At 44.2% G+C, this 61,400-nt stretch overlaps 2 protein-coding genes across 2 annotated transcripts; both read left to right on the top strand.

Annotated features, from left to right (window-relative positions):
* Window positions 1–1,798: 1,798 nt before the first annotated feature.
* On the top strand, window positions 1,799–7,511 carry dpt (dermatopontin). Its single transcript, XM_030083337.1, has 4 exons — window positions 1,799–2,191; window positions 5,263–5,388; window positions 6,024–6,131; window positions 6,383–7,511. The coding sequence occupies exons 1-4, from the start codon at window positions 1,920–1,922 to the stop codon at window positions 6,447–6,449; spliced, it is 573 nt and encodes a 190-aa protein (XP_029939197.1). The 5' UTR covers window positions 1,799–1,919; the 3' UTR covers window positions 6,450–7,511.
* Window positions 7,512–25,868: 18,357 nt separating this feature from the next.
* On the top strand, window positions 25,869–35,498 carry zbtb11 (zinc finger and BTB domain containing 11). Its single transcript, XM_030083449.1, has 10 exons — window positions 25,869–26,396; window positions 29,141–29,388; window positions 29,471–29,702; window positions 29,784–30,781; window positions 31,076–31,375; window positions 31,454–31,868; window positions 32,050–32,167; window positions 32,258–32,416; window positions 33,450–33,625; window positions 33,720–35,498. Exons 1-10 carry the CDS (start codon window positions 26,087–26,089, stop codon window positions 34,283–34,285), a joined length of 3,522 nt encoding a protein of 1,173 aa, XP_029939309.1. The 5' UTR covers window positions 25,869–26,086; the 3' UTR covers window positions 34,286–35,498.
* The last annotated feature ends 25,902 nt before the right edge of the window (window positions 35,499–61,400 follow it).

The following is a 61,400-nucleotide window of genomic DNA, read 5'->3' as shown; positions in this document are numbered from 1 at the left end:
AGCACCTGCTGAAGTTATTCCGACGCTGCACACTGTCGCTGAGATGAGCTCACTCAGTGACACGGCCTAAATGTGTTTGCATCAGTTTTTGCAAGTACACTGATTCACAGGAACAAGAGAGGCTGTGGCGACTTCCAGGAGCTGCGACCGGGTGAGGAAGACGAGCGGTGACTCTGCAGTGATCTGATCTGTGGTTCGCCTGAACACTCGGTGATGTGCTTCTAGGTCAAACAGCTTCCTTCTCTAATCGTCTGTATTGCTGGCTGTAAATGATAGTCTTCAGCTGGTGGCGGTGACTGAAAAGAGCCCCTGCTGATCCTTTAATTACCTTATTTAGAGGCAAAATTTTGTCTCAGACTTTTATAGTTGCAATACATTTTGAGTGAGGGTCTAAAGTTCAATGCAGCTCTGAACTCTGAAGGTTCGCGGTTGGGTCACAGAGGGACGAATCGCAAGGCGAGACTCTGCTGATAGAGCGCCGATTCATGACATGAAGAACTGCATCAACGCAGAGAGGAGCCAGGCTGCTGGAGAGCTGAAGATAAGCCAGTCTCTGCAGGCATCACCTTAGACCAGGAACATCGTTAAGGCCCCACTTACACACCGATGAATTCAAGCATAAATGCTTCCACCAGAGAATATCTAAAAATTAAAACCTGATATGTACTGGCCATATGTATTAGCTGGTGATTTCATGATTTGAATTTGGAGTGAGGTTAATAACAACATGTTTTGTGGTGGCACACGGATTCAGGAGTGCTTATTACTCAGACTTTATGACCGTTCTTGGCTTCTTCAAGCCACTTGGTGACAGTAAGAAAAACAGGATATCATCAGAATGAATCACAGCCTGGCAACCTCAGGCACGAGACACAGTTGGCTCGCCGCAGCGCAGCGACTGGCACAGTGGCCAAAACCTACCCTTAAAAATCAGAGGTCGTAAAAAGAAAAGGCTTTTCACAGACACACATTTTTCTCCTGTGTTTTCATCTCAAATCCCCGTTGTGACTCACTACACAATATCTTTTAACCTATTCTGTTCTGCACCCTAGAGTGTTCATGTGGATGTTTCATATTTTAATGCATTGCTTGAAGTTTCTCTTTTCTTCAGCAGAAGCATTTCATAGCGAACTTTGTGCTTTTTATTTAATAAAATGTTTACTGAATGAAAAAATGAATGGCGTTAATCTGCTTGTAGCATCCTCAGTCTGTACCTGCTTCCAGTCTAAACACACTGCTGTTTACATATTTCATGCATGTGGCAACGTTGGTGCCATACGATATGAACAAGTGACTAAAGGCAGTGTTTTGAATTGTGATCGCCACAGGAAAATACATCTAAACATGCTTGAGTAAGGCCTTCATGTATGGAAAACAATTACAGCCATGTTTGAAATGTTGTTGTATTTCCTGTGAGGCAGCAGTTTATTTGCTGACAGGAGATTAAAAAGAGGTTCAAAGGTGTTCTAACATGTTTCCATTAGAAAAAAGTACTTTTTTAGGGGTTGGAATGACTACAGAGCCGATTTTATGTGCTGCTGCAACAGACGTTTAGTTGAGGTCATGGCAAAGACGGCATGAGACAATAAATGAGTGAAATTATCATACTGGAAGTTAGCAGTGTAAAGATGGCTAACACCTGAAGCAATCCTCCAGAGTCTCGTGAAGCATCACATAAATCTCTGATTAGAATGCGTTGTTTTTTAAGGTAACCCCTCATCTGCATGAAGGCTTTGCGGACTCTCAGTCTCAGGGTCGACCTTAAAATGTGACGTGTGGTCCACTTTTGGATTTGTCTTGCAAGCAGCAAATTACACATCACTCCTGGAAACAAAACATCTGGTCAACAAAAGAGCTCAGAGGAGCTTAAACGGAGGCAGCTGGGTGGAGGCTCCGCAGACATCTCTGATCTCTCCAACATGAACCCTGCTCCGGTGGCGCTGGTGCTGACGCTGCTCGCCACGGCGGCGGCTCAGTCCGACCATCACGACATGGGCTGGGTCAACGGCTACCGCCAGGGCTTCAACTTCCAGTGTCCCCACGGGGAGGTTCTGGTGGCCGCCAGGAGCTACTTCAGCGAGCAGGACGGCTCGGACCGCCTGTGGTCCTTCGAGTGCCAGCCCACACCTGAAGGTCTGGGGGAGCCCAGCGACTGCTGGTGGGACGACCTGAACCCCGCCGGCCTGGAGTGGTGGGTACTCTGTCTGCTGACGGTGGCTGATACGATGGTAGCTGCCTGTTTTCACTCAGAGTCCATCTACATGATTTAGAATATGAAAAAATGTAAGTTTTTGATCTATTCTGTCATCCAGAGACGGAGAATATCTGCAGGGAGGGCTTTTGGTGCACGTTTTCCTCCCGTTTATAAATTTACTGTAATCACTTTTTTCTGCTTTTATATGAATATCTTTAAAACGCATACAGGAGAAACCCGTCGTTTGTGTCATTTGATAGCATCTGAATAACATTACAAGAATAAAACAAAATCTGTTGCAGCATGTTTTTATCTGACCAAATTCTTCTTTGCACTGCAGAGCAGCTGTGAACTTGTTTCGGTTTAAGAGGGAGTGATCGCTTTAGCATGTCGAGAAAATGCAAAAGATGAATCAGTCCAGATTAGCAATTCAGGGAAATCTTACTTGCTAAAAAAGAAAAAAAAACACACAAAACCTAAGTATGAAGATCATCATTGGTCTATTTGTTAGTTATATAACCACCTGTGAGTCACACAACTGCAGCTACAACTTTTATTGTAGCTGCAGTTATTGAATCAGTAAAAACAAAGCGGCGGTCCTTCAGTTTTCCCTCATGAGGGGCTCATCGCGAGGCTTTTATGTGTCGCTAAATTTAAACAGGCTGCTCTACATGAAATCATGTTGTTGTGCATCGCTTGATTGATAAAAATAAATAAAGGGGTGATATATACTTTAACCCCCAAGTCACAGTCAGGAGTTAATAGTTACAGGCAAATCAGCTGACTAAATTAACAGCAACAGCACAATTAAGTTGTTAGTGTAACCTTGTTAATTTAAAGTAGCTCTCAGTGGACTGGAAGAAAACAAACTAACAAATCAGTTTGCAACACATACAATATTTGCAACATAATATTTACAACTGAGAATTTTCTTCTTGCCTGATATCAACTGCGTTTGAAACAATGTTATGTTGCTGAATACACATATGGAATAATTTCACGTCAGCTTCACAGCCTGTGTTCTTTATTTTACCCAAAACAAATGAAATTCTAAAATTAGTGACCACAAAGTGCAAAATTATCAACTTCCTGTGATTAGTTTCTCTTTCGTAGAGGTTGCGACTACGGAATGTTCCTCACAAATCACTCAGTTACTGACTCAAAATGACGGAGGATCAGGATTTCAAATGACCCATCATCAACACCGTAAACACAGCATGTCTTTCAAACATGTGCTATATCGTGATTTATGCTGAATAAACTGAATAAGCTACGGCTAATGCAAAACAAAATTACTCAGATCAAAAAGAAAAAAAACCAACAACAACGCCGCTGATTTAGGAAAGTTTTGAAGTGTGATAACCTCATCATCTTAACTAAAAGTGAAACAGTGTCTAGGTTTGGCTGTTAGTTTATGTGGGGAAGTTAATATTAGAGTGATAATTTAGATTATGACCTTAATTAGACATCATTCAAATTATGAGCAGAAAGCACAATATAAGGTTTAATTTACAATTTATCTCCATGCTAGCTTGAATACATGTTAAAGTATAATTCCTGTCCATTTATGATGAAATGTAATTGCAGTACACTTAAGACAAGCATTCAAGACCATAGCTGGCTGCTCCATCAGCAGCATAGGCAAATGCTAACTAAGAGCACTGTGGCCTGCAGGGGGCGCCACAAAATATGGTGGGCACAGCATTGACACAGAGGCTGTGTGGAGGTGGTTTACAGCAACGCATAGACATCAGATATCGGAGTATAAATTAAGCTGAATGGCATTAAATAAGAATTCGTATCCGTACTCATTATCGGCAAGCAGCTGAAGGTTTAAACTCGTGCGTTAAAGAAGTAGCGTCTGTGCATCCCGAGTCAATGTGCTAATTCCAGTATTAAAGATTGATTATTGTGGTCTCAAAAAATATGGATGTCACTTAGCCAAAAAGGGTTGGAAAATAATGTTATCCTGGATATTAGCAAAAATTCCCAAATCTGCAATCCTGATTTTTATAAATATTTGAATTTGGTCCATGGTGTCCTCCCAGGCCTGGATGAGTCACAGGCCCTCTCCAGCACAGCCGTGTGTGTGTGTGTGTGTGTGTGTGTGTGTGTGTGTGTGTGTGTGTGTGTGTGTGTGTGTGTGTTGAGGTCCCAGGAGCTGCATTTCTGGGAACTCCACGATCTCCAATGAATTTTAACAAGCTGTATACAACAGGAAATCACATTGTACTTTTACAGGCCACAAATCAGATCTTTTTCCCAAGCTTTTTCTCCATGTCACACACCGAAACTGTCAGTGGCAACGATATTTCACAAGGCACTTGATCAGTAAGTATAAATGCACTGAAGGAGGAGAAACAACATCTTATGCCTGTCTTTTAATTACGCCCCAGGACTTTTCATTCGGCCTCATTCCAAACGCCACAGCCTCACGTAAACACACGCGACTAACCATCGACTTCACTACGACACAGATCTAATTAAAGGACTTGGATCGATCTTCAGAAAACCTGTAGGGAGGGAGAATTGTAGTCTGACGTCTCTGTCTAAACAGCAACTTGACTCATACACCTACACGCTCTGATCCCTGATGTTTTTTTCCCCGGATGACCCTTTTTTTTTTTGTTTGTTTCTGATTTGGAGAGCCGGACACAGCGGAGTTATTCAGGTCTGTTCCGAGTCAAGTTCAAGTGCGCGAGGCACGCTGATTCAGTGGCAAACACCGACCGCCACGCCTGCCTCCCTTTAACGCAGCTGTCTGTTTAAATTACACCGGATAGGACATTAGCCCGTGGGTGGGGGCGGGGGTGGGGTACCCCCATTGGCTGAATGGCTGAAGGCCGTGTCCATGTTGCCATGACAAACGTCCACACATGCTGAGTCCCCTGCTGCCGGGACCTGGTATTCACGGTGTGTTGTGGTGACAGCAAAGTGTATGGGCCATAAACAAACTGGTTTATAACCAACAAGTATTTACTTCAAACACATCTATCTCGCTGAAGTGGCTTTCCTCTCCCTGTTGTTGTTCTTCCTTGCCTCTTAATTACCGTAATATGTCTCTGCAGGACTTCAACATGCACCCGCAACGGCCTGGTGGCCGGAGTTGAAAGCAAGTACTTCAACTCGGTTCTCGATCGGGAATGGCGGTTCTACTGCTGCTACTACAAGCGCCGTTGTCCCTACTCCTGCGTGTAAGTCACTTTCAGTGCCTTGGATGTATTACACATGTGCTGAGTGCACTGATATCCTCTTACTCTGTGGCTGTAAAGCCCCACACTGAGAAAAATACTCATTCACCTGTGTAATATAAACCTTTTGAGCACACTGATTTATCGTTTCACAGCTTCAGCATTCAGGTTTGCCAATCCGACTGCCAATCAAACTATGATCAATACTGGCTCCTGATTTCTAGTGTAAACATTTAGTCTTTTCTCATGGTGCACTGGTTTCTTCCCAAAGTCACAAAGGTGAGTTTGCCTTTAATTGAAGGTAGCTTGTCTCGTGTGGTCGACCCCTGCGACCCGTCCAGGGGTCGCCTTCACCAGGAGTAAGAGGGAATTGTCTCCATGCACCACAACCCTGAAAGCAGTGTAGAAGATGGATAAATGGCACGATAGATAGATGGAGGATGGATAACGTTCCCTACAAGCACATAAATATAGGACTGATGTTACAGACAGTGTTTAAATCCACATCATTCAAGACTTTAGAGCTAATAATAATCTTTTCATGCCTTTAAGTTCTCCTACCAACAGAGAGCGATGACCCTCTTTTTATTTATAAACTGTGAAAAAGTAATGTTTTGTTTTTTGCGTTCTTTCCACAGGAAGACAAATGACATTCCAGAATACTTCAGAGAGGAAGCAGAGCTTGTCGTCCCGAGCTATGGATATTTCATCAGGGGTGCTCAGACCACTTTCAGTGGGGTGCTAAGGTTTGTTCAAAACAGAAGTTTTCTTTTTTGTTTGTTTTTTCTCTTTTTTTAATTTTTTTTCATTTATCATCTTCTGATCCCATGCAGAGTCAGTTCAGATGTGGAACGTTTTCAAAAATAACTGAAGCTAAGTTGAGTAGGGCCCAGGGGGCCAGTATTTTAGTGAACCAGATATAAAAATGAGAAAGTACTAAAGCTGTGGTCTTTTATGGTCGTGAACTGACAGGATCTTGTCTTGCTCTTTGTTGCAGGGACCGGCAGTGGAAGTACATCCTGTGCAGAATGACAGACTTTGACTGTGAATTTGAAAATTTATAAAACCTCTGACTCTAACAGTCTTGATGCAGATTAGGGTTGCACATTATATCGCCAATTTAGTGTTTATCGCGATATCGGCATGCAGAACATGCATGACGCAAAAGACTTGACTAAAATAAAGACTGTAATGAAGCACGGCTTCGATGCACTATGCACTCCTGAAATGAACAAAAATGTGAGATTTATTCAGAAATGTTACTTGACTGCCAGCCTCAATTACTCCATAAACACAGAAACAGTAGCATTATGCAAAAGTAACAAAAAACAACCCAAAATCAACCAACAGCTGAGCTAACATAATCCACTTAAGTATTTGTTTTTATCGCAACTCACGTTGTTTTTGCAGTACTTGATGACTTTATGCCATATTGCATGTTCACATGATATTGTGCAGCCCTAATACATATTCTGTCACTTGAGCAAAACATACTCCATATCCAATACGGCTCGAGATCTCCTTCATATATTTACTTTTCATAAATGGACCAAGGACAGTGAATGTGATATATGCCTGTATGAGCACTGTGTCCGTCCAGCATGCAGAATGAGTGAAATCATATAGAGATTTCAGTTAAAACAAACATCTACACAGCGGGTCTACATGGGATTCGGGCTCCGGCCAGCACTTTGGACGGCTTTAAGGGCTTTTTCTCTGCCTTCAGGAGGGACTGGAAGTCCTCTGGCTGTGTGTCAAAGTGGTTTTCCAAAACAAACTCAATTATTTGATACTGTGTTCATGGCAGTGGAAAACACAGCACGGCGGGCTGCGCTCCAACATCTCATGGTCGCAGTCATGTGACTCTCTTGCTCATAAAAGCACTCAGTGAGGTGGCTGATTGGGATTTTCTTCTTGGAGGGAACAGTTGGAACGATCTTGTCGAGATTAATGAGTAACTCTTCCTGAGTCAGCGGTAGAAAAAAAAGAAAAAATAAAGCTGCGCGTACAATGAAGTGTGTCCTCACCTGATTGTGTCTAATTCAGCTTGCCAAGTATAAACTGTACTGAAACTCATGTAACTGAGTTGTGTGTTAATGGGATTAAAGTCTTTTCTTTGTAAAACACGGAGGCGTTCAGTTTTATTGTAAATAATAATACGACCCTTCAAACAATAACAAGGTTGTAGGAATATGTTGTGTGAGAAATCAAACTGCAGCCATCTGAGAGCGAAATCCTTCCAAACACACACAGAGCATGAACTCAGCCGTGACAATATCCCCAGCTCCTTCGGGCTCAACTTGGCTGAAGTGAGGCTCAACACTATTCCATATTGCCAAAACACCGAGTGAGGCAGACAGGCAGATTGTGTCAGTGTGTTCACAGGGATTACCATTTCAGCGGTTCATCATTGTTGTGACCCCATGAAACACTGCCCTGGTAGAGGCTTTATTCACCTAATCTTCCTGAAAGGACACTGAATGCAGGAAATTGATATATTCAACATAAGATGGGCTCTTAGCTTGGTTTAGACCACATATAGGGGAAAACAGCAAGACTATTTTATCCGAAGGCGTAAACATCCACTGACCAGTACGTATACATCGGTAAATCTCAGCCAAGACTTGCAAATGCAACTGTCACACCTTACTAGTTGTAATGCATCTGTTTCTTTCCAGGAAGACGGATCTCATAGCGCGATAAGGTCTGACGAATCACGACAGCGCAATCTTGAAGAGACGTACAAACGCATGTGGAAAGGACCTGCTAAATAAAAGATCGTCAACCGACTTGTAACGCAGCCAATTTTCATTCATTGATAAAAACTCTGTAGAAGTTCCAAAAACGTGTAAATGATGTTAATAATACTTGCTTGGCCCGAGTTGGCACACTCTTCGTGTCATGTGGCCCTTTGCTGGAACTCCTCAGTAAATTAATACACTTTGAAGGAGTTTGCACAGAACCGTATGTCTAATAGTCGCCCAAGATGTCTGAAGGCCTGTCAGGGTAAATAGTGAAAGAGCAAATCACGGGCTTTTACAGCCTTTTTGTCTGCGCTGCCATTCCACTTGTTTTGGATTTCGTTACCAGCTCGACCCTCCAAATCTATTCAGGCCTAATGGAGTGAGCCGGTTGAAGGTCAGCAGGCTTGCTGCACCGTCTTGAAAAGAGCTGGGGACCGAGCCAGTAGCTTTCAGCACTGTTTGTTTATGGCAGCTGCTGTCTCGGGGCAGCGGGCCAAACACCGCAGCACTGCACAGCTGTCCCTTGAGCCAGTGGCTGGTGGCGAGCCACACGCCTGCAGAGGTCTCCCGCCTTCAGAGACCACTGTCCCTGGGGACTGGAAAAGACAGCGAGATAATGTCCTCCTTCATTCTCCCCTCCATCAACCACGTTTTCATCATTGCCAGATGAAAAATGATTGTTTTATTATCCGAAATTCACACTGCAGTGATTGAAGTTCAAAGAGTACACACTACAATCACTTCCTGAATCTGTAGTTAGCCACTGTGTAATTAAGTCCAAAGATTATATTCATGTCAAGCACTGAAGTAAAACAGGACTCAAATTCTTCTGGAAAATATTCCTTTTTGAAAAAAAAAAAAGACATAAAAAATACATTTTGACTTCCAGTATTTACAAAACAAATACAGCATCCATATTTGAATAAACTTTTAATGACAGGAATGAGAGGAGCAATCTTCTCTGAAGAAAAGAAAATTGCCTCCACTCCATCTGATGCTTTGTAAAACTATGTAAAAATGCTAGCGTGCTAAAATATGCACATTAAATAAAGAAGTGCAGTATGTGCTCGGTAGAAGTTTTTATTGCAATGTTTCTTTGTAATGGAGCTCATATCTCTTTTGAATTTGCCACATTTGTAAGGAATATGCAATTAATCATCTGTCAATGGACTCCATACATTCCACAGTTTTGGCAATACTCACATTAGCAATGACTGTGTAACCACCTCGGAGAGCGGCCTGCCCGTTCTAAACCTGAGTGGAGACCTGCTTTGGCACTTGTCAGTGACAAACACCATATTTGAACACAATGGTACAACCAGAGCTCCATGAGCTGAAGGACAATGGAAAGACAATCACTTTTTTCTTAGTTTAGCTTAGTTTAGTTCTGGGCAGTCAGTTGAAGAGACGATCAACTGATCACCAGCTGTTGGAGGGTTGGTTCAGGTTCCAGTAAACACTTGCAGGCTCGACCTGGTAAAAATGTGCACATTGAGGGTGCGTTGGGAAACGACCCATTTCTGAAGGATTTCCGCATACATGAGAATATCTCTCACGATCCAGAGGATGTCAGTGGCACAAAGTATAAATCACGACTGTTGAAGCAGCTCGGCACAGCGGCAGACAGACGATTGTTAGCAGCTCTCAGGGCAGCAACTGAACAACGATCTGGTGGACACACGCAGTCTGAGCATCGTCACCTGGAAAGGGGAGGCTCTTCAGATCTGGTTAGTGTGCAAGACTCCTGCCTTTGAAGACAATTACCGCCATTTTTAAGGTTTGAAAATTCAGAGAGGGCAATGGAGGCTGGAGTTGGCCTCAGGTCTGAGGACGCTATCTGGTGCTCATAAATACTGTGGACGATCAACTGATCACGGCCGTTGCAGTCTGTGTCACTTTGAAACAACACTGAGGTACAAATCTTTGGAGAGGCTCTGACGAGGACGGATAATGGTGATGGACAGCCTCCGCGCTGCAACGGCATCAATGTGACGCGATACCAGATAAAGGTGGACTCAATGCGCCTCAATGCAGGAAAGAATATTCAGATCAAAGGGTACAATGCTTAACCCTTTTTGCTCCTAACAAGTCCCCCAATGCATTTCAGTCAGATTTCTATGCATGTGAAAGCACTGAGGCAGCTGTAATGTCTTTAATCATACATGCCTGAACAGAGTGTCAACATTTCAGTCCGAGTTTACCCGATCGTAACATTTGACGCTGTTGATCATGAAACTTTGCTAGACTAACTCAAATAGTGGATTTGTTGGACTCAACAGGTAACTTCAAGTCTGTGATGAACAAAACAATAGACGTTGGTTTCCAAAAGATGCCATCTTTGGTTCACAAGTGTTTGGCATCAACATGCAGAATTTAGACAGCTCCAAATACACAGTGACGTTTACATATCAAGAAAACCATAAGGACGTCTCACTATCACCTGGCGAATAAAGCAAAACACAAAGCCGAGTGTCTCAGCAAGATTTAGAGAAAGTAATTAATTCTATTTATCTTTATCTACAGTAGGCTGGACCACTGTAATGCAGTTTTTCCTGTTCTCTGAGAGCTCCAGCTGATTCTGACTGCTGCTGCTCCAGTGCTCACAAAGACCAAGAAAACGGGCCCTGCTGGTCCAGTTCTCAGGTCTTAGTACTGCCTTCCTATTACTTACAGTACTGTGACCACATAATACGACTGCTGGTCCCCAAAGCTCTGAACTGCTTTGGCCCAAAATACATTTCTGACCTCTTGTCATGTAATGAACCATCCAGACCTCTAAGGTCAGCTGATTCAACTCTGCTCTCTGTTCCCAGAGTGAATAAACATGCAGAACCCGCTTTTAGGTTTTTATGCAACAAATATTTACAGCAAACTTCAAGAAAACTGAAAGATGCAAACCTGAGTTATTCAGGACCCGGCTGGAGACATGCTTTTAGTTAGCTGTTCCCACCTTGCAGTAAAGCAGGTATTCATTCTACGACGCACTGTATCTTTAACTCTTGCATCGAAATAGATTTTTCTCGCTTAGTACTTGAGTTGGTGCCGTTAGTACCTGAGTTTTATTGGCTTGAGGCTTCTGTGTGGCAAGAGCAAAGAATGAGACATATGACACGTTGTAGGAACCGAAGGCTTTTGCTTTGGTGCAGGAAATTCTTCCCAAAATTAATTTCATGTGCTCAGAATGGAATGCAAAGTGAAAGTGTCAATAATCCCACTGACGCTAATAGTGTCTTCTACCAGTGTGCTATTCAAATAAATGAGCCTTGAGTACCCATCATCTCATCCCAAGTTTACTGTCCTTCCTTTTGTCGACCAGCTTGTATAAAAACCACAGGAGCTCCAGCATTGGAAATGCGTCAAACTCACTCAAATCTTTCTTTCCAGTCTCTTTTTCAGAATCAAATTTGAGAATAACTTATTCACTTGTTTCTAAATATATTTTGCTCATTCATTTTTTAGCATTCGCAATGCTATGGCTGATCAGTGTGATGTATGGCATACATACAGGCCATCAAACATAAAGGGTGAGCCTCACTGAATGTTTGCCTCCTCAACATTGTCAAACTAAGTAAATCCTAAACCAAAGCAGCCACATGACTAAAACTAGTAAACAAAGTCACATAGTAATTTTAATGACTTTTACATCCCATACTCCAATATCTATTGATCTTTAGACATTAAAAAAGGACAGGAATATGGCCACAAAAAGCTAAAGCACAGGGTTACGCCAATGAAAAGCAGCTTCAGGCACATTTTCCAACAACTGACTGCAAAAGGTCAATAATATACTTGAATACATGAAGATTTCAGAGATGCGGAAGGTACAGTTCGCTTCATGGATTTGAAAGAAATCAGTCTGAAGTTGTGAATCCATTTCACAAAAATATTCTTAATGTAAAGTTTCAAAGAGTGAAAATCAAACCATCAGTGATTCATAATCCCATAAAACCCTCAATCAGGAGAAATCTGTGTGATCTAGGGAAAAGGTCAAAGATCAATATGAGATGTTGGTCATCCAGGCACATGGATGGTGCAGCGTTAACAACATGATTCTGTACTGAAACTCAGGAAAACTGCCTTTCTGCAGTTCACTCTGACATCCACAAAATGCAAGTTAAAACTGCGCCATGCAGAACAGAAGCCTTACATAAAAACAATGTCCTCTAGTGTGTGGATTATTTAAATGACTGATGAACAATGGAAAACTGACCCGTGGTCATGAATTCTTTGGGAAACCATGGATGCCCTGTCGTGTGGAGGAAAAACTACAGTTACCACCCAGTTTGTCAAACGGTAGGTGGTTGCATTAGTGTCTATAGCAAGTTACACATATGAAAAACTTTTTCATCAATAAGGACGGGTGTATTGAGGTATCAGAACTTCTGCTCCCTCTCAGAAAATGTCTCTTTAAGGTAAGGTATTACACATATCCCAGCCAGGCAGTACTTAACTACATGCTGCATCCATCACAGCAGCTGGGTCTGAGTCCGGCTGCTGAGCTGACCTGCCTGCAGGGCAGAGCTTTCGCCAATACCAAACAATTGGTACATACTGAGAGGAAAACTTCTGTTACGAGGACCCTCAAATAGCTAAAATCAGACATGGGGAAAGAATCAAACTGCTTTCAAAACAAAAGAGGTATTAGAATGTAGAAGACAAAAGCAAGTGTGTGTGAAGATACAACAGAATTGACAGTAAAACGACCTTGACTTTGACTCAGTTTTGACTAAAGCAGTGAAAATACAATGTGAACAGAGTTTGTACACTTTGTAAACACACGACCACACTTCTGAAAGTCAAGGAAATAAATCATCCTGGTAATTAGCTGTGAGAACACACCATGTTATTGCATGGCACATGGAAAAAAAAATGCTGAGAAGTCAATTAAATGGCCCTCAGCTGAGTTACATATGTGCCTGGACTTAAGTTATTTCCAGCAAACACTGTGTTCCCAGCCGGCCTGCGAGAGAGGGGCTGTGTTTCTGTGTGGGCAGGGAGAGACCGAGTGTGTGAGCACCATGGAGTGCGACCCTGACCCAGCCCTGGGGCTGCACAGATAGCCTGTTTATTTTAGGGAGCCTCTGCCCGCTCTCACTGCTCTCACTCGAGGACAAAAACAGCTGCCTCGTTTCATGTCCGACAACAAGAGGCGCGCTGCACGCTGCGCAGACCCTCCAACACTCCGTTTGAGCAAGTCTTTATTAAAGAAAGGGTCCTGCTTTTCTGAGAAGACAGAAATCATAAAGGTTCAAAGTATGGGCCCACAACAGGGGGATCAAATTGCTGGAGGTAATTTAAAGGATCAGTTCAACCAAAACATCCTTGTGCCTTCAGCTACTCCCACAACACAGCCGCGGTGAGGTGAACTTGGCAGGTAGTGCTTATATAACTGAAAAACCTTAAGCGATTAAAAAAAATTCAACAAGATTTTTCCAGAAACCGCATGCCTGTTGGTGTCGATAATCCAGACTCCATTCTAAGGAATGTTAATAGGGACCGTTTCTTTTGTGCAACGTCACTGAAGTGAAAACATTTCACCACAACTGCCATCTGCATGACTAGATACCCCTGTGGGTAGGGCAAAGTATGGGGCTTTGTGTTTTTATTTGGTTTGGTTAAACCCTGGATTTGGATTTCTTGGCTTTCACCATAAACAGATGAGGTGGAAAATTTGCTGAACAACAGCAACAGAAATTTTCTTGAATGGGATTTGAACACGAGCAAAGAGCAGACGACTCCACTTACTGTATCACATGCTGTTACACAATAAGATTTAAATATTTTTTTAATTGGTCCCACAAGAATGTTGAGGGGAATTTTCTCTAAAACTACACTTTGTTCATTTTTGTGGGTAGCAAACCATCAGAAGGCAAAACAGAAAGTGTGATACAAAAACACTGATTTCTAGTAATGCCTCATATGGACATTCATAATCATAGTGTAGATGGCAAATTTTCATAAAAAAAAAAAAAACTACAAATGTTTCAGATCTACTTGTTGTTGCGGTACATGTTATTATCCAACTACTCGCACATGTGCAGAAGAACTATTTGTGGGTTTTCCCTGTTTACATGAGGAAAACCTTCAAAAAGTTCAGTAAATCTGAGGACTGTTGTGTAAAGACGAACTCAAGATGCAACAAATGTTTTCTGTTTTCATATGAAAACTTTGTTGTGTAAACGGGGTCAAATAATTAATACGTATGTGGAACTATTTAAGATTACTACAGTTCAGGCTGCAAAAGGTGCAATTCGGTCCTAAACACGACGAATAAACAATGAAGTGTAAAGAAAACAACCATCAACTTACATCCATCTGCTCAAACTCACTTAAACAAGATCAAACCTGCTGCTGTCAAGCATAAACATGACAGTTCAAAAGTGGCACCGAGTTATTCATTCTGGTGTTTATGTATCGAAGAACAAATTATTTTTAAATCCAGAGATAACTTAGGGACTTCTTGTAGCTGCCACGCTGGGAGCAAACACATTTTTTTGTTTTGTTTTCAGAACCACCCCACACGAGCTACCTCGGCATGACCCGGTCCACATGTGGCGGCTTGCAGGGTACAGTCTGTACAGCATATAGAACTTCGCTTAGTGGCGTGAGATCGGCAAATACAGGAGCCGATGCCCATGGGAGAGTCCAACACAAAAGGAAGCGTGTGTGGGCCTGTGACTGGCTGGGAAGGGCGCAGGTTATTATGGCGGGGTGTGTCCTCTGTTCTGATGCGGTTCATAAACTCATACTTCACCACTAACCGGGATATGACTCTGAGATCCATATTCTGACACACGGGCTCCTCCACATCAAACAGATTCCTCCATAAACCTGTAGTTCAGTGGTGAGAAACCTGAACGGCGAGCTTATGGGAATCCTCCGCTTCCCGACCGTTTCAGCCTGCCAGCCGTTGGCTCTTGGGAAAGATTCTTTGCATCGAGGACTCAGGAGGGAGCGCTGCACTCGTGTTTACACAGTCAACTTGTGTCCGTGCTGTGATCACTAAATTATGGTGTCGGATAATAAAGGCTATTTGAGATTTGAAGTTAAGAATAACAGCTTACTCACGTTTCCCCCTCTGGTTCTGTGGAGCATTCCCCAGAAAAAAAAAGAAGAAGAAGAAGAAGAAGAAGAAGAAAAAAGTGTGTGTGAAGTGGGAAGGCAGCCAAAGCATTGTGGGAACGAGAGGTGTAAGGTGAGCTCAGTGACCTACTGGTTCCCAGCCTCCCCTTTGGTTTTCTCACTTTCTCCACTCGCAGCGCACCTCCAGACAAAAGCATCATTATTGCTCTTGGACTCTTCTCTGGTGGATTCTCGGTAGTGAAATGGCACAGAATAAATTAGAGGCCTTATGGGCTGTCAGGCAGAAAGGCTGAATGGACTCGTCACAAGCAGGCCAGAATCGGATGTTTCCAGTCACTGGGACTCTTGAGCGGGAAACTCCGTGCCACAATATTTCCTGTGGGGTTTTTGTCCGTCCCTCATTAGCCGTGATGAGCTCGCGGCCACGTTCCCCAAAAGCCTGGAAATGGAGCAAACGGAGAGCGTCTCCGTCTGCGTCCCGCTCTGCGTCGTCGCTGGGTGTCCCTGCAGGTGAAAGGTCGTGGCTGGGAGTGTGAAAGATGCACCTTGGCTTGACAGCGCGTTAATGTGTCTGTTGATCAGAGGCCCCGGCCGTGAGCGGAGTCGGACTCCTAGCAGTATTGTGTTACACAGAACAGACTCTTCTCACACCGTAGAGCATGTGCTTGTATCTTCGTTGTGTGGCGCCCAACCGTGACCCGGGATTTAGATACACTCCACGCCAGGAGTTTCTCAGGATATAGAAAAGGCATCACAAGGCACAAAAGAGCGATCACACAGCACACCTTGACAGAGCTGTTCCTACCCAGGGTTTCCATTAACCCATTCAGCCCTCGTGCTGCTCCAGCCTTCAGGGGGTCGCTCAGAGTTAATGACCACCTTATCAGTCCCACAGATATGGGTGAGGAAGGCTTACCTACACCTAACGGCTGCCTCGGTTATGGCTGGCTGTATATGTTCTATTTTTAGGTACGTGCACCTCAGTTGGGTCAGATTAAGAAGAAGATAACAGCTCGAATTCAAGGATTTTGCAATAGTAACACACACGGTAATAAAATGAAGTTGAGGCACTGAAAATGTGTGGTTGGGTTTAAAAAAAATAAACATTTTTGACTCAAGCAGCTGTTCTTGGTTCTGACCTGCCTCTTTGTTCCTGTTTGACTGAAGAATAACAGAAACATAGCTGCAATGACTCCATCACATCTTGTCTGGTTTATAGGCTTCATTTTAGCTGTCAAAGTGCAAGTTTAACCCAGTGATAAACACTCCAAATGTCCCTCAGATCTCTGGGAAGAAAAAGTTAATAGAATTTAATGCAGAATGGTTTGTTTTGAGGCTAAAGAGTGCAGTGAATAGCAGGACCATAGGGACTGCTGTTCATCAGGCAGTATCCTGTTTACAAAGACTGACTCCACTTCCTCTCTCTTTATTAAAATGAAACCAGAATATCTGAGCTATTGGAACATCCAGCTGAGTACTGGAGCCTTGTAATCGATTTCCCACATACATTAGTCGAATCCAGTGGTTCGCAGGCTGTTTATGATGAGTACTACATAGAAAATGCTGAGCTCTCCAAGCATCGCCAGTATGACCGGGCTGAACGTGAGGCAGCAGAAGCTACGTACAGGAGACATGCTTAACCCTAACATCAGGATTATTTATTGATCTTTTTGGCAGCCACAGCCACACTTTACAAAGCAGCAGCATTATAGCAGGCACTTAAACTCTTCTTAACAAGGCGCAGCACCTTTTAATCCTGCGCAAATACAGCGAGCCACAACACGAAGAACAACTGCTGCTTTTCATCAAGTGATGAAAGATGTCATCCTTTTGTATGGTATCATTCATTACTTCATTCATTAACAGTATTGTTAGAAAGAGTATGTGTGTCTGTGTGTTTGAACTTGCCATTTTTATCAATTGTATTTTATATTAGTGCAAAAAGTTGTAGTAGAATCAAGTTTTTTTGGTTGCAGGATTCATTAAAAAAACACTGCAAGAGGAGAACCAGTCTCACATGGTCTTGATTAAGGCTGAACTGAAGCACTCTTGAAACATCTTTCTTGAAACAATCTCAAAGTGTCATATGACAAGTGTATCGCGCTCCTCATACAGGATGACTAAGCCAACACTGCTCTGCGTGTGAGGGACCTTTCAAGGCCTGTCAGGGAACTCGCTCTCGGGCTGTTCAGCAGCCTGTTTGCTGCGAATACCCGTAAAATGTTGGTCTCTTAGCCAGCCAGACAACAAAGCACTGAAGGATAAGCGAAAGCGGTGACATAAGCCGGGCCGTGATCGAGCGCTCTTACGTCACCGCCATCTATTCATGGCCTCCGCGCCGTTAAGCTCCGTCTCCTTGACAAACTGAGCCCCACTGCCAGTGCTTTCCATCAAATTCTCCCCTCGCTCCTCACGTCTACGTTCACACACACACACACACACACACACACGCAGAGGATTCAGAGAAGACTCGGAGATAATAGTGTGTAGCTATAACTCCATCTCCAGGTGTGCCCACATTTTCCCTGCCTCTCTGTGGGACATTTACTGCTGGCACACTGATCCTCTTCAGGCTGTGTTGTAATGGAAAAGTACTCCACTGGCAGATGAGCTTTCTATTGCAGCGTCTGGACTCGGGCACCGAGCGAGCAAGACAATGAAAGATAAGGCATTTGCTGGGCTCTCCAGCTGTGTTTGTCCTGAGACACACAGACACCTTTATCTCGCCGGGCAGTCTGGAGCTGACACTAGATCTTCTTGAATGCTTTCAGGTTCCAGTTCAAAGCCATTAGTGTGACATTAGGCCCATAATAGATTACAGAGACAGAATTTAGATTACTAACCTGCAATATTCACTGAACTGTCTCTTCAGCTCCTCTGTGTAACAGAGACACTGTGGTTGGCGAGAGCTTCACTTTGCAGTCTGCTGGGAGAAGTGTCGAAGAAGACGCATCATGAGGCAGCAAGCTTTGGCGCCACTACAATTTACCCAGTACCTGGTAAGTATGAAGAAAATAACAAGGCAGCGATTAAAGTTTGTTGCAGAGCTGCTGTCTCTCTCTGTCCTTCTCCCTGAAGTGGCTGTTATCTTTAGCATTAGCCAACATTAGCATGCCTCAACAATGCCAGACATGTATTTGCAGCCCCTAAATAAACATTACACTCTCTGTGTAGGACCTGCCTGCTGCTGCCTGCATGTGGGCAGGTCACTTTCATTGTTGTCATTCATTCATTCATTCATTCATTATTCTGCTAAACATTTTGTCCCCAACGTGGAACTTCAACACTTCAAATTGAATAAATAACCTGAACGGGTGGAAACACAGTAAAGCATGCAGTTTACCTTCGAGAGAAAGACAGATGTGACTGATAATGCTCACCTGTGTGCACAGTTGTCACATTTATTTATAACAACCACTCAGCCTAGCTAAGCATTCAAATCGAGAAGCTCCATCAAGTGTTCTATCAGTACAAACTCTGCCTGTAAACATAGAAAAAAACTCCAAATATTGAACTGATATGTGGTGGTTTCTATTAAATGGGACAAAGGTCACTAAAGGATGTCTTCTTTATATTTCAGATCATTTTCTCCTGGTTTGAACTGAGAAACAAACTCTGTCCTTGAAACAGAACAACTGTGAGAATCCCCATAATCCCCACAGACTAGAAAGAACATGTTCAAGAGACATGAAGGCGATGTATTTTGCTTTTCAGTGCAAAGGTTGGTGTCATGATTTGCATGTTTAAAATGAAATTATTTTACATTTCAAGGCAGTTTTAAGCCCATATTGCAAAGCATTATTCCCAGAGTATCTTGTAATGTCCTTCTGGACATTTTGCATTTTCTTTCCGAAAAGTCCCATGCAGATTACTTTCATACAATATCTACATAAAATACAGTTTTCAAATGCAAAAAAAAAAAAAAAAGTCATGTAGATGCACTTGTCTATTTCAATTTATCAGGTCAAGTGTTTTTTTTTTCTTCTACAGTCTCTTTCCTTGTTTTTCATAAAGGAAAGTAATGTTGCATTTCTGATTCATTTCAACCCTTTTTTCTTTAATTTTGAAGTCAGCTTTATCTAAGGACACACGCGGGGGAATTTGAGGTCTTCATTGTTAATAAAAAGTGTGTACAGTCAACATGGGCGTGCTTCAAATGAGAACGGAAAAAAAAAATGCAACAGCAAATACACAACCACACACTAAATGGCCAGCCATGCAGGAAATAGGGGCACTGATCAGTACCGTTCCTCTGCCCGCCGCTGCCACAGGCTATGTTTACTCTCTGATTTCAAGGTTAGAGGATGAGTTAAACGTATGCAGCGCGAGCCACTCTCACGTCACGTGAGACGGAGCAGGCAGGCCATGCATCTTTGATCCAATCATAAAGCTGTGAAATGAGTTTGCGTGTGTTGGAGATCAGACTTGTGTTTTAACCGGGGGGTGGGGTGGGGGGGGTGGGATGCTTTGTAGGAGTGAAGCTCCTCTCTGCTGTTCTGCACCGTGAAGTGGTGCATTTGATGATGAGGCCATCAAAGTGGCTCATAGAAGCAGAGAAAGGGAAACCCATAAAGTCACAGGTTAAACAGCCGCTGTGAGATCAGGTTACCCAAGTTAAAAATGGATTCAGTGTTTAATCAGAAATGGACAAGCTTCATCAGCAGTTGGCTTTCACATAAAAAAAAAAAGAAGACCTATTTGAGTCTAATCCTTGTCTAAACCTTGAAGAGATTGTGTAACACAGACTTCCTCGATAAAGAGCAGACATGAGATGACAGGGGATTTTTTTCAATGTTAAGCGCATGCGGTAGAGGGGAACACGTTATATTAATGTTTGAGTAATATAGGTACCTGCACGCCTTCCAAACTGTTCATCAGTGTGAGGTGTCGGTCTGTGTTTCCTGGATAAATTACTTTTTCAATTACTCAAAGATTTTGGTTGACTCATGGAAAGTCTCACCAAAAGGTGCTGTTATGTAAGATGAGTTCTTATAACTATTCCTCCCTTTAGCATGGATTAATGAAAGCTGGGGCTTCTGCCTGCATGTATGGATCACCCACAGCCAGTAAAGTTGGAAAACTAAAATATTCTATGCCATGAATGCCTTTTTTGGGGAATTTATTATTTGATAATAACACAAATGACTGCATGCCTGACCCAGTCTGCCAGCTTTGGTCTTGGTTTTCTAACAATGTCAGTCTCCGTTGGATGATATCAGGGACATGTGCCGCTATCTTGCAGAAAATGGCATCTAAAGATGTCAAATCTGTCAGTCTGTTTACTCAAAATGTTATGTTTTCCCAAAACCTGGCCCTGAAACGGCCACTTCATCTAGTCTAAAAGACCTGGGTTCACAGTTCTTTTCTTCTGTCTTCTATCACAGCCTGATTTGTTTGCAAGGGGAGGTGAAGAGGAGCTGCACACACAGGCCCCCTGGTGGTGGGCTGGGTGAGGCTTTGACCTTGAGTGTTGGAGATCCCAGTTTTAAAATCACAGTTTTGGCAGGAAGTGCAACAAGTCCACGGTGCAAGTTGCCATAACTTGACTCCGCTTAAAGGGGATCTGCAACTTACATTCCCTCTCTGTCCCGAATGTAAAATTATGTTTTGCTAAACATTAAAAAACTGCGTGAGCAGAAAAATCACACTTCTCGCACCGTGTTATGACTCCTGTGTCAAAAGACTGAGAGTCGCCAACATGAAGTCTTCCTTAACTGAGACTATTGTTTTGTTTTGTTTCTCCAAATAAATGAATAAGTGTATCACAGACAGGAATTTGGTAAAAAGCAACAGACTGGATTCATGTCAGTCAATCACATGTTTCCTGCTTATTGCTGGACATTCTGATCAAATCTGAGGCATTTTAAATGTTTTCATATGACTGGAGGCTATTTTTTAAAATGATTACCTATTTATTTTGAACCACAATTCTTGTTTAATTTTGCTAATGTTTTGATGATTTGTGGGTATTTATACTGATTACTTATATTCTTGTTATGTCATTTCAATACTTGTGTTTTGTAGAACATTTTGATTGTTTTATCTCATTCTGTAGGTTTGGTGAAGGTATGCTGCTGGGATGTTGTTTCTCTAATCACGTCGCCTTTGCTTTTGACGTCTCCTAACTTTTTCTTTTTCTTTGCTCGTTTCATAATAGTTGAATTAAATTATTTAAAATGTGATTGTGCATTTGAGATTTTGACTCACTTGCATCACGCTTACAGTTGGACTCTGAGGCCGGCTGAACCTTCCACTAAACAAAGCATTTCTCTGCAGCGAGGTTGTTGTTCCTTGCCTGGAGTGAAACAGACACCTCCCGTCCTATTTTAAGCTTCAGATGCATTTCGCTTCATACCAGCAATCCTTGCTTGAAAAGTGTAAATAACGGCGGAGCGCGTACCTCACTGAGAGGAAGCTGCAAAATGTGCAGCTTGTCTACGCGACAGCAAGGATGACTAGATGCACAAGCTGAACAAAGGCAGCTCTGTTAGACTGCGAACGTTTCACACGTCGAGTTCAACATTTGAAACACTCCTGCAACGGGCCTCCAGCTGAATGGGGCAAACAAATGTCCTCCGTGACACAGAAACACACTGACGGGACGCAAATAACCTCCTACCCAGCATTTGTATAAACACACAGCAACACGTGTCGAGGCGTCTGCCAGCAGCAACTGAGAACAAATATATTAAATCTCTGCCTCTGCAGAGAGGAAACCTAATATGTCAAGTCGGCTCTGTGCGGGATGGTAATCAAGATGGGAACGACCGAAGTGGAGGCGGCGGCGCCTGACATTTTGTCTTTGTCACACCGACACCAAGTCCAGAACTACAATATAACTCGTGTTTGTGTTCGCCAGGCGGCGGTAAAGACCAAGAGCTCTGACCGCAGGAGCAAATCAGAGGCAAAAATATCTTTTTATTTGAATAGCGAGAGAGTCACTTGGTACAAATACTTGGTCACTGTAATTTTCTCAAGTGTGTGTAGCACAGCTGAGTGATCACTTCTGGCTTTTACTCAGATATCTGAGCTTTGTGCAGAAAAATGCCAGCAGCATGGATGGTTTCACTTAATGTGTTAGACAGTAAGAGATACTTACTTAAAATGGGTGCGAGAACCTCAAAATGAAATGTGTAAGGTCACCTTTACAGGAGGCTGATGGTAATTATGAGTCACTTGAAACTGTTTTATTTGTTACGGTTACAGCTTCATATCCTGGAACATTTTAAAGTTTTAAACTTATCCTCGTTATAATCATTCATTTAATATAACAAACGATGTTAAATGGAGAGTTCATAATGTACCAGTAGTGATTTACATTCAGTGCACTCTATTAAAAGCGGTTTCATTTTTAGAATAAGCTCATTTGTCATCTGTGTTGTAGCCGATGATAAAGCTGCTGAAACTCCGGTGGCATAATTAAACAACAGCTAAGCTGTTTGTGTGTTTGCATCTGCACATAAAAGCCTCATAAAATGTCTCAAAAGACACATCATGTGCCAATGAAGATGAAACTTTCTGATTTTCTGAATCTATAATTTGAGTGAGTACTTGTGCTTTTAGCTTCTTCTTCTTCTTCTTCTTCTTCTTCTTTTTTTCCACAGCAGCATCTGTGGTTTTATTGAAGTGCAGAATGTCAGTCATTCCTTTTTCCATCGTTGTTTATTTGGAGCGGGGACCGCTGCCGGCCCTCTCAGCGTCCACTCGGTGTAACTGGGGAATGCGGCGGTGAGACTCATCACCGGCCGGTGTTTGATGTCAGGCTTGGTATGTGACACTTGGATGAGCAACACATTGAGCTCGCAGGCCCCTCCTCTCCCCTCTTGGTCAGTGTAATTCTGTGAAAATGTGACGCTGTGGTGAGGCGCTGAGATGAATCAGCAAAAGTAAGCAAATACGGCCTCCCTTTCGAACATGGAACTCGCTCGTCGGTCAGCGAGAGGAAGATGCTCTATGACCTGCGCGATAAAAATAGACTCATCCACTAATGACTGAGAGAAGCAGTGATATCAAAACAATATAAATCACCCACCGGCAGACGTGTTGGGCTCACGCAAACGGAGAACGCAGGCTAATGTTATTGTTACTGACACCTCTCGTATTACTGGCGAGATGACGGAGTTTCTTCAGGAATAATGAGGCGCTCATCTTCCTGTAAACAGTAGTACCGTGAAGCAGAAACAGAAGGGAGAGGACGCTGATGACTGAGCCGGGCAGAGACAGGAGACATCTCTGCACGCCGTTTTCTGTTTTCATGGACAATAGAGGTCAAAATTGACCAATTCGCTGAAACATCAATAAGTGTGGCTGTGTTATTAGTTCCACAGCAGCAATGAGTTACTGAGATGTTGCTGAGTGGCGGCGACCATAACACGCTTCTTCTAACAATGCGCTCCAGAAGAAGCTTTCTGACTCACTCGTCCCCACTGATCAAAGAGAGAGGAAAGTAAATTGATGGGGTTACTTGGAGTGATTATGGTTAAAGTTTAGCAGAAAGCCAGAAAATGAACCTCATTACGACTGACACAGCCCACAATCTGAATGCTGATCAATCTTATACTTTCAAGAAAAAAATATTTTGGTTTTGGCTGCATATCTGTAATATTCTCTCTCTCTCTCTCTCTCTCTCTCAAAAAAAAAAAAAAAAAAACAGGATTTACAATAAAATGCATCTTTCATTTTGTGACCATGATCAATAAGGTAGCCTGAGCTTAGATTAATCCTCAACCAAAACATAAATAGAAACCACAAACCTTCAAGATTTGCTTTCTACATAGTCTCCGATTTTCCAGGCATTTGTTTTCTAATTTAAAAGTTTTGTTTTTCTTATCGGACATGAAACGTAATATCTAACACCAATATTTAACACCATGTTAATTGGATTTCTATTTCCCCTCATGTTTTCTTCATTTCATCTGGGTAAAGACTGAAATATAATGGTGTGTGTTGTGTCTATCTACAATTTTAACTGGAGTTTTATTATGTTATTTTATTTCCCGACATCCTCATTTTAGTTACATTACACCTTACTTGTCCAAATTTTGACTGCACTGTTGAATTTATACTGACAATTGATGTGCTAAAAACAACTAAAACAACCTGATTATGTAAATCAAATGAATTGAAATAGAGAACTAAAATAGAAACTTTGGAAAATTCTGGTCCAAAAGAGTGCCAAATAAAGCCATAGGATAAAGTATCAGAGTGTATGAATTAAAAATGAAACCATGTATTTAATTTTTTTTATAAAAATAACAGTCTTTATGTATTGATCCACTGGGGATTACTTTGTCTCAGTCTGAGAAGCAGTCAAAACACAACAGTGGGACTTGAGCTAAGAGATCAGTGACACAGAAACATAAAATATACCTTCATTGGAAAAGCTACACAGTGAGGGTCAATTTCTGAAATAAAAATATCGAAAGACTGCAAAACGTCAAAGTGTTTTGTGCAACTACTGTCCTTCTGTCTGATCGCCTCTCAAATCCGTCCATGAACTCCACCTGCTCCAAAACGCTGCCTCCCCAAGACATCACCAGAACTCTTTCATCCACCACATAACCCCAGATCTCCAAAACCTTCACTGGATCCCAATTCTAAACAGTACATTAACTTCAAAATTTTACTTTTGACATTCCACCGTACCTCTCCGACCTCCCTGTCACACCCAGACACACTCTGAGATCTGCATCATCCCTCAGCCTCACTGCACATCAGAAACATTCAGTGCCTGGACACTTTCAGCTCTCAACTTAAAGCCTGACATAAAAGCTTTCATTTTTTTACTGTTTTACTTTAGTATCGACTGGCATTGTTTCATTAACACTGTAAATAGAGCACTGTAAGTAGCTGGTTCAGAGAGAGGTGGAGTGTTTTATTTGGCAGGGCCATCTTTCTCTCCTGTATATCCTTCAGGAAGTTTAGATTAGGAATTGTCTTTTTGTTCACTTTATCTTGTTTTGGTAGATAGGCTAGAGACCTAGGTATATATTTGTTTGTGGACTCAAATGTCACAAGACCATGGACCAACTGTCCATGCTGGCTGCCCTGCTTGGCAGTGGGAAGCTTGGGAGGGGGTGTCACATGACCAGGAGCTGAACCTGGGACTTGGTGCCCCCCAGTGAGAATCATACCTCTAGAAGATCTCTGGTCTCCAGTGGCCTGGGGTCTTAACAAACTGATTCTATAGATTTCAATAGAAAACTGGTAAAATAAAAAGTGTACCTACATTTTGTGTTAATGTCGATCTGGTCACTAACCTGTCTGTTGTTGACCCTTGTTTTTGTATGTGATCCCATTTTTTTTGAAAAACCAGTTCAGTTTGTCTCTTATTTTCAAAGCTGCTTCAGTTTGAGTCCTTTGTTTACAAAACTGCTTCAGTTTGAGTCTCTTGTTTTAAAAACTGCTTAACTGATCTGTCTCTTGTTTAAAAAGCTGCTTCAGTTTGAGTCCCTTGTTTTAAAAAGTGGTTCAGTTTGAGTCTCTTGTTTCTAAAGCTGCTTCAGTTGGCGTCCTTTGTTATTGGAGCTGCTTCAGTTTGATCCCCTGCCTGTGAAGGTGAGCTGTGAGGTTTATAACTTGGAGACTTGCGCCCCCTCGTGGTCATCTCCGGTTCTGACCTACTCAGGCTCCACACTACGCAAAATCCGGTTGTGCAGCTGCCATTTTGCCTGCTCGGGTCTCCCCTGACGGATGTGAACTGCAGTTCCACCCTGGAAAACAATTCCGAAATATTTTAGTTTTGCCTCGGTTTCGTCTTTGGTACCCTCCGAGCGGCGTCAAAAAAATCCGTTTTGGACTTTTGGAGGTGAGGAGGGCCCTCCTCTTCGAGAACAATCCACGATCGGGCGGTGAAAGCGCGGCTCAAGTGAAACATGTCGTGCGAAGAGAGCTACTTGGCTATCATTCGCTACCTGACCGATGAACGGAAGCCGTACGCACCGGGGACGCCGGATAACACCAAGAGGAAGATCCGCAAAGCGGCCGCCTGCTACGTGGTGCGGAACGGGACTTTGTTCTACCAGCGGAGGCTGAAGGGGCAGAATGACTTCACGGAGCTGGAGGTGGTGCTGCAGGACAGCCGGAGGAGGGAACTTATCAGCGAGGCGCACATCATGGAGGGAGGGGAGCACTTCAACCAGCAGCTCACCTGGGAGCTCATCTCACAGAAATACTGGTGGAGAGGTGAGTGAGCGACACCCGGGCCGCGGCGGGCCGAGCCCGCCGGTTACCGTCAGCCCGTCAGCGGACGCGGTTCAACCAGCAGCGGAGCGGTGGGTCGGAGAGGTCCGCAACCCGCCTTCGACACAGGCGCGTTCTGCACCCCACCTAGCGGCCGCCCGGAGTACTGCATGTTTTCATCATTCATATCTGTCCTTATTATACATTTATAAACACCTGCATCTCCGGTATTTGAGTTCATTTAGACATTTTCCCTTATATTTATACATTCTCGGCATATTTGTGGTAAATTTGCTACAGATTTTTTTGGATTTCCATTGTTTAGTATGTCGTGCAAATTGAATCGTAACCATTGTCTTCAGTATCTATCTTCCAACATTAAGTTTCAGCATTTTTAGCTTTATCTAGGCATTCATCTCTCTGCATTTATTTTCAGTATTTTATGACAATATAACACATTTAATATTCAAAATTTATCATTTGTTTACGCTGGTTTGGTAGTATATGTTTAGCATTCCTTCAGTTGTTTTAAGATTTATCTTTATTAGTTTGAATTCATTTGTCTTTGCATATGCAACACATTTATTATTTGCACATTTTATATTTGTACATATTCATAATTGTCCTGATATTTGCATTTTGGTCAAATGTTTAGTGTTTATACATGTAAGTATATCTTTAGTCTCAGTTTGTTTTTTTGTTTCATGTTTAGTAGCTGTGTGCCCCCCCCCCCCCCCCCCCCCCATATTAGATTTCAGTATTTGTAGCCTCCTTTCAACATTCACTTGTATCAGTTTCACATTTTCTTTCTTTTATAGCTAATTTTTTAATGCTTCTTTAGTAGTTGCACATTTTCTTCAGTGTTTCTGCACCATTCAGCATGTTTGTTGAGGTTCATTTCTTTTACAGTTATTTGAACACTCTTAGCACATTTTTAGTATAAAACACAGTGCCTCATTCTTGCAAATTGTCATTATTGCATCTGCACATTTGCACACACATTAAGTGTTGGCATGTAATGCTCACAGGCACACCACAGCTGGAGTAAACGGGTCTTCTGCACATGTAGATGGACAATAAGAACAATGTTTTCCTCCGGAGTGTCATGACTCCCAGTCCAGATTCCCCTGGGCCTAGTTTCAGTCCAGATTCTCCTGGACTTGGCAGCTTAAGAGTTGACAGTCTCCGTAATAACAATCCAACCATGTCCATATGAACTTCCATGTTTTCCCATTGTTAATGTTTACAGTGTAATTTGTGTGATTTTATTATAAAAACAACCAGCTGCACTCGTGGCCCAAAATTTTCAGCTTTCCTGCCGCTGCCATGTGAACGGGCATCACTTTCAAAACTTTTTTCTGATATTTTCAGCATATTTTTTTCATTGGCATACTAGTTGTCATTATCTGGTATTTGTAGAGTCAAATCAGTATTCACATTCTTTTTGATTGTAAATTAATTTTCACATTGTTCTGCAGTTTGTGCACATTCTGACCAACATTAAGTTTCAGTATTTTCAGCTGTATTTTATGTTAAAAATGATCTTTGTTAATTGTGCATTTGCTTTCAGTTTTTTGCACATGTAGCATATTTGGTGTTTACACACTTAACTTTGATATCCACATTCTCACTTTGATCTGGAGTTGGCACAGTTTTAAACATATTTTTAGATTTTGCACTTATGTACATTTTCACATTTATGTTTAGCATCTGGACATTTTACCAGACATTAGGGTTCAGTGTATCTACAGCTGTTTACACGTGTTGTTTTTTTACTTCCTCAGGAAGTAGTTTGCGTTCACCTGAGTCGGTGTGGCTCCTCCAGTCCAGTTTATCATCCAACTGCAGCTGCACTCGACCTCCACGTCTGTGCCTTTCTCTGGAACTAGCGCACTGCTCTTCCCTCAAAAATTGATCACTATCTCCTTTGGTGGATTAATTTATTTCCGTTCCTTTTTTTTTGTGTGTGTGTTTGCATTATTTCTTAAGGTTTTTCACTTTCATCGCCAGCATCTACATATTTTTTTCCCCACGAAAAGCTTCAGTATTTTCACCTAATTAACACATTTATGTTTGATATTTCCATGTTTGTATTTATTTCAATAAAGATAAAGAACATAAACTGTTCTAGAGTGTAGATGTTTATGAAAATAAGGGCAGCTTAAGTTATATGCATTTGAAGTTCCACATCATCATGAATTATCGTCAAACAAGCAGCAACTTCCTTTCCCACCCCTGGCTCAGTCTTGCAGCCAGAGTCTCATGCACAGAGGCAAAAGGACAATGAACACACTGGCTTGTGGACTTCTTTCCAGTAAACAGGTTTAGTGCAGCCCCAGAATATGTGATGATGGTTTACCTCCTCAGATTTCTTTCAATAATATTGGAGAAGTTGATGTGTGATTTTCACATAGACCTGAACAGGGTTGTTGAGAACTCAGAAAGTGTCTGTACTAATGAAGTTGTGGCATAGTTGGCGTTACCTGAAAAAAGTATTTATTCTCTAACCCATGTTCATCCTTTTTAGAGCAGAAACTTTGTAAATTATCTTTATATGTGAAAGAAATGTGAGACATATCTTTATCAACGATTTCAACACCGGACAATGGTCATTTAAAAAAATAAAGTTCAGTAGTGGCACATATTTTTGCACTTGGGCGGAACATTTTTCAGAGGCCAGTATTTCTTCTTTTCAGTCTTCACGCCACAGCACCTTGACCTGATCCGTCTTCTGTTTGACCCGGCAGGCATCCTGAAGCACGTCAAAGACCACATCCGGGAGTGTGCTCAGTGTCAGAGCAGACGCGGGGCGGACGACGGCTCTGGTCCTCGACCGTTTTCCCGGCTGGGGCGACGCAAAGCTGTTGCCAACGATGACGACGACGTGGAGGAAGAGGAGGAAGAGGATGGCGATGAGAGTTTATTATTTTGCGATTCTTCTTCCCAGCTGGGGTCCAAGATGACCAAAGGCATCGCAAAGCATGAGCTGGTCTTTGTGAGTACCAGATATGTTGGTAGAGACATAAAATGTAAAGTTGTGTTCATGTTTTCAGTGTTTTTTCTTTGTTTGCTTGCAGGTGGACAGTAAGGGTAAAGTGAATCAGTTCCTGCCTAAACACAGCCAGACCATGCTGGACAAACTCAACCAGCAGCGCCTCAACAACCAGTTCTGTGATATCACCCTGCTTATCGAGGGGGAGGAGTTTCGCGCCCACAAAGCTGTGCTGGCCGCCTGCAGCGAATACTTCAATGAGCTCTTCTTCGAAAAGGGCGCCGCGTCCACTCACGAAGCTGTGGTAGACCTTTCCGGTGAGGCTTTTTGCTTGTCGGCTGCATTTTTTTAAATGTTCCCACTGCTGCTTGCCTCTGACCCTTTCGCCGTTTCCTCAGGCTTCACCAAATCCAGCTTCCTCCCGCTGCTGGATTTCGCCTACACGTCGACGCTCACCTTCAATTTCTGCATCATGGCGGAGATCGCCAACCTGGCACGACACCTGCTCATGACCGAGGTGCTGCAGATCTGCGAGTCGGTGCACAAGCAAGTGGAGGAGCAGAAGCTGACGGTGTACCAGCAGGGCGACGTGCACACGGTGGTGTCCAGCCAGCTCTCCGCTCAGGACGAGCCCAAGGATGATTCCGACGCCTACATGGTGACCATCGAGAGCGACGGCAGCGTCGTCACGCACGGCGCTGTCGCATTGTCTGAGGAAGGTCTGGCTTTTGTGGCGCCCTCCAAGGAGGCGTACCTCCAGCAGCCGGTGGCCGTGGTCACTCAGACTGTGGACGGAACCAAACTGCACGGCGGGGAGACCGTGGCTCTCATCACTCACAGCAGCCAAGCCGAGCCGGGAGAGACCGTCACGCTCATCTCGGGAGCTGCTGAGGAAATAGAGGGCGAGACGATGACGGTGGTCACCCACAGCGGGCAGGCTGGAGCCAGCGAGTCCCTCGCCGTGGTGTCGGCCTGCCTGGCGCTGGAGCAGCCTCAGATGACCACAGAAACTGAAGCTTTCGTCATAAATGTGGATACGGAAAAACCAAGCCCCGCAGAGGTCGCCGACCCTCAACCGGCGCCAGGCCCGGAGGAAAGCACTGAAACCCAGGCCGTTGAGGCGATCCCTCCACCACAGAAGCGCAAGCGAGGACGTCCAGCCAAGGTGAAGAAGGAGGTGGAGGTGGTGGAGGAGCTCTTGCCGTTGGAGGAAGAAGATCCGTCTGCCGATGAAAGCCACACAGACAAGCAGGAGGTGGCGTCTGACGATCCCAGCAGGAGGCGCCTTCGGCAGCGCTCCATCGCAGAGGGCGGCTACGCCCGTCTGCACATGGGGCTCGAAAACGAAGAGGAGGGAAAGAAAGGCTCGACTCCGCCACGAGCTGCAACCCCGAAGGTTCATAGCTCTCACATCGCGCTTTCTTCACTGAGCATTGTGTCCTGAGTCGGAAAATAGACTAGACGAGACACAAGCCGAAACACCTTGTCATGTGAAAAACGCAGTAATGTGTGCAAAGCTAAAAGGAAGACTCGGTTCCTCATAGCAGCATACATTTCTTAACAAATGAATCAGTACAATGATGCTAAAGATAACGGGAAAATCATTACAATCTAGAGTTGCTCAGCGAGCTAAAGGTCATAAAGGATGTAGCGCACAGAAACTTGATCATGAACACGTCGTGTGCTACAGGTAGCTACGAAGCCAGGGCGGCGAGGAAGACCACCGAAGCAGAGAGACGAGCCTCAAGTGGAGCCTGTGTGCGAACCGGATGCAGATGCAGAGGTCGTTGCCACGGAGCCCACCGCGACAGGGGAGCTCAGCCCAGAGGAGGCTGGCGTGCAGGAGGCGGAGCCAGAGGGCGGGCCTAAGCAGCAGAGCGCGGTGGACGGGGAACACACCTGCTCCGAGTGCGGCATGTCCTTCCCGAGGCGCTACTCTCTCATCATGCACACGCTGAAGCACGAGAAAGCCCGCGGATACAAGTGCAGCGTGAGTGTGGGTGCGCGTGGCGTTCGGCCGTCAAGATGGGTGTAACGCGTTAACGGCCGTGTTTCCGTGTTGTTGCAGCTGTGCAACAAAGAGTTCCAGTACGCCGCTTCGCTCCGTGCCCACCTGGCTCGACACAAGCAGCAGAGCAGCCAGCGGGCGTCCATCTCCAGACCGCCGATCGAGCCCGCCGCCGAGGGCCGAGGGGACAGCGACCTGGACGAGAAGACGTCCTCGCCGCAGACCAGGAGGGAGTTCGTGTGCGACATCTGCGGGAAGACTCTGCCCAAGCTGTACTCCCTGCGCATACACATGCTGAGCCACACCGGCGTGCGGCCACACTCCTGCAAGGTGTGCGGTAAGACGTTCGCCCACAAGCACAGCCTGAAGATGCACCGGGCGCTGCACGACGTCTCCAAGCAGTTCCAGTGCGAATACTGCAAGAGGTCGTTCGTGAGCAAGCGCAGCATGGAGGAGCACACTAGCCTCCACACAGGTCAGCATTCACGATGTTTTACACACACACACACACACACACACACACACACACACACGCATGTTGACAGTTTGGAAGCAAACAGTTGGTCCGCTTCAATCCGAAGGCTGGGTGTAGCAGGACAGGTCCTAGCAGGGCATCCCTCCTCACTTCTAAAGTGTTCCTTTAAACTTGCATTCAGGTGAATCCAAGTATCTGTGCAACACGTGTGGAGCCACCTTCCACCGAGCCTCGGCCCTCAGCAAGCACCTGAAGAAGCACCAGCCCAAGCCCGACGTGCGGCCCTTCGCCTGCACCCAGTGAGTGACTCCCCACACCCCACGCTGTCCAACTCATCTGATGTATTCAACCGTCTTCATCCTCCTCCTCCTCCTCCTCCTCCCCCACAGCTGTGACAAGAGGTTTTACGAAGCCAAAGACCTGCAGCAGCACATGAACAAGCACATGGGTCTGAAGCCGTTCCAGTGCCAGGTGTGCGGGAAGTGCTACAGCTGGAAGAAAGACTGGTACTCGCACGTCAAGTCCCACAGCGTGGCCGAGCCCTTCAAGTAAGTGCAGCAGGTGGGGGACGGGGGCAGTGCAGCACAAGCCTCGGCCTCGCCTTCGTCCTCGCTGTTGATCTCTGCAGCATGTGGGTGTGGTTTCATTACCAAAAACAAACAGCAGCGCTCACACTGGCCCAACGTGAACACCACATAGTTTTCAGGGTTTCAGTAATTTTTGTGTAAACGGGCGGATTTTTCAAAACGTTACTGGGTAAACGTAACTCTCTTCTGGAACAACAAAAGCAAAAATGATGCATTTTTACTTGAAAAGTCATGCTAACATTGCCTGATACTACAAATTATTGTATTGGTATCAGCTATTCATTTATGTCAATGTGATTGTGATTCATCAGTTAAAATTTCATCTGTTGACACATAGGGTCTTTAGTTATGTTTTAGTTCTTCATTTGTGCACTATTCTATTCATGCTAGTAGTTTGGGGGGTGATTTAGCATGCATACGTATATAAAGATGCAACATATGTTAGCCGTAGAGTTACAAACACAATTTTCAAGTAAAATGTGAGTTTTTGGTTTTTAGATCTTTATTGAATCTTTATTATCAGTTTTGACAATTGTATTAAAATGCTACACTGAGCCACCTTTTGGCTCTTTTTTTTAGCAACTGCATATTTATTAACAGCTATTTTAGTAGTGTAAAAAGTTGTAAGGATTTTTGTTGCTTCAATGTTTTATATTTTATGCCGTGTAGACTGGACTGTTTCTCCCCATGTCTAAAGTTAATACCAGCTTTAAGGCAAAGCAAGACTTAATCTATGGTTGAAGGAGCAACAGCATTTTTTTTTTTACGTATTTATTTTTTAACCAGCTCAATACGCAACTGCAAACAAGTTAACTGTAGTGAAGCAACCTGTTCTGCTCCTGTTATCTGTAGAACAGTTGTGAATAATTTGCTTTAAGGCTTTGCGACAGAAAATAGCAGCTACAGTGAGTAAAGCAATGAAGTGACTTGTCCTCTCAGGTCTTATTGTAATGGCTCAAAATGTGTGTGTGTGTGTGTGTGTGTGTGTGTCCAGGTGTAATGTATGTGGTAAAGAGTTCTTCGAGAAGGCCCTGTTCAGGAGACACGTGAAGAAGGCCACGCACGGCAAGAAAGGCCGAGTCAAGCAGAACTTGGAGCGGGAGTGCGAGCAGTGCGGCAGGAAGTTCATGCAGCTGCGCGAGTACAGACGCCACGTCAACAACCACCAAGGTGAGCCTGCAGTTTGCGCTCGTCACTCTGCGCCGGGCTGAATGCCGTCCTCCCGCTGTGCTTGATGATTCCCCGTCTTGTGCCCTCTCTTTAGGGGTGAAGCCGTTCGAATGCCTGACCTGCGGCGTGGCCTGGGCTGACGCTCGCTCCCTCAAGCGCCACGTGCGCACTCACACGGGAGAGCGTCCGTACGTGTGCCCCATCTGCCAGGAGGCCCACATCGATGCGCGCACGCTCCGCAAGCACATGGCCAAGTACCACGTGGACAATCTGCCCGGCAAGATCATGCTGGAGAAGGACACTCTGCAGTTCCACAACCAGGGCACTCAGGTGGAGCACGCTGTCAGCATCCTGACCTCCGACCTGCCCCCCGAGCTCAGGCCGGCCCAGCAGCCCGCCGCGGAGGAGATCGAGACGGTGCTGATCACGGAGGAGACGGTGGAAGCGGTGGAAGCGGTGGAAGCGGTGGAAGCGGTGGAGGCGGTGCAGGCGGTGCAGGCGGTGCAGGCGGCCAGCGACGGCTCGGTGGCCACGCTGTCCGACCAGGGCATCATGCAGGTGGTGAACTACGTCCTGGCGCAGCAGGCCAAGCTGGAGGAGGCTCCCGAGGTCATTCAAACCATGGAGGTGGAGGTGGCTCATGTGGCCGAGGTGGAGTAACTGGCAAGGACTAATTGGAGTTTCCTTTCAGTTTGTATAAATGTAAAAAAAAGAAAACACCCTGAAAATACCTATTTTTTTCTCAGGATGTAAATATTTGAGTGAAGTATGAGTGTAGTTTTCACGGACACCGAATTTGAAATGTGGCGCTCGGGACGGAGGGAACGCTCACTGCGGCAGCGTTTGTTGCACCTGGTGAACAGAAACTGTGAGACGTCACTGTTGTAAAACATAGATCCTGTAGCCATCACGGCCCCTGGGGTCACATTCATTCAATGAAATAAAAGCTTTAACTACTTGGCCGTCAGTGGCTTCATTGTCAACTGCAGAGAGAGACTTCAAGCTTTAAGCTGTAAGCCAGTACCTGTTAATGTTGAACCAGAGAGGCGCTTCTGTTCAGAAGACAACCAACAATGTAAAATGAGCATGAGTATAGTCATTGTGCATTACCGTCTGGCTCCATACATCAGTGGAGAAAGGGTGGAGCAGCTAATTTTAAGGCTTTTTTGTTTCTATAACATAAATGTAAAAACAAGATGTTAACAGAGTGCAATGGTACAGATATAACATTATAAAAAACTAAAAGGTTATTGTAACACTTGTGCATCTAATGACGCATCTGCAAATGTGTAAATCCTCAGAACAAATGAGTCATTCAACTGTATCAAACTGGAGACAGATGCCAATTCAATACCTTCAGGCTGGGTTCTTTACTCCCACAATTTTCTAAAATCTTGGAAAAAACTTTTATACACAGACTGGTGGAATTTTTTTACAAAACAGCCTGCTGTCTGAAAGCCAATCTGGATTCATATCACAAAGATCTGCATCACTTTAGTTAGTAGAAGAAAAAAATCACCAGCTCCATGGACAAAAAGAAATGTGCAGTTGGACTGATCTTAAAAAGAAAAAAAAAATTCACGCAAATGAGAGATTTTCATGCTTGGATGTTGCTTGTGGTGTCCACCAGAGGTCAGTATTGAGCTATTTATGTATACATAAAAGATGTATGTAAAATCTCAGAAGTGCTCAAATTTATTTTCTTTGCTGATGAGACAAGCAGCTCATGGAGCTAATCATCTCAGAACTGAACAAATTCACAAAGTGTCTTTACCTTATTTTGCAAAACTATATATATATATATATATATATAGCCGAGAGGTCGTGGGTTATAATTAGCATCCATTTCCATGCATTGACATACCCAAAGTCAACCCTGTACCCTGAAGCAAAGTATGGCAGCACTGCAGCTTCTGTTCAAGAAGAAGCTATCCAAAGAAAAAGGTGTCTGGACTGAGCTGTGCCAAGGTGAGCAGCAATGCACTGTGGGTCAATAAATGGGTCATGGCACTCAAACAAAGAGCTGATCATCTCTGATTGTTACAACACATTCTCCCCATTTGTCCTTAACATTTTTTTAAACAAATTGAATTTTTTTTACTGATAAAGTGATTAGAAATACAGTATGTGGCTTTTGGTCGATTTTGGACAGTATTAGTTACACACTTACAACCACCAACCACATCAACATTATCCTGCCAATCTTTTAAGATTTCAGAGGTCAGATGTGCAGATTGCCAAATAAAACCGGAAAACACACAGTCACAAAATATATTGGGTAAATCTGCCACTGACTTAAAAACAACTCACTTCCTGCTCTTCACCCCGCACCGTGTAGTGTTTTTTTATTATTACTTCAATTCAATTCCAACTTTATGTTACAAGCTACATTCACAATTACCAAGGTAAAACCCGAAACTGTCGTTTTTAACCTTAGCTAGCATTCGTCGGAGATAACACGGTTCAGTTAAAAAAAAGAGCCAATTTGTAAGTGCGCTGAGGCTCGCTGCTTGGCCTGCTGACTTCACGTCAGTCTCACAGCACAACACAGAGAGTTTAGATAAAATGTTTTGCTGATTTGTAAAAAACAGAAAAGAAAAGAAATAAACACTGCACAATTGACAGGACTTGGTTATTTGGGTTTCTGTTTTTCTGTCACGCGGACAGCCGGGACGCGAACCCACGACCTCTCGGCTGAGAAGCAGATGCTCTACCACTAGACTATCAGTCCAGCCGATAAAAAAGGACGCTTAAGATGAGGGTACATCCGATTTTGGTTCTGTTCGATTGACGGTGCATAAAAACAGATTAATTCTGATGAACAGATGAAAAAAAATCTTGTTCACCTGCTGGGATTTCATGTATACCACTGTTGTAGCTTATTACTAGTAATTCTACCTCAATATTAGCTGTAGTATCTTACTGAGAAAATGTTACATGTTAGATATATTTTCTTAAAGGTCTAATACACGATTTTCTCGAAAAGACGAAGCCAAACGTCTGTTACTCACTTTTTGAACAACGCGCATGCGCCAGACCATCCACCCGGCTCTCCTGCTTCTCCCAGGAAACGCGGAAGTGTACGAGCGCGATCTCCTCTTCTCCAGCGTGCACGGCTCTGTTTACAGTTTCTGCAATCTGTCTCGCTCATACATAAAGCTTGTTTTCCGAAACAGTTACAGTTTCATTATGTCAGACTCGCCATCGGTAAGTACTAGCTCAGAAGCTCACCGGCTACATAAATACTCTGAATGCGCATGCGCAAAAGGGAGAAGCTTATTGGGCGCAAGCACGGAGAACCGCCTTATGAAAGCAGCTCGTCAGAATGATTGACAAACAGACCCACCAATTATTTAGGTGATCCACCCGAAAATCAAAATGTTGTATTACACCTTTAAAATAAGAATAATTTTCGAGAAAAAAACTTGCTTGAACTTGAAATTTCATTGTTCCCCAGCCACTAGGTGGCACTGTTTGTCTGCAATCCACAATCAATGGTGTTTGATGGAGAAGCTGTGGTTCCACTGACGAGCCAAAATATATGAAGAGCCAAAATATATGAAGATCTTCTAAGCAGATATTGTTAAAGATTGACATAAAACTAGGTTTGTCGTAAAAATAGCATTGTATTGTTGTCAGGTCAGACCTGCAATAAAAGAGCTTTAATAAGTGTGACATGTACAAATGTAAAGTGAAAGTTGAATTCTAAGTTTGACAGTGTGAGCATTAATGAAGAACTCGGCAGTAAATGCAAGAATAAGATTTGCAAAGATCCCCATTTGATGTGAATAGTGGCTCCAGCATCGAGTAAAAAAACCAAGGGATTCCAGCTTTACAAGCTACATTCACAATTACCAAGGTAAAACCCGAAACTGTGTTGTTTTTAACCTTAGCTAGCATACGTCAGAGATAACACGGTTCAGTTAAAAAAAGAGCCAATTTGTAAGTCTCTCAGGAAATGAAAATGCTGTAAGAAAACATTGAGAAAGCCAAAATTTGTTTTTATAATAACTACTACATCTAAGAAACTGCATAAATGAATAAAAAATAATCTGCAGTCAGGAAAATGGCTCCTGAAAAAGTGGGTTTTTTTTCTGTATTTTGTGCATTTTTTTCCACGTTGTGAAAGAGTTGAAACGTATGTTGAAACGAAAAGTTAAAATCAAAGTGTGAGATACGGGCCAGAGAGACCTCTCGTCTCATCACGGTCCCGGAGTAAGTTCTCCGACCTAGTCTCACACCCGGTACAACAGCCCACCTGCCTGATTCACCAATCCCCAGTGCCATCAGACAGGCTGTCCAGCAGCTACTACTGCATCTCGTCCGTCACGAGCACGAGCTGCCAGACTGGACTGCTGTACAAAACATGAATGTGACTGAGCGCTATTTAAGTAGCATGTAATGGAGACGGGTCTGACTCCCGGTGGGACCACATGGGAAGTTAGCCCAAACCCGACCAACAGGACCCCCGACAGGTTGTCACATCGATCTCACAAAGGCTCGCAGATCCACTCCGGTTCTGATCAGACCACGACCGATTATTTCCGACTTTTTCAAGTGCATGACGGGAAATATGCAAATCAACGTGACGTCAGAGAAAGCTGATTGGACGATTGAAAAAAACTCACTTCCTGCTCTTCACCCCGCACCGTCTATTGTTATTTTTCATCATTATTATTTCGATTGAAGGCACAGGCCATAGATTTACAAATAGAAAGGCCAGATGGCTCATTGGAGTTTCGTCGGCGGCGTCAGCGGTCGGCCATCTTACCCAGGGGGCTTCTCCGGAGCCTCTGCAGTGGTGGATGGAAGGTGAGCAGCCTTCACTGACAATAATACACTGAACTTGCTGAATTCTTGACGGTTTGGTTTATTAAAACCCCTATTAACGTGGCTATGATTCAGGAGGCCACGCAGACCTGTTGAAATTGCAGTTTTTCTTTTCGAAAATCGCTGCATAGTTGTGTGTTTGCTACAGCCATTTGCAAGACTGGGAGTTTATTGTTATTATTATTATTATGGGAGTTTGTTATTATTATTATTATATAGGTTTCCGTGAGACCAATAATAATGTTGTGACAACACCATATTTTGTCTAAAAGACAATTTATGTGCATGCAGTTGGGTATGAGCTCGCAAAAAAATAAGACTAACCTGGACTTAATTCTATAGAGGTGTCAAAGGCAGGACCTGCTCCAGGACCTGCTCCAGGACCTGCTCCAGCACCCGCACTGTTGTCATGTAAACAGGCCCCCAAAATGTCGTAATAGTCACTGCATCCATAGAGAAAATATGTGGACAATAGCTCTTGGTATCTTACATTCACATCAAACACATGAGCACTGGAGAGAATTTATAGGAACTGCTGCCTTTTATGGGGAAGGTTTCCTCTGTGGCTTTAGAAGATGGCTAACATGAGGATGAAGATAGAACCTATGCCCTCTCTCCTGTTAGGACACTCCATCTGTGACAGTGTGCTCCCTGAGGACCGTCCAAACCAGCCCAGCGACCGACGGCTGACTCACAGCGATGCGGCGGTCACAGAGACAACGGGCTCGTCTGCTTGGCGGACGGATTACTTTTGCTTTACTCCAGCTTTTTTTTCTAAATCAGATTTTTGGACCTTGACTTCAGCTGCATAAGTGTTGAGCAGAATGCATGAGGGACCCTGTCAGGAAATAACAGATGACAGTACATCCACCCATAGAGGATGGAGATCCTGGTTCAGAGGCTCAACCCTCCTCAGCAGCCACGGAAAGACAGCCCTCTGATCAAGACATGGGGTTTAAGACAGAGAGGAGCAGCACCTGTAGGACAGGTTTGAAAATCACCACACTGGATGTCTGTGGACCCCTCACCATCAACGCTGGTCCTCCGCCTCAGCCAGCCTCCAGCTCCACACGGTGGAGGCCTTGACGCAGACCTGATTCCGCTGATCTGGACCACAGTCACTAAGTGGCAATGATGGCGCCTGGACACCCGCACCCACGTCCTTTTCTGGATCCAGGAGAGTGAGGGACTCCTTTGTTTCAGACTGAAGCAGCTTGTGAAGGAACCACGCTGCATATCCATAAAGTACACTTTATAAGAGCTGATTCCAAATGCTCATCTGGAAGAAAACTGATTCCAGCATGCATGCCTCTTCTTCAGGGTGAACTTTGAATTTGACAGCAGCTCATCTTGATATTGACGTTTTCAGATGGACAACAGTTTTTAGAACTCTTACATGAAGTCCATTTCATTGGAAAAAACAGATTCCTCCTCCCTCCTGAGTGTAATCTCAGCCTTTGTAGAGGGGAGACTCTGTAATGAGGCTGGTGGGGGTGAATGCTGTTAGAAAGATGCTTTTTCCACTTCCACAACAGTTTGATCTCAGGTGGGCCAGACCAGTTACAGTTGCACCCACAATTATCAGCTTTGTATTGAAGCTTTTTTCTTTTTCTTTTTTGACAATTCCAAATGTTTTCCCCAAATATCTCTCACCTGGTGGGCCACGGACCACGTGGGTGTTTGCCAGTGAAAATAGAGTCCAGGGGGAAAAAAGCTGAACGTCTATTCACATAGCTGAACAGTAGATGGCGATAATTCCTTGTAAAACGGTTTGACAGCCACCCTCAGGATTTCTTATTGGTTATTTTGACCCCATCTGTGGAATTTAGTGCACTGCTTGACTTTTTCTGGACTTCACGGGAGCAGTGCATTCATGCCAAGAAAAATAAGGTATTTTAGGAGCTTCTATGCATTATTTGAATATGTATTCAAAGGGCCTGACTGTAAACCTGAGAAGCTTTGGATGCAGATCCCTTTTTTCTGCGGACACGTTTCAGAGTGCTGGTGAGAGAGCGGGACTGACTGCTCATGGCTGCTTCCTGATTGCTTTGTGAAGGTTCACTGGACACTGAATGACACTCGTAACCACAATCTTAAACACCCTCTGATCTTATTGTTTCTGTCCATTTTCTGTGGTAAAATATGCTTAATTTCATTTTAAGAAATTGACGATGATTGTTATATGTCATACAATGCATAACATAGTTAATATAAAAAGAGACATTTACTGTGAAAGGTAATTTTGGCTTCCACTACACAATATGTTATTTTGATACTGCCTGCATGTACGATGACATCAGATTGCAGCTGGAGATGATGGAAGCAACACAGTCTTTTGTGAAATCGTTGTAGTTACCATCCTCCTCAAACATGGGACAACACAGCAGACAAATACACAGAAACACAACAGTAACGTCCCTACAGTGGACAAAACCTTGAGCATCAGACCTTGCCATCCTCACTCCCAGCCTCGTGGCTCAGTCAGTCCCCAGTTTCTGGGGGCTCGTCCGGTTATGATTAAAGCTACACAAGCAGTTTTACAAGCCAGATTATGTGCATTCATATTATAGTACATATCCACTAGACTATATGTAAGCAAGCAAGCACTCAAATAAAATGTAAGATTTCCCACAAATCCCCCTCTTGGCCAAAAACAGATTTTAGGACAACAAAATTAACATTCCTGCAAAACATACATTTCTGCATGGTCTGCAAGCATGTCTCCAAGTACATAAATTAATAAATAAATAAAGCAATGTTCAGACAAGCAACAGCTTAAGACAAAATGGTGTGATGAGTGTTGATACTCAACTGCCTGGGTGGACAACTGATTTCCCACAGTCCTCTCTTCAGGTTAGGAGGCCGGTGTGTCCTCTCCTCCAGCTATGGAGCTCTTCAACCTAGAGAGGCGAGTGTGACAGATGTGATACCACTTGGGTGCTTTCTCCTTCAGTCAGACAGCATGGGTCGTCCGGGCTGTCACTTGGAACGCTCCGTCCCAACAGGCCTCTGTCCACCCCCTCTTGGGTCAGCGCAGGTCCACAAATCCTAGATTCACGTCCTACTCCAGGTGTTCATTGCGATCAGGACCAACCTCCTGGTCCTGGAAATGGTCTTCCGGTCTCTGGTTCCAACAGGGTTAGGAAGGATAGTTAAACTGAAACACACACGCAGGCGTGTGAGCTTGGCTCTTTTCTCAGCTTTCTTTGAAGGAAATTTGTTTCTTATGATTATCAGTTGTGTGTGAGTGTGTGTGTGTGTGTGTGTGTGTGTGTGTGTGTGTGTGTGTGTAGCTGCAGAAGGAGCTGAAGAACCTGTGTGTGGAGGAGGGCCAGCTGAAGCGAGCTCTGGACATGAAGCTGAACATCCGGCGGCAGAAGAAGGAGGTGAAGGAGGTGCTCGGGTACGGGCCTGCTCCTCCTCCGCGCCGCACGCCGTCCACCGCGCTCACACCCCCGCTGACCTGAGCCGCTCTTTCAGCCAGTGCACCCACATCCACCAGAGGCGCGAGGACATGGCCGACAAGATCCAGAAGATCTCCGGCCAGACGCAGCAGCTGAGGGCCGAGCTCAAGAGCCTGAGGGACGTCTGCGGCGAGGAGACGGAGAAAGCCCAGGTACCGGCGGCCTCCCGCAGCAGCAGCAGGCCACTTCCTGTTCCCCGCGCTGACGCCTTCCTCCTGTCCCCTCCAGGCCATCTACAACACCCTGTCCGCTGCCATGGACAAGCTCCACCAGCGCATCGAGGCTCACTCCAGAGACCTGAAGCTCGCCGCCGCCAAGTTGTCTGCAAACATCTGAGCCTGTTCACTGTTCTCATTGTTCTCACTTTCAGAGCCTGATCAGACGAGGGGGCTTCCACAGTCTGACAGCTCATCTGTTTAATGCTGTTTTGTGTTCTGTCTAATGATTAATAAAGACAAACCAAGTCAACCATGTGTTGGGAAAAATTCTTTATCACTTGTGTTCATATTTTTCTCATGAAAAGTTTGTCGACATGCCGACTCTTCTGTTTTCCTGATCAGCCCAGCCTCTTTGGACTTCAATCTACAAACACATTTCCACTCTGGTTTTACTGTAAAGCTGATGCTGCTGCATGACGATGGAGAGAAAAGAACTGAGGCGAGCTGACGGGGTCAGAGGTCGTCCTCCTTCGGCCCCCCGCTGCTCCTTGATCCGAGGCGGGCCGGAGCCTGCTGGACCTTTTGAACGTGGAGACCTGAGTCTTGTAGTCCTTGATCTGGGTCCTGGCCAGACGCAGCTGGTTGATTTCGCCGATCAGAGTCGTGTTCTGCTGGACAGACGGCCGTCACATGTCAGGAGATGAAACTCCAGCGTTTAAAGGTGCAGTACATCACATTTTCAGTCAAAAAAAAAAAGAAACAACGTAAAACTATGTAAATGCATAGTTTGTCTTTTTTGTCTATTTACAGATGTGACGTAAATACATCAGCTTAACTCCTGGGACAACACACAGGTTCAAGTTTTGCTTTTACAAGCGCTCAAAACTTGCTCAGTAATTTAATTTCCACAACTACAAATGGTGCTTCCACAGGTGCTCAAACCTTAAAAGTGTTCAAGTAGAAAGGAACACTTATCCACCTCAGCTACAGTGTCCGCCGCGCTGAAACTCTCCCAAGAAGACGCTTGGACATGCTGAGGACACCCAGGTCGCTCGCTCACATGCTGCACTGCTCACTGGGAAGGCTCTGGCTATCTTTCACAGACGGAAAAGCTCCTGGAAAACATATTGTGTCACATATTTTAAATTGATTTTGTATTAAGATTTTCTATGTTTAGGTCTGGGGTTTTCACACACACACACACACACACACACACACACACACACACACACACACACACACACACACACACACACACACACACAGAAACACAGACACACACACACACACACACACACACACAGACACACACACACACAGACACACAGACACACACACACACACACACTGGAGAACTTCAGTCCTGCTTTACCACACCTGATCGCAGCGAGGAGTCTCATTCTGGGCCTCCCGGGAGCTTCTCAGTAGATCCAGGCAGACATCTCCCAGGGGGGTCCGCTTCTGCCATGTACCATGAGACAAACATCAATTCAACTTTTTACTGACATGATTAACAGCTAATTGGCAAGCAGCGATATAGGGGGAGGCGGTTCATGAATAATAACCTTCCTGCTAAATTTGTTATCACTTCAAAACGCTAGTCACAACTTTAAAGGATAAAGGATGCTGTCGTCAAAATGTTGAAGCTCTGAGTCTTCTTGTACTGAGTCGTGGTCTTTGAGGCCCAGATGCTGGGGAGGGGAAGGGCTCCCACTTGAAGCAGGGCTCCAGGACTCCAGGGTTCCAGGGTTCCAACCAGAGCCAAGCTGTTCCTGGTCTTGGTCTTGTTTAATCCCACCACAGAAAACACACTGCATCTGCATTGGAGTGGGGCAGGACCAGGACCATCCCTGTGATGGGGGCAAACTTCTGGGACAGGTTTAGCCCCATCATCTATGAAGACTGGACAAAGAACAGAGGGAATCAGCTCTTAAATGTGACTGTTTTCTTGTTTTCCTTTCACTGAATCAGCAAACAACAAAGCTGTTCTTGTTCTGTCGTCCTGAGGCTCTGCTGATCTTGATAAAACCTGTTCCCTCTTTCCTCCTGCCACTGGCCCTGTCTTATCAAACCTCATGCTGGTTTATTAAAGCTACAGGAGTGAACCAGTGACTGTCTCCTAACAGGTTAATATCACAAGCAAGTGTGTTGTAATTCCCCTTTTTTAACATGTGAAAACAAATCGTTAACAAGTGACCATAAAACTGTTCTTAAGTTCTACACATAGACATGAATTATTGAATGCATAGTAACTGTAGAGATATGTCTGTCTAGTTTTATTTGACCACATTTCAGCTTGCAAACGAACTCACAAGAACAACAGCTGTATCCCAAAACTGATAAACAGTAGTGAATCCTGCTCTGGAGTCCCTGATTGATCAGCATCGATACAGACCACATGGTAGCAAGGAGCAGGCTGGGAGGACGGAGTGAAGCAGCTTCACTGATGAAGCATGGAACCCTCCGAAGAGTGTCCACAAAGCGCTCAAAATGCCTTAAAATGTTCTCACAACAGACATAAACGAATTAGAAAATGTAATTATAACTTTAAGAGCATAAATACTGAAAACACACATACCTGACGGCGTTAGTTCATCTCTTCACGGCCTCTGAGACAAAACTAAACGATCGCGAGTTCACAGGCTGAACAGGTAGATCACAGATCACTTTTGAGCCGAAATCTAAAACAAAGTCCCTGAAAAGACATTTCAGCGGGAGAAATGGAGGATGTGGCGTGGGAGCGTGTGAATCCGGCCAATTCGTGACAGTTGGCAGCAATTAAAATATATATATTTATATTTAATTACCACCGCGGAGTGTCGTAAAATACGCCCACTTCTGCGCATGTGCGGGGAGTTGACGCATGCGCAGAGGCGTCTGGTACGGATCGTGTTCCGGGTACGGATCGGGAACCGACAGGGTCTGCAGGCAGTGGGAAAGGCGTCTAAAAAGGCGAAGGTTAGCGGGTCGCAGGCACGGATCGACCCACTGGTTGCAGTGGGAAGTCTCTCTGTCACGAGGACAGCCGGGACGCGAACCCGGACCTCTCGGCTGAGAGGCAGATGCTCTACCACTAGACTATCGCTCCAATTGTAAACAAAGGACGTTTAAGATGAGGGTACACCAGATTTTGGTTCTGTTCTATTGACAGTGCATAAAAACAGGTGAATTCAGACTTGAATCGCTGTAGTTTCTTGACTTGAGAACTTTTGCAATTTATCTCTCTCTTAAAATAAGAAAAAAAATCTTGTTCTCCTGCCGGGATTTCATGTATACCATTGTTGTAGCACATTACTAGTAATTCTAGCTCAATATTAACTGTAGTATCTTATTGAGAAAATGTTAGATATATTTTCACAAAATAAGAATAATTTTCTAGAACAAAACTTGCTTGTCAAGATTATTTGATTTTTTTTTTTGGCAAAAAATAAGAACACTATCCCTGAAATAAGATTTTTTTTTTACTTTCTTAGAAATCCTGTTTTGCAGTGTGAGTGCGTGTCTTCAGGAGGGCCTGACTGTAAACCTGAGACGCTCTGGATGCAGATCCCTTTTTTCTGCGGACACGTTTCAGAGTGCTGGTGAGAGAGCGGGACTGACTGCTCATGGCTGCTTCCTGATTGCTTTGTGAAGGTTCACTGGACACTGAATGACACTCGTAACCACAATCTTAAACACCCTCTGATCTTAATGTTTCTGTCCATTTTCTGTGGTAAAATATGCTTAATTTCATTTTAAGAAATTGACGATGATTGTTATATGTCATACAATGCGTAACATAGTTAATATAAAAAGAGACATTTACTGTGAAAGGTAATTTTGGCTTCCACTACACAATATGTTATTTTGATACTGCCTGCATGTACGTTGACATCAGATTGCAGCTGGAGATGATGGAAGCAACACAGTCTTTTGTGAAATCGTTGTAGTTACCATCCTCTTCAAACATGGGACAACACAGCAGACAAATACACAGAAACACAACAGTAACGTCCCTACAGTGGACAAAACCTTGAGCATCAGACCTTGCCATCCTCACTCCCAGCCTCGTGGCTCAGTCAGTCCCCAGTTTCTGGGGGCTCGTCCGGTTATGATTAAAGCTACACAAGCAGTTTTACAAGCCAGATTATGTGCATTCATATTATAGTACATATCCACTAGACTATATGTAAGCAAGCAAGCAAGCACTCAAATAAAATGTAAGATTTCCCACAAATCCCCCTCTTGGCCAAAAACAGATTTTAGGACAGCAAAATTAACATTCCTGCAAAACATACATTTCTGCATGGTCTGCAAGCATGTCTCCAAGTACATAAATTAATAAATAAATAAAGCAATGTTCAGACAAGCAACAGCTTAAGACAAACTGGTGTGATGAGTGTTGATACTCAACTGCCTGGGTGGACAACTGACTTCCCACAGTCCTCTCTTCAGGTTAGGAGGCCGGTGTGTCCTCTCCTCCAGCTATGGAGCTCTTCAACCTAGAGAGGCGAGTGTGACAGATGTGATACCACTTGGGTGCTTTCTCCTTCAGTCAGACAGCATGGGTCGTCCGGGCTGTCACTTGGAACGCTCCGTCCCAACAGGCCTCTGTCCACCCCCTCTTGGGTCAGCGCAGGTCCACAAATCCTAGATTCACGTCCTACTCCAGGTGTTCATTGCGATCAGGACCAACCTCCTGGTCCTGGAAATGGTCTTCCGGTCTCTGGTTCCAACAGGGTTAGGAAGGATAGTTAAACTGAAACACACACGCAGGCGTGTGAGCTTGGCTCTTTTCTCAGCTTTCTTTGAAGGAAATTTGTTTCTTATGATTATCAGTTGTGTGTGTGGGCGTGTGTGTGTGCGTGTGTGTGTGTGTGTGTGTGTGTGTGTGTGTGTGTGTGTGTGTGTGTGTGTGTGTCTGTGTGTGTGTGTGTGTGTGTAGCTGCAGAAGGAGCTGAAGAACCTGTGTGTGGAGGAGGGCCAGCTGAAGCGAGCTCTGGACATGAAGCTGAACATCCGGCGGCAGAAGAAGGAGGTGAAGGAGGTGCTCGGGTACGGGCCTGCTCCTCCTCCGCGCCGCACGCCGTCCACCGCGCTCACACCCCCGCTGACCTGAGCCGCTCTTTCAGCCAGTGCACCCACATCCACCAGAGGCGCGAGGACATGGCCGACAAGATCCAGAAGATCTCCGGCCAGACGCAGCAGCTGAGGGCCGAGCTCAAGAGCCTGAGGGACGTCTGCGGCGAGGAGACGGAGAAAGCCCAGGTACCGGCGGCCTCCCGCAGCAGCAGCAGGCCACTTCCTGTTCCCGCGCTGACGCCTTCCTCCTGTCCCCTCCAGGCCATCTACAACACCCTGTCCGCTGCCATGGACAAGCTCCACCAGCGCATCGAGGCTCACTCCAGAGACCTGAAGCTCGCCGCCGCCAAGTTGTCTGCAAACATCTGAGCCTGTTCACTGTTCTCATTGTTCTCACTTTCAGAGCCTGATCAGACGAGGGGGCTTCCACAGTCTGACAGCTCATCTGTTTAATGCTGTTTTGTGCTCTGTTTAATGATTAATAAAGACAAACCAAGTCAACCATGTGTTGGGAAAAATTCTTTATCACTTGTGTTCATATTTTTCTCATGAAAAGTTTGTCGACATGCCGACTCTTCTGTTTTCCTGATCAGCCCAGCCTCTTTGGACTTCAATCTAGAAACACATTTCCACTCTGGTTTCACTGTAAAGCTGATGCTGCTGCATGACGACGAAGACAAAAGAACTGAGGCTGGTTCTTCAGCCGATCCCCGAGCTGACGGGGTCAGAGGTCGTCCTCCTTCGGCCCTCGCCTCTTCTGTTATACAGGCGCTCAGCTCCGCAGTTGCTCAGAGAATGCTAGGTAGCTATGCTAAGCGACCCCCGATGGACAATAAATGCATAACTTGGACTACATACGGCCAAATGTCCAGGTAAGAGGCGATTTTTTTTTTTTGTTTTTTTTACCGTAGTTTGAAAAAGCAATCTTGCTGTTGGCTGTTCTGTGGCATTTTGTGGCGGACTCTGTGATTTTAGAGGGCTTTGAGTGCTATGGTTGTAATCAGCGGAGTCTCAGCTTTCATATGAGAGGCTGTTTGTGTGAATTGTATCATGTTTTATAGCGCTATAATCAGTATTTCAGCGAGTGGGTTGACACGGTCACGAATATAGTTCATAATTCATTTAGCTCGTGTTTGAGCTGTGTTTGTGGTGTGTAATAATGGCTGATATATTCGGTTAGCCCAGGTTCTGCTGTTTAATTTGAGGGTAAGCATCATGACATTCTGTCAGAAATAATGCATATTATTAGACCATCTCTGAAATGTTTGCTGTCAGGCCCCCAATTGGGGGCCGCTCGGGCTTAAGGGGCTTTAAAAGGGATATTTCTGTGTACATTTAGGTTCAAGCATTAACAAGTGCAGTATTGAGCTTTTTGTGAGTTGGGACTGTCTGTTTTCTCCCTTGAATCCATGTTTGGAGCTGAGCAGAAGGCTGAAAAGACTGTAGAAGCAGTTTGAAAGTTCCTTCACTCGTCTGGGCTTGATGTGAAAATATGAAGCAATGAATGATCTGTGCCTGTAGAGGGCAGCAGTACGCTTCGAGAGGAAGAAGAAGAAGAAACGGACACAGGACAGTGCATCAGGGTGAAGCGACAATCGGCTGTGATAAGGTGTTTTTTTTTTATATTGTCTTGGATGGACGCTGTTAGTCTGGCCACTAGGTGGCGATGTGACTGTGTGTGCACAACCTCATCTCACCCGGCCCTTCACCTGAAAGGAAACTGACAAAAAATGTTTTTGTTTTTGTTTTTTTCATCACCTCTTCAGGTACACACGCTTCGCTCGCACCGCCAGCTCTGTGTTAACTCGCACCAAAATCTTGCACGAACATATTTCACCACTAAAAATGAAAACACCAAGTCAACCTTCATTTATTTGCCACTGCGCGCCACTAGCTTCACAGTAAACACAAATACCAACTTTCCAAGTCCAATTTTCCATTATTACAATTATTCAAAAACACATGGAAATTCCACCCCCCCCCCAAGAGTCTTGCTTTCTAAAAAGAATGTAGAATGAGGAAAAATGGCTGGTGAAGAAGGTTGTTTGAGCGTATTTTGTCCCTTTTTTCCATGCTGTGTGATGGAAAGTGAAGGGAAAAGCCCTGGTTTGTGATGCTTATATCTGTGCTCCGTATTGAATGGTGTGAGGTTGGGTTAAAGTTTGGAAGACTTGGTTGAAGGGTTTGTTGAAAAAAGTTAGGTGTGGGGCTCTTAGGGACCCTACCCCCCACCATCCGCCCAAGAGCTTTATCCCACACCCAGTTCAGCAGCCCCCTTGCCACCAAGGGTAAGACAAGCTGTCTAGTTGCCGCATACAATGCCAGACACGCGGTCTGACACTTGTATGAAACAGGCTAACAACCAGACTGGACTGCTGGACAATCTAGCAAAGTGACTGAGCGCTATTTAACTAGCATGTAATGGAGATGGCTCTGACTCCCGGTGGGACCACGTCCAAAAGTTGGTGAAAACCCCACCAACCGAGTCCTGTCAGGTCGCTGAGAGGATTGTGACAGAGATTTCACATCATCTGGCACACCTGCTCCGGTTCCGGTCACACCGCGACCCATTCTTTCGCACGTGTTCAGGTGCATGACGGGAAAGATTGACGTCAGAGAAAGCTGATTGGACGATTGAAAAAAAATCGCTTCCTGCTTTTCACCGCACCTTCCAGTGTTTTCTTTATCATTATCATTTCGATTGAAGGCACAGGCAGTCGGAGGATTTCTGCGTGATGGAGCAGGAGTCCACACCTGGTCCTTGGACATGTCCTTGGTGGACATTCCGTCCAGCACTGCACAGGACTGGGAGCTGGTCTGGGAGAAAGAAACGGCCCACGCGTCGTACTGGCTTGACATGATGACTCTGGAGAGTTTTCTCATTCATTCCTCTTATGCATGCTTGTTGTTTTGATTCTGATAATTCGATGCTTAATTGTTCATTTCACTTCAGAATAAGTAGAGTCTTTTCAGCTGTCTTAGCTATTTCAAGTGCTGTTTTTGTTGTAATTGTTACCACAGCCACGAGAGTATTGTTTCATTATGCAATATCTGTTTAATTATGCAATATTCAATTAAGTTAAACCATTTTTTTTATATATATATTACATTTTCCGAGAGCTTCTCTGAGCTCCAGAGCTGCAGCTACAGCTTTATTGTGCTGTCTTATTAGCAAAAATATCAACTGAGAAATTTCATTGAAAATCTTTTATTAATTTGCAGTGTCACCACAGCAAAGCCCCCCCCCCCCCAAAAAAAAAAAAGAAAAAACGCAATGCATTAAAGGCATAATATACATACAACATAATATAATTTGTTCTGTTTAAACATATGTAGCTTCAAATAATAATGACAGTAATTTAAAACATAAAAGTAATAGTTATTTCTTCGGTATAACTCTGGCTGGACTTTTTGGTGCAATGTGTGCATTTATTCCTCGGTTAATGTGTTCCAAACAAAAGAAGCACAGAGCCATGGGGGATGAGGAGTGGGTTTCTCACCTGCCAATGTTTGCTGCTTCCAGCGTTTGGCCCTCTGAGGCAGAAAACAGAGCAGCACCACGGCAAAAAAGTGGCATGATCTTTATGTGAAGGTAAAGTTGGACAGAATAATCAGCAGTCAGTGTGCATTTATTAAGAATAAACTTTATTGAAATAAAAGTGTGAGGCATTATAAGATAGATTGAGAAATGCCCAATGCAGCTGAGGGGACATTCTTCTTTGTTTGGCCAGACGCAAACATGTAGCTGCAGTTTCCATGCAAAGAAGGTATTGTTAGTATCTCGTGAAATGAATGCGTGCAGGCACTTTATTTTGTACAAGTATGAATGAATTCCTTTTCCTTCCCTGTGCTCTTGCAGCCTTCCACCAGTGTCCAGAATGAATGCGAGAAGTACAACTTCACAACAACTGCTGAACTGAGTGGCTCTGAAGAGGGACTACCAACAAAGAGGAACAACAACAACAACAACAACAAAAGATTTCCTGAATACCAATTGAGTATGCTGTGCAACTTTACAACTTTCATTTCATCCACAATTTTAACTTTATTTGAGGCCGCCTTCCTTTTGATCCACGTGACAGACTACATTCCAGCACTCTGGCCAGCTGCATTTTACCAGGTAACCTTCAGCACACTGTCCAAACACCCCCAGCTGATTGACTGTCTGGACCCCCAATCTGGACAGTCTCATTTTAACAGAGACATGGTGTGGCTTTGGACCAGGTCCACATTGAGAACCACAGTGAATGGGTTCTTTGTCAAATATTCACAGTTTAAAACGTTTCTGCGACACTGCAGTTTCGTGACTTTTATTGTTTGTGTTACAGATAAAAGACTTACTGCTGTGAAATTACAAACTAGGTGTATTTATAATGCTGTGTAGCAGAGAAAATTATATATGTTTCATACAAACAAAATGAAAAAAATTTGGACACAACAAAATGAATTTCCACTCTTTTTTTTTTATAGAAAAACCTTTGTTTCTGACTTGACATTTATTCTATTGCTTGTCATCTTCTCTGTTTGCAGTAAAGACATCTTTTGTCAGATATATGTATTACGTGGTTGGTCCAAGCCTAGTCGACAAATGACATCAAGATCCAGTAACATAAACGGTTATTTCTTTTAACCAAAGACTTTCTAAAAATGTATGTGCATATTAATTAAATACATGACATTGATGTTATCAAATAAATACATGGGACACTTCTAATGTAACTAGTAATCTGTAACCTGTTAGGAGACAACCTCACTAACTTTGTGTGTGTGTGTGTGTGTGTGTGTGTGTGTGTGTGTGTGTGTGTGTGTGTGTGTGTGTGTGTGTGTGTGTGTGTGTGTGTGTGTGTGTGTAGCTGGTTTATCATGGTCCACACTGGTTAGTCTATACTGGTTTATGGAGATCTGTGCTAGTTTATATAAGTCTACACCGGTTTGTGGAGGTATGTTCTAAGGATAGACCAATAAATCGGCCAGCTGATATTTCGGGCCGAAATTTGAGTTTTTTACTTGGCTGATTCGCACGTGGATCCATGGGCAGCTCTGTGTATATATATAAAATGAAGCACTGTGCAGTGTGCACACTATGCTGCTTGTTCTTGTTGAGTGCAATATTTCAGTTGTTTTAATGTTGTCTAAATATTTGTTTTATTTTATGTTATTTTATTTTATGGACATTATTTGAATAATTAAAAGCACCAAACACTTTTTGTTCATTTAAAGTATGTTGCGTAAAGTAATTGACAGTAATTTTCTATGTTACGTTACGTTACGTTATGTTACGTTACGTTACGTTTAATATTTCTTATTTTAAAGGTGCATTAAGGAGTTTGCACGTTTTATGCAAAACAGCAGCCCCTGCAGGCCTTGGGCGTAATGCAGCTTAGTGAAACACTCGTGCCTGTGGTTTCCGTGCATGGAAGAGAGGAACTCCTTCCTCGCTCTTTTAGTAGCGCTCGAGTAAAAATGTAAGTTTCTTTTACCTGGAGGAGTCTGTGTGGAGCTGTGGCAGTGCTAGAAGCCAGTCTTTTCTTACTTTCTGGAAGATCCTGCTCAGTTGTTGCTCACTAAGCATCTGGCGGAGTCATGGCAGACAAAACGAAACCTAACCAGCCGGAGCGCGCATTACGTCATTCCTGGTGCCGGACCGCACTGCAGCTTTCAAGTGACAATTTAGCGCTGTTAGAGGTACTTACAATGAATATGTCAGGGCACATTGTACACATCATTAAAAATGTGTAACATATTTGTGGTGGAAAATAAGTATTTTTAAAGTTGAAAAACTGCTTAATGCACGTATAAGCTTGAGACCTGCAATATTTGTTATCATTGTGTCATTTTTTGATGTAAATTGAACGAGCAAAAGCAGTATCGGCCCCAAATATCGGCTCAAGAAAATCGGCAGTCCATAATCGGCCATCAGCTAGAGGTGATGGAAAAAAAATCGGGATTGGCATCAGCCCTAAAAAATTCCATATCGGTCTATCCCTAGTATGTACTGGTTGATGTTGGTCTGTGCTGGTTTATCGACATTTGTGTTGGTTTATAGTGGGCTGTGCTGGTTTATGGACACTTGTGCTGGTTTATGGTGGGCTGTGCTGGTTTATGGACACTTGTGCTGGTTTATGGTGGGCTGTGCTGGTTTATGGACACTTGTGCTGGTTTATGGATGCTTGTGCTGGTTTATGGTCATCTGCAGTCTTTTTTTTTTTATTGATTACTTGGTGTAGCTCTGACCAACATGTAACTCATGCACGCTGTTTACAGAGTAGAATGATTTGTCGTTATAGCAGGAGCAACAGTACTGCATCTTATCCACCCATTAATCTTTTCTATAATCACTTCTGAAGAGTTTTTTTTACTGATTTGATGCTGAAGTTAATTTAATCTTGTAATAACACATGTTGCATTGTCTCCAGATGCCCAACAAGTGGGAGGTGACGAAGCTGATGAGGATTTGTAGAAATCTTGACTTTGAGCCACAGTCAACTGTATAGTGATTAAGAAAACAGTGATCCGACGGGTAGAGGCTCCACGAACAGTGTCTGACTTCAAATCGCAGAGGCCTCCTTTACAACATGAAAATAAAGAAGCATTTTCTTCAGGTGTGTACAGGAAAATCAACAATGGCCAATGCTTCTGAAAAGTTTGTGAGGCACATGCTGGAAGAAAAATACATGAAAATAGGCAACTTGAGGGTTGAAGGTTATGATGGCTCTGTAGACAGTATAATCTGTAAACAACACCCAGAAGTATTTGTGTGCACATCATCTTTTATTTGGTGTTACTCTCAAGCCTAACAACTGATTTGTCACTATACAATGTCTCCATCAGATCAATTACAGAATCCTGTCATTGCATTCATTCTTGTTTCACGTGCCCCTATTTACCATGGTGTGTACTAATAAGTACATTTTGGTGTTTTAGCAGTGGACAAAACCCAACACTGAGATCTGAGCCCAAAGATTAGTGATGAAACAGTGAAAACTGACCAGTTTTTAGCTTGTGAAGTCAAGTCTTCAGCATCAAATTAACACTGTGATGGTAAATATGCAAAAACTTCTTTTTTGCAGCCTCTTTGGACTTCAATCTAGAAACACATTTCCACTCTGATTTCACTGTAAAGCTGATGCTGCTGCATGACGACGGAGAGAAAAGAACTGAGGCTGGTTCTTCAGCCGATCCCCGAGCTGACGGGGTCAGAGGTCGTCCTCCTTCGGCCCCCCGCTGCTCCTTGATCCGAGGCGGGCCGGAGCCTGCTGGACCTTTTGAACGTGGAGACCTGAGTCTTGTAGTCCTTGATCTGGGTCCTGGCCAGACGCAGCTGGTTGATTTCGCCGATCAGAGTCATGTTCTGCTGGACAGACGGCCGTCACATGTCAGGAGATGAAACTCCAGCGTTTAAAGGTGCAGTACATCACATTTTCAGTCAAAAAAAAAAAAAAGAAACAACGTAAAACTATGTAAATGCATAGTTTGTCTTTTTTTGTCTATTTACAGATGTGACGTAAATACATCAGCTTAACTCCTGGGACAACACACAGGTTCAAGTTTTGCTTTTACAAGCGCTCAAAACTTGTTCAGTAATTTAATTTCCACAACTACAAATGGTGCTTCCACAGGTGCTCAAACCTTAAAAGTGTTCAAGTAGAAAGGAACACTTATCCACCTCAGCTACAGTGTCCGCCGCGCTGAAACTCTCCCAAGAAGACGCTTGGACATGCTGAGGACACCCAGGTCGCTCGCTCACATGCTGCACTGCTCACTGGGAAGGCTCTGGCTATCTTGCACAGACGGAAAAGCTCCTGGAAAACATATTGTGTCACATATTTTAAATTGATTTTGTATTAAGATTTTCTATGTTTAGGTCTGGGGTTTTCACACACACACACACACACACACACACACACACAGACACACAGATACACAGACACACAGACACACAGACACACACACTGGAGAACTTCAGTCCTGCTTCACCACACCTGATCGCAGCGAGGAGTCTGATTCTGGGCCTCCCGGGAGCTTCTCAGTAGATCCAGGCAGACATCTCCCAGGGGGGTCCGCTTCTGCCATGTACCATGAGACAAACATCAATTCAACTTTTTACTGACATGATTAACAGCTAATTGGCAAGCAGCGATATAGGGGGAGGCGGTTCATGAATAATAACCTTCCTGCTAAATTTGTTATCACTTCAAAACGCTAGTCACAACTTTAAAGGATAAAGGATGCTGTCGTCAAAATGTTGAAGCTCTGAGTCTTCTTGTACTGAGTCGTGGTCTTTGAAGCCCAGATGCTGGGGAGGGGAAGGGCTCCCACTTGAAGCAGGGCTCCAGGACTCCAGGGTTCCAGGGTTCCAACCAGAGCCAAGCTGTTCCTGGTCTTGGTCTTGTTTAATCCCACCACAGAAAACACACTGCATCTGCATTGGAGTGGGGCAGGACCAGGACCATCCCTGTGATGGGGGCAAACTTCTGGGACAGGTTTAGCCCCATCATCTATGAAGACTGGACAAAGAACAGAGGGAATCAGCTCTTAAATGTGACTGTTTTCTTGTTTTCCTTTCACTGAATCAGCAAACAACAAAGCTGTTCTTGTTCTGTCGTCCTGAGGCTCTGCTGATCTTGATAAAACCTGTTCCCTCTTTCCTCCTGCCACTGGCCCTGTCTTATCAAACCTCATGCTGGTTTATTAAAGCTACAGGAGTGAACCAGTGACTGTCTCCTAACAGGTTAATATCACAAGCAAGTGTGTTGTAATTCCCCTTTTTTAACATGTGAAAACAAATCGTTAACAAGTGACCATAAAACTGTTCTTAAGTTCTACACATAGACATGAATTATTGAATGCATAGTAACTGTAGAGATATGTCTGTCTAGTTTTATTTGACCACATTTCAGCTTGCAAACGAACTCACAAGAACAACAGCTGTATCCCAAAACTGATAAACAGTAGTGAATCCTGCTCTGGAGTCCCTGATTGATCAGCATCGATACAGACCACATGGTAGCAAGGAGCAGGCTGGGAGGACGGAGTGAAGCAGCTTCACTGATGAAGCATGGAACCCTCCGAAGAGTGTCCACAAAGCGCTCAAAATGCCTTAAAATGTTCTCACAACAGACATAAACGAATTAGAAAATGTAATTATAACTTTAAGAGCATAAATACTGAAAACACACATACCTGACGGCGTTAGTTCATCTCTTCACGGCCTCTGAGACAAAAGTAAACGATCGCGAGTTCACAGGCTGAACAGGTAGATCACAGATCACTTTTGAGCCGAAATCTAAAACAAAGTCCCCGAAAAGACATTTCAGCGGGAGAAATGGAGGATGTGGCGTGGGAGCGTGTGAATCCGGCCAATTCGTGACAGTTGGCAGCAATTAAAATATATATATTTATATTTAATTACCACCGCAGAGTGTCGTAAAATACGCCCACTTCTGCGCATGTGCGGGGAGTTGACGCATGCGCAGAGGCGTCTGGTACGGATCGTGTTCCGGGTACGGATCGGGAACCGACAGGGTCTGCAGGCAGTGGGAAAGGCGTCTAAAAAGGCGAAGGTTAGCGGGTCGCAGGCACGGATCGACCCACTGGTTGCAGTGGGAAGTCTCTCTGTCACGAGGACAGCCGGGACGCGAACCCGGACCTCTCGGCTGAGAGGCAGATGCTCTACCACTAGACTATCGCTCCAATTGTAAACAAATGACGCTTAAGATGAGGGTACACCAGATTTTGGTTCTGTTCTATTGACAGTGCATAAAAACAGGTGAATTCAGACTTGAATCGCTGTAGTTTCTTGACTTGAGAACTTTTGCAATTTATCTCTCTCTTAAAATAAGAAAAAAAATCTTGTTCTCCTGCCGGGATTTCATGTATACCATTGTTGTAGCACATTACTAGTAATTCTAGCTCAATATTAACTGTAGTATCTTATTGAGAAAATGTTAGATATATTTTCACAAAATAAGAATAATTTTCTAGAACAAAACTTGCTTGTCAAGATTATTTGATTTTTTTTTTGGCAAAAAATAAGAACACTATCCCTGAAATAAGATTTTTTTTTTACTTTCTTAGAAATCCTGTTTTGCAGTGTGAGTGCGTGTCTTCAGGAGGGCCTGACTGTAAACCTGAGACGCTCTGGATGCAGATCCCTTTTTTCTGCGGACACGTTTCAGAGTGCTGGTGAGAGAGCGGGACTGACTGCTCATGGCTGCTTCCTGATTGCTTTGTGAAGGTTCACTGGACACTGAATGACACTCGTAACCACAATCTTAAACACCCTCTGATCTTATTGTTTCTGTCCATTTTCTGTGGTAAAATATGCTTAATTTCATTTTAAGAAATTGACGATGATTGTTATATGTCATACAATGCGTAACATAGTTAATATAAAAAGAGACATTTACTGTGAAAGGTAATTTTGGCTTCCACTACACAATATGTTATTTTGATACTGCCTGCATGTACGTTGACATCAGATTGCAGCTGGAGATGATGGAAGCAACACAGTCTTTTGTGAAATCGTTGTAGTTACCATCCTCTTCAAACATGGGACAACACAGCAGACAAATACACAGAAACACAACAGTAACGTCCCTACAGTGGACAAAACCTTGAGCATCAGACCTTGCCATCCTCACTCCCAGCCTCGTGGCTCAGTCAGTCCCCAGTTTCTGGGGGCTCGTCCGGTTATGATTAAAGCTACACAAGCAGTTTTACAAGCCAGATTATGTGCATTCATATTATAGTACATATCCACTAGACTATATGTAAGCAAGCAAGCAAGCACTCAAATAAAATGTAAGATTTCCCACAAATCCCCCTCTTGGCCAAAAACAGATTTTAGGACAACAAAATTAAAATTCCTGCAAAACATACATTTCTGCATGGTCTGCAAGCATGTCTCCAAGTGCATAAACAAGTAAGTACATAAATTAATAAATAAATAAAGCAATGTTCAGACAAGCAACAGCTTAAGACAAAATGGTGTGATGAGTGTTGATACTCAACTGCCTGGGTGGACAACTGACTTCCCACAGTCCTCTCTTCAGGTTAGGAGGCCGGTGTGTCCTCTCCTCCAGCTATGGAGCTCTTCAACCTAGAGAGGCGAGTGTGACAGATGTGATACCACTTGGGTGCTTTCTCCTTCAGTCAGACAGCATGGGTCGTCCGGGCTGTCACTTGGAATGCTCCGTCCCAACAGGCCTCTGTCCACCCCCTCTTGGGTCAGCGCAGGTCCACAAATCCTAGATTCACGTCCTACTCCAGGTGTTCATTGCGATCAGGACCAACCTCCTGGTCCTGGAAATGGTCTTCCGGTCTCTGGTTCCAACAGGGTTAGGAAGGATAGTTAAACTGAAACACACACGCAGGCGTGTGAGCTTGGCTCTTTTCTCAGCTTTCTTTGAAGGAAATTTGTTTCTTATGATTATCAGTTGTGTGTGAGTGTGTGTGTGTGTGTGTGTGTGTGTGTGTGTGTGTGTGTGTGTGTGTGTGTGTAGCTGCAGAAGGAGCTGAAGAACCTGTGTGTGGAGGAGGGCCAGCTGAAGCGAGCTCTGGACATGAAGCTGAACATCCGGCGGCAGAAGAAGGAGGTGAAGGAGGTGCTCGGGTACGGGCCTGCTCCTCCTCCGCGCCGCACGCCGTCCACCGCGCTCACACCCCCGCTGACCTGAGCCGCTCTTTCAGCCAGTGCACCCACATCCACCAGAGGCGCGAGGACATGGCCGACAAGATCCAGAAGATCTCCGGCCAGACGCAGCAGCTGAGGGCCGAGCTCAAGAGCCTGAGGGACGTCTGCGGCGAGGAGACGGAGAAAGCCCAGGTACCGGCGGCCTCCCGCAGCAGCAGCAGGCCACTTCCTGTTCCCGCGCTGACGCCTTCCTCCTGTCCCCTCCAGGCCATCTCCAACACCCTGTCCGCTGCCATGGACAAGCTCCACCAGCGCATCGAGGCTCACTCCAGAGACCTGAAGCTCGCCGCCGCCAAGTTGTCTGCAAACATCTGAGCCTGTTCACTGTTCTCATTGTTCTCACTTTCAGAGCCTGATCAGACGAGGGGGCTTCCACAGTCTGACAGCTCATCTGTTTAATGCTGTTTTGTGTTCTGTCTAATGATTAATAAAGACAAACCAAGTCAACCATGTGTTGGGAAAAATTCTTTATCACTTGTGTTCATATTTTTCTCATGAAAAGTTTGTCGACATGCCGACTCTTCTGTTTTCCTGATCAGCCCAGCCTCTTTGGACTTCAATCTAGAAACACATTTCCACTCTGGTTTTACTGTAAAGCTGATGCTGCTGCATGACGATGGAGAGAAAAGAACTGAGGCGAGCTGACGGGGTCAGAGGTCGTCCTCATTCGGCCCCCCGCTGCTCCTTGATCCGAGGCGGGCCGGAGCCTGCTGGACCTTTTGAACGTGGAGACCTGAGTCTTGTAGTCCTTGATCTGGGTCCTGGCCAGACGCAGCTGGTTGATTTCGCCGATCAGAGTCGTGTTCTGCTGGACAGACGGCCGTCACATGTCAGGAGATGAAACTCCAGCGTTTAAAGGTGCAGTACATCACATTTTCAGTCAAAAAAAAAAAAGAAACAACGTAAAACTATGTAAATGCATAGTTTGTCTTTTTTTGTCTATTTACAGACGTGACGTAAATACATCAGCTTAACTCCTGGGACAACACACAGGTTCAAGTTTTGCTTTTACAAGCGCTCAAAACTTGTTCAGTAATTTAATTTCCACAACTACAAATGGTGCTTCCACAGGTGCTCAAACCTTAAAAGTGTTCAAGTAGAAAGGAACACTTATCCACCTCAGCTACAGTGTCCGCCGCGCTGAAACTCTCCCAAGAAGACGCTTGGACATGCTGAGGACACCCAGGTCGCTCGCTCACATGCTGCACTGCTCACTGGGAAGGCTCTGGCTATCTTGCACAGACGGAAAAGCTCCTGGAAAACATATTGTGTCACATATTTTAAATTGATTTTGTCTTAAGATTTTCTATGTTTAGGTCTGGGGTTTTCACACACACACACACACACACACACACACACACACACACACTGGAGAACTTCAGTCCTGCTTCACCACACCTGATCGCAGCGAGGAGTCTGATTCTGGGCCTCCCGGGAGCTTCTCAGTAGATCCAGGCAGACATCTCCCAGGGGGGTCCGCTTCTGCCATGTACCATGAGACAAACATCAATTCAACTTTTTACTGACATGATTAACAGCTAATTGGCAAGCAGCGATATAGGGGGAGGCGGTTCATGAATAATAACCTTCCTGCTAAATTTGTTATCACTTCAAAACGCTAGTCACAACTTTAAAGGATAAAGGATGCTGTCGTCAAAATGTTGAAGCTCTGAGTCTTCTTGTACCGAGTCGTGGTCTTTGAAGCCCAGATGCTGGGGAGGGGAAGGGCTCCCACTTGAAGCAGGGCTCCAGGACTCCAGGGTTCCAGGGTTCCAACCAGAGCCAAGCTGTTCCTGGTCTTGGTCTTGTTTAATCCCACCACAGAAAACACACTGCATCTGCATTGGAGTGGGGCAGGACCAGGACCATCCCTGTGATGGGGGCAAACTTCTGGGACAGGTTTAGCCCCATCATCTATGAAGACTGGACAAAGAACAGAGGGAATCAGCTCTTAAATGTGACTGTTTTCTTGTTTTCCTTTCACTGAATCAGCAAACAACAAAGCTGTTCTTGTTCTGTCGTCCTGAGGCTCTGCTGATCTTGATAAAACCTGTTCCCTCTTTCCTCCTGCCACTGGCCCTGTCTTATCAAACCTCATGCTGGTTTATTAAAGCTACAGGAGTGAACCAGTGACTGTCTCCTAACAGGTTAATATCACAAGCAAGTGTGTTGTAATTCCCCTTTTTTAACATGTGAAAACAAATCGTTAACAAGTGACCATAAAACTGTTCTTAAGTTCTACACATAGACATGAATTATTGAATGCATAGTAACTGTAGAGATATGTCTGTCTAGTTTTATTTGACCACATTTCAGCTTGCAAACGAACTCACAAGAACAACAGCTGTATCCCAAAACTGATAAACAATAGTGAATCCTGCTCTGGAGTCCCTGATTGATCAGCATCGATACAGACCAGATGGTAGCAAGGAGCAGGCTGGGAGGACGGAGTGAAGCAGCTTCACTGATGAAGCATGGAACCCTCCGAAGAGTGTCCACAAAGCGCTCAAAATGCCTTAAAATGTTCTCACAACAGACATAAACGAATTAGAAAATGTAATTATAAC

Source organism: Salarias fasciatus, chromosome 23, assembly GCF_902148845.1.
Source record: "Salarias fasciatus chromosome 23, fSalaFa1.1, whole genome shotgun sequence".
In the NCBI taxonomy this organism is placed as follows: Eukaryota; Metazoa; Chordata; class Actinopteri; order Blenniiformes; family Blenniidae; genus Salarias; species Salarias fasciatus.
This window is presented reverse-complemented; position numbering and strand designations above follow the sequence as displayed.

Bases quoted from the DNA above. Each gene is read 5' to 3' on its own strand.
- dpt (XM_030083337.1), top strand. From the start codon at position 1,920: ATGAACCCTGCTCCGGTGGCGCTGGTGCTGACGCTGCTCGCCACGGCG. The intron at 5,389-6,023 runs GTAAGTCACTTT...TTCTTTCCACAG, and splicing joins CGTTGTCCCTACTCCTGCGT to GAAGACAAATGACATTCCAG. The intron at 6,132-6,382 runs GTTTGTTCAAAA...TCTTTGTTGCAG, and splicing joins ACTTTCAGTGGGGTGCTAAG to GGACCGGCAGTGGAAGTACA.
- zbtb11 (XM_030083449.1), top strand. From the start codon at position 26,087: ATGTCGTGCGAAGAGAGCTACTTGGCTATCATTCGCTACCTGACCGAT. The intron at 26,397-29,140 runs GTGAGTGAGCGA...TTGACCCGGCAG, and splicing joins ACAGAAATACTGGTGGAGAG to GCATCCTGAAGCACGTCAAA. The intron at 32,417-33,449 runs GTAAGTGCAGCA...GTGTGTGTCCAG, and splicing joins AGCGTGGCCGAGCCCTTCAA to GTGTAATGTATGTGGTAAAG.